Source organism: Lissotriton vulgaris, chromosome 8 (genome assembly GCF_964263255.1).
Source record: "Lissotriton vulgaris chromosome 8, aLisVul1.2, whole genome shotgun sequence".
In the NCBI taxonomy this organism is placed as follows: Eukaryota; Metazoa; Chordata; class Amphibia; order Caudata; family Salamandridae; genus Lissotriton; species Lissotriton vulgaris.
Genome location: NC_141696.1, coordinates 263553281 through 263625369, shown reverse-complemented (window position 1 = coordinate 263625369; position 72089 = coordinate 263553281). Strand labels below are relative to the sequence as shown.

At 41.9% G+C, this 72089-nt stretch overlaps 1 long non-coding RNA gene across 1 annotated transcript; it reads left to right on the top strand.

Moving 5' to 3' along the window:
* Positions 1 to 38496: 38496 nt before the first annotated feature.
* On the top strand, positions 38497 to 63575 carry LOC147696954 (uncharacterized). The gene is made up of 3 exons (XR_015299126.1): positions 38497 to 39843; positions 51244 to 51835; positions 63234 to 63575. It is a non-coding gene; the product is annotated as an uncharacterized LOC147696954 (long non-coding RNA).
* Positions 63576 to 72089: the final 8514 nt, after the last annotated feature.

Genomic DNA, 72089 nt, shown 5'->3' with positions numbered 1-72089 from the left:
AACACAATGTATGTTTCTCTGACCACATCCTTTAACACAAATCTGTTAAAATTCCACTAGTTACCCCTTTCTTTTCTAATCTTTTAGGTGACTATTAAGAACCTACATGGGTAAGATCCCATTTACGTCACAAATAGTGATAGTAGCCTTTTATTGTATGTTGTTTTGTTATATGTCCTGACGAATGCTCTTAGACCCACGGGCCAAGAGAGCAGAAACATGTTGACGTTTTTTCTGTCCTAATTGACCTATGCTAAGGATTCCTAAATATCCCCAGAGCATACCCTTAACAGTTTTTAACTAAGGGTCCAGCGATCTGAATAAAGCTTGTAATCGCAAGGAAACTATTTTAACCTTTTTCTCAGCTGCAGTGGGGTAACTCCACATTTTCTCTGGATACTGCCACGATAAAACCAGAGATTGCCTCGGGTGAGGCTGGCAAGATACTGATTGTTAAAACCCAATGACTGTTGCCATAACGTTTGTGTGGGGTGGAGAACAAAATATACCGCTTCTCGTTATACACAACGTTTATGAGGGTTTTTCAATATATCTCTTGGAATAAGTGGTTACAAGTGTCCTATCCATTTTGATAAATTATACTGAGTTCTGGGGAACAGATAGGGCAGCTATTCCTCTTCCCTCATTCTGATTAAATACCCGTCCCAAATAAAGCCTAGCATCTCTCCATCCTAAGCACTGCGCCATCCAATCATCTTTTAATTGATGCATACATTCCTACTTATATACATACATACATCTGTTGCTGCACTTATCTTAAGCATCTATAAGCCTATTTGCCTATGGTAAGCACTGTGCCATACATGCAGCCATATGCCTATATATCCATAGATAGATCTGTCCCAGAACCAATCCTAAGCATCTATCAGTCCACCCATCTATCCTAAGTGTCTATGCATTCGTTTATCCTTCCATCCATACATTGATACATCCATCAATCTACCTATCCATTCATCCATCTGGCCATACATCCACTTGCCCTTCATTCAACTATCCGTTCTTATTACCGTGCACCCTCCGCCCGATCATAAATACGGCGCATTATACTAATCCACCCAGCCTTTAATGGGGTTGAAAAGGCTGGCGATAAGCATTGCCAGGCAGATGTTTCTTATAAAGAACAACAAAGCTTTGAGTTGCTCCTTGTGGAGCATAGTTCACCACCCTTCACTGGTGGTGTTTTAGACAAAGGTTTGTCTAGAGAAAGAAATGTAAAGGAGCTTTTCAGTGTAGGACTTTAATTTAGAAACATAATGTTTTGTCCAGTTGTATAGAGGAACAGAGTCTCATTACCAAAAAAAATGGTCATTTGAGGACCTGTGAAGTATTCGGGTGTGGCTCTGTGTGTGTGCCATGGAAGCTGTCTCAGAGAGTCCGGGGTAATGGGTGCGCCTAGTGGTCTGTCTGGCAATCACCCTACTATGATGTTGCTCCTGCATTGCAAAAAGAGAAGGGAAATCCTGAGAGAAAATGGCTCTCTTTAAAGGATTTCCCTTCTCCTCTAATGCGACTCACCTGGCGTGATGTCTGCACTTCTCAGTAGTGAGCAATGTGCATGGTTTCACAGTCTCACTGCAGTGCAATAAAAAAATATAAAACCGACTACCTTTGCGAGGCCCGAAAGTAGAGCCCCATAAAGACCCGTTTTGAGGCCCCTAAAAATGAAGTGCTGGTGCTCAGAACCCACAGACACCCCACCCAATTAAAGCCCTGAGCGCAGTGTTATATTTGCAAAGTTGTAGATAAAATTGTTAGGCTAATAATGGTAATTTTTGTGTGCCGTTTAGTTGATAATATCATCCTAAGTACATAGATTACAATTTTTAAAAATACTGTCTATAAAGTTGTCTGTAGTGGGTTGCAGAGAGAGTGCTGTGGGGTGCGGCGGAGAGGTGAAAAGTATAAGGTAATGTAGTTACATATAAATTGTATAGGTGCATGTAAATAATTAAATAAATACTTGCTGCATGTTCTATGGCACTGCTTGTCATCCTATTCCTCCCCTGTCGTGCTCCATCACGTTGCAACAGTGGGTCTGGAAGTCGTTAGTAGAAGTTTTGTTATTATTTTAACATAGTGAACAAATGTAAAAAAAATGTAATCTATTTTTTGTTTTTCAGAAAATTATTTAGTTTGGATTAAAATTTACAAATGCCTAGAAGAAGTGAAAAGAAAGAAAAGAGAAGAAAAATATTAATGTGACCAAAAGGAAAGATCTTCAATTAGAGAAAAATTTGAGTAGTACAGAAACAGTTTGTTCTAGTAAAAGCACTAGACAATTTGTGAAAAAAATATTACGAACATTTAATGAAAAAAACATCACACAAAGCAAAAAGAAGAATTGTCCAAAGTAAGGAGAAGCAGACTTCAATTTCAAATACCAGGGAAAGGAAACATGATAAAGAAACAGTATCTGTTACTCAGAGACAAAAGCAATTTCAAGAAATTTATCAGAGATTTTTTCGATCTAGAGTGATTCAGAATTTAATGAAAACATGCTGAAAATATAAAAGGAAAGTGTTTGCAATTCAAAGAGAAGCAGCATATTGAAAGTATAGTGGATACTGCTTTCAATTTAAAACAGAAGTTATTCATTATGATTTTGAAGAGAATGAAACGGCTGGATAAAATACAAAAAGTGTTGAAAGACAAAAGTGGAAAAAAGAGACTTGTGAACAGAAAAAACTTTTGCAAAATCTTTAGTGAACATTGAAAACACACTTCTACTAGTGAGCCTTTTTTAATGATGAAAGTTACTTCCAGGAATATAATTTACCATTTGCAGTTGATACTGGATGTCTTTGCTACAATGTTCAGGGTGGTTGTCCTCTATCAAAGGAGGAAATGGTTGGTAATAGTGCAGAAGGGTTAATAGCTGAAGAAATTCAAGGGAAACGTCCACAAGCTCCTGTGTATAAGTGGGGCTGTAGTAGTATGTGTAGTATTTAATAGGAATCTATTGATATAATGCAAAATTCCCTACGAGAATATACACAGAAAAATATTGAACAGAAGGTTAAATTGTTACAAGGACTAGATCTATGTAATGTAAGAAAATATAGTAAGAAGTATGGGCATTCTCTGACTTGTCTTTCAAGAAAAGTCTGTAAAAGTGTTTTTCATCACTTGAGGATGTTAGCAGTACACCATTCAGAAATGCAGAAGTTTGTAAGGAAACTGTACTATGTAAAAAGTCCCGCATTATGTTTAAGTGAACTGAATAAATGTCTTTTATATGGTTCTTTATCAGATATTAAAAAAAGTGTGATGGTATTAAAATGCAATATTTTGGTTCTGAAGAGCAGTCCATAGAAAGTGAAAGTTTGACAATTATAGATGTTAGAGGGGATGGGCAAGTGATTAGGACTGATCAGTTTGAAGAAGAAATTGGAACGTTCAATGTAATGTGCTTTGAAATACTAAACATGTTTGTGTTTGTTGTCGACGAACTCATGATAAAGTCAAAGTAGGAATGTTGATTTGTATTTGAAAAGTGAAAAGGAGAACAATTGTAAGTAGGAAGAATTTGCAACTTGTTTGTGGAAGGTCAATTTGAGTTAGATAGTGATCAATGTATATGTAAATATTGTTACAACAAATTAGAAGATAACAAAATGCCTTCTAGAGCAGTACATAATAACTTAGAATTAGTAGCTATTCTGGAGGAACTGGCCAAATTGAATACATATGAGTCGGTTCAAATTCAATCTGTTCATCCTTTTCAAACTATAATTCAGATGGAGCCTAAAACAGGTAAACTGCCACCAACATACTTGCCAAGAGGGCTGAAAGGAAGAGTGGCGTACTTACCTTTGGATTTTAGGAAAAATATTGAAACTATTGCTGGAGAGAAAGAGGAAAATGAGGTAGTAGTTATTTTAGTAAATGGCGTACCAACAAGGAGTTAGAAAATATGGCAAGAATTTGTGGTTACCGAGGCACAAGATGGCTGCCAACACTTCCTGGTATGGAGTATTGACAGCCAATTAGCAGAAAGCTTGTGGTCAGGAGGGTGCGTGGATCCTCTGTGCCTCTATATATTGAAACTTTTATTTTCTGATTTTCTCAGCAACTACTGAATGGATTTACACCATTTAAGAGGAAGAATTCTTTCTGAAAGAAAGGCTACCTTTTTGCCAAATTTGGGGTCATTCCGTTCAGCAGTTCGGGCTGTAGCCGTGTCTAAAGTTTCCTATGGGAATTAACATTAAGAAAACAATTTTTATTCTCGGCCCCCGCTTGCCAAATCACCCGAAACTTCAAAGATAGGAGCTGACCAGAGCGCCCACGAGTTTTGAAAAATTTGGGAAGATTTGTCAACCAGCGCCAACGTTACTGGGAAAAGAAAAAATGCTTTTGAATAGAAACACGGTCCTGCTATAACTACTAACTGGCGACTGCCAGTAGGTAAAATAGGAAAGCTTTGGTTCAAAGGGTTTAGTGTGGGCGTTTTCAGGGTTTAGGTGGGGTATGGGTTGCATTTTAAATGTTACTTTTAGGTGCATGTATATAGGCAGTATATAGTTATAGTTAGGATATAGTTTCCAAAGGAAGAACATTTTTTATATTTGGCAATAACTTTGGTGTCAATTGACGAACCTTTGCGAATTCTTTTTGGTTTTACGTTCACTTCAGCTGTTGTCTTGAAACATTTTGGGGTGATCCGTCAACCTGGGGCCGAAAAAAAGCTGAGCTAAATTACACCAAATTTGTCAGAAAGATAAGTCTTGGTCCAGAAAGAACTCTTTTTTTTTAACGACGTGTAAATCCGTTCAGTAGTTGCTGAGAAATGTAAAGATTTTTCAGATATACAACTGAGGCCGCGGTGGATCCCTGACCCCCCTTGTGATCTCATGCATGAAACCTGATTGGCTGCCAACACTTCAAACCAGGAAGTGTTGACAGCCATCCTGTGACTCAGTTGACCCAAGTCAAAAGAAAAAAACTTTATAAAGAAAGAAAAGAGTAGGTTAAAAACACCATGAAACCATAGGCCTCTAGGTGAGGGTTCCACGGAGAACTCCTAGGATCCATGACTCCCGCCAAAATAAACAAAGAAAAACAAAGCATGGTTTCCTGCGCTTTGTTAAATATAGTGTCTTATCCTACGCTCCAGGTCCCAGGGACATTATGAAAATATAGGAATGGGGCGCATCGGGACCCTGTCCTTGGGCTGTTCAAAACCCCAGGGCAGTCACATAAATATATGTGGGGGAGCCTCACAGCTCCTCCTGCTGCCCTGAGCACAGCCACCTCCTGGGGCAGAGAGGAAATTATGAAATAAAGTGGGAGAGGCATTAGGTTCTCCCCCGCTGTCCCAGTGATCGCTGCCTCCATGGAGCTTCAATCAGAAATGATGCTGGGGTGCATGGCTCCCTGCAGCCCTGGGGACCGCCTCCTACTTGGGGCTTCAATCACAAAAATGTGGGGAGCCAGGCAGGCCCCCTGCAGCCTGTCACCTCCCTAGGGCACAAAAGCAGAACAATGAAGGGGGTCAGTTACGGAGCCCCAAGGACCACCACCTTCCTGAGGCTTATTTAACATTGGAGGGGGGCCATGCAGTCCCCTCATGGAGCCATATATGGACTTGGGGATCTCCACTACCCAAGGCCAGCTACAGCAATGTTTTGGGGTACCCACCCCAGGGACTTTGCAGTTTGCTATGGCTTGGCGGGAGCACCACTCCCACCAATCCCTAACAAACTCTCTGCTTTCAGCAAGTGAGAGGAAAAATGCTCTCAGCTGCTGAAAGCAGAGCAAGTGTCTGTTTCCCTGCCCTATGTCAAGTGAGCAGGCAAAAAAACATTCCTTTGGGATCCAGAGAACTGCATCCCTGGATCCCAAAGCAATGCCGGCTCCTGCAGGAGGTGGGGAGTTGGTAGGGACTGCGGGGGCCTTCAGGATCCCCGCTGTTTCCATTGGAGAGGCCAGGCCCCTGGGGAGAGGGTCCCCGAGCCTGAATTTGGCCTGTGGTGGGCTGCTGTGCGGCCCTATACTCGTTTAAAAAATAATCTAAATGGCTTGACTCGGAGGATGGCCCCTCCCATTGAAAAATGTATAAATCAATGGGAATGCCCTGTATAACTAATAGTAAAAATAGAGAGGCCAAGCCCTGGGGGATGGGGTCCCCAGGACCGATATGTGCCTGGAAGGGGGGCTGTGTAGCCCTCCTCCCCCTTGTTTTTCTTTTTTTTTTAAAAGGGACACGCTCTAGGGATGGCTCCCTAAGCCCAAAAATGGCAAATGGAAAGGGAGCTTCGCGGTAATCCTTCCTTTATATACAAAAAGGAACAAATGAAAGGTTGGACCCTAGGGGATGGGATCCCGGGGCTGAAATTGGCCCGGGAACGAGGCTATGAGTCCCCACTTTCTAAAAAATATTACATCAGCGGAGGGCCTCCTCCGTTTCTCCACCACTCTACAAATGTACCTACTGCAGTGCTGTTTTTTGGGGGAAGAAGTCCCCTTCACTGGTGAGCGTCCTTAGGGGCCAAAAAGGCCTCCTGTTACCTCCAAGATGCCATACACAATGGTATTGCAGAGGGTAGTCAGAGGCCACACCTCCTTTCTCCACCACTATGCAAACCCGACTCTCATTGCACTGCTGGTAGGTGGATTAGGTCCCCTTGCCTGCTGAGGGCCTCAGGACAACAGTAGACTTCTTCTCCCAATAAGGAGTATGCTATTAGGCACATTTGAAGAGTTGTGGAGAAAGGAAACATGGCCTCTGATGACCTCTCAGCAATCCAGCTGTGTGGGTCTCACTGCATGTAGAGGATGGCTAGTTGGCCCCCACGGACCATAAAGAGCCAAGGGGACTTCAACTACTAGAGAGTAGAGCACCAGGAGGTGGTTTTGCAGAGCGGTGGAGAAAGGGGGAGTGGCTACTAAAAGCCTCTCAGCAAACCCACTGTGTAGGACTTGCTGGAGATAACAGGAGGGGTAGTTGATCCCAAGGACCCTCATTAGCCAAGTGGACTTCATCCCTCTACTCGTAGTGTTTCAGCAGGTGCATTTGAAGAGTGGTAGAGAAATGGGGCTTGTCCTCTTATCAGGTCTTAGCAATCCTGCTACATTGAACTTAATGGCAGAATCACGAGAAATAGTTGGCTCCAAAGGATGTCCTTCGCGGCCAACTACCCCTCCTGTTATCTCCAGTATGTCTCACACAGCGGTATTGCTAAAAGGTCTTTAAAGGCCATGCCCCCTCTCTGCAAACGGGGCTCATGGTGCACTACTGGTTGGGGCATGAAGTCCACTTTACTCCTGAGGGATCGTGGGTGCCAAGTAGACCTGCTAGTACCTTGTGTAAGTCCTACACTTTGGGATTCCTGAGAGCTGGTCAGAGGCCCACCCCCTTTCTGCACCACTCTGCAAATTCGACTACTAGTTAGACATTCACTGAGGAAAAACAAAGGTTACAGGTACGTTATAGTTAGGAATTAGCATTTAAATTCACTCAAAAAAATAAGGTTACAGGGACGTTATAGTTAGGGTGAGATTTGACTTGTACAAAACCAGAAAAAATCCAGCCGTTATAGTTACCTGAGCTAATAATAACTTTTGCTCCCTCAATGCACTGCTTGAGACCTCAAATTACATCAGTCTTGGCATGGTCAGTGACGTCACTGATGCTATTACTGGTGACATCTCAAATGATTGAGGGAAAGGTTTTTGTTTTAAAGTGTTTGGGGTGGGCCTTTTTAGGGTTCAGGGTGGGTATGAGTTTTGGGCTGGAACGGGTATTTTTGGGTGTAGGGTGGGTATGGGTTTTTGGGTGGCAACAGTAATTTTGAGGGTGTAGGGTAGGTGTGGGTTGATAAGGTATATTGAAGAATGAGTGGGTGTATTAGTGCCTTTATGGATGACTTTGTGGGTATTTGACTGACTGTATAAGTGAATGATTAAACATGTCTTACTGAATGCATGGGTTAGTGTCTAAACTGTTTGAATATCTGTATAAGACTGTTAGTTTGTGTGTAAGCGGCTGCATGGGCTGGTGAGCAGCTACATGAGTGTCTATATGTGTTATGTATTGGTTGTCTAAGTATTTGCATGAGTGCCTGATTGTCTGTGTGGGTGGGGAGTGTATGACTGTGCATAGATGTGTGAATGGATGGTTCACTGGGTGTATGGGTTCAAGACTGCATGCGTGAAGGGTTGTGTGGGTGAGTGAGTGTGGGTATGGGTGTGTTGTTGAGTGAACAGATGTCTCAGTGGTACATGTGTGAGTAACTATATATGTGAAAGGCAGTATATGTGAGTTTTCGGGTATATACATCACTATATTTGAGAGTGAGTGATTGTGAGAGTGACTGTATGGATGAGTGTGTGCTTGTATCAGTGATTTTATAAGAGAGTAAGTATCTGTATGAATAAGTGAGGTGGTGGGTGTATAACTGTATAGGTGAGTAAATGGGACTGTGATTGATTCTTTGCTTGACTGACTAGGGTTATGAATAACTCTAAAGATGAGTGGTGGTGTTAGAGTGTCTGTATAGGTATATGAGTGCATATGATAGTGCTATTTTGATGAGTGACTGCATGTATGAGTAACTGTATGGATGAATAAGCGGATGTGTGTGTAGACCAAGAATCAGTGAGTGAGTATGTAGTAACTAGTATTGGTGTGTCTATGGTTTCGAAAATGGTAGCCTGTATTTTAGAGTTGGTGTATCAAAGGTTATATTAGGGTGTGAGGAGGTGCATCAGATTATCATGTGGGGATGTCATCAGTGATGTCATCAGTGATATCACTGACCATGTCATGAATGATGTAATATGTGAAGTCGTTAGCAGTGAATTTCGGGGACGCAAGTTATAGTTAGCTCAACTAACTATAACAGCCACATTTCTCTGGTTTTGTTGGAGTGAAATGTCCAATTAACTATAATGTCCCTGAAAACTGTGTTTTTTTCCGTTATTTTCAAGGTTTTTTAAATGCTAATATTTGAATATAACGTCCTTGAAACCTATGGTTTTTTCAGTGCATTTCAAAGGTTTTTAAAATGCTAATTTCGAACTAATCCTACAGCTGTAGGACATGTGCAGAAAGAGGTAGAAAGGTACAGAAAAAAGCAAGAGAAATACAGAAAGAGACAACAGAAGTCCAGAAAGACTAAGAAATGTGCAGAAAGAAGCAAGAGATATGCAGAAAGAACCAACAGAGGTGCAGAAATAGGCCATGTTGCAAAGTCATCCTGTGCCCCCAACTTTTTGCCGACTGGTACTGGTGGTAACTGACTCTGACTAACCAGGCCCAGAACCATTGCTATGCTGAAAGACACTTAGAATACAGTGAAAACACCTGCATACACTAGGGTATACAATGGGTTTGGGTACCCTTGTGATTGAGAAGACTTCCCCTGTAAAGCCCTAGTACATAAAGGGCAGGGGGGTACAACTACCTCTAGGTCAGAGGTGCAGAAAGAGGAAATAGGAGTACAGAAAGAAGCAACAGAGGTGCCAAAAGAGGCAAAAGAGGTGCAGAAAGAAGCAAGTAAATTGCAGAAAGAGGCAACAGAGGCGCAGAAAGAAGCAAGAGAGGTACATAAAGAGGCAAGAGGGTGTATGAAGATGGAAGAGAAGTGCAAATGAGGCAAGAGAATTGCTAAAAAAAGCAACGGAGGTGTATTAGGAAGCAAGAGAAGTGTAGAAAGAGGCAAGTAAGGTGCAGAAAGAAGCAAGAGTAGCGCAGAAAGAACCAACAGAGGTGCAACAAGAGGCAGTAGAGGTGCAGAAAGAGGGAAGACGGGTCCAGAAAGAGGCAATTGGGTTGCAGAAACAGGCAAGAGAAGTACAAAAAGAGCCAAGAAAATAGATGAAAGAAGTTACAGATGTGCAGCATGAAGCAACAGAGGTACAGAAAGAGGCAAGAGTGGTGCAGAAAGAGAGAAGAGAGGTGTAGAAAGAGGCAAGATAGTTGCACAAAGAGGGAGGGAGCGCAGAAAGAAGCAGCAGGGTACAGAAAGAAGCAACAGAGATGCCAAAAGAGGCATGAGAGGTGCAGAAAGAAGCAAGTGAAATACAGAAAGAAGCAACAGAGGTTTAGAAAGAAGAAAGAAAAGTGCAGAAAGAAGCAACAGAGTGCATAAAGAGGCAAGAGATGTGTAGAAAGAGAAAAGAGGGATGCAGAAAGAGGCAAGAGATCTGCAAAAAATAGTAACAAAGGTGCTGAAAGAGTCAAGTGAGGTGCAGAGAGAAGCAAGAGGGATGGACAAAGAAGGAAAATAAGTACAGAAACAGGTAACTGAGATACTGAATGAGGGACAAAGGGTGAGGAAAGAGCAAGGGAATTGCAGAAAGAGGCAAGAGAGGTACAGAAAGAGGGAAGACGGGTACAGAAAGAGGCAAGAGGGGGCCAGAAACATGCAACAGAAGTTCAGAAAGAGGCAATATAATTCCTAAAAGAAGCAACAGAGGTGCAGAAAGAAGTAACAGAGGTGCATAAGGAGGAACAAGGAGTGCATAAAGAGGCAAGAGAACTGGAGAATGAAGCAACAGAGGTACAAAAAGAGGCAAAAGTGGTGCAGAAAGGAGGAGATGTGTAGAAAGAGGCAAGAGAGTTGCACACAGAGGAAAGGGTTCAGAAAGAAGCAGGAGGGCACAGGAAGAAGCAACAGAGGTACCAAAAGAGGCATAAGAGGTGCAGAAAGAAGTAAGTGAATGCAGAAAGAGGGAACAGAGTTGCAGATAATTTCTCAAAGAAGCAACAGGAGTTTAGAAAGAACCAAGAGAAGTGCAAAAAGAGGCAAGTGAGGTACAGAAAGAAGCAAGAGCAGTGCAGAAAGAACCAACAGATGTGCAAAAAGAGGCAAAAGGGGTGCAGAAAGAGGTAGAAGATATGTACAAAGAGGCAGGAGAGGTACAGAAAGAAGAAGGAGGGGTGCAGAAAGTGGAAAGCGAAGTGCAGAGTATAGCATTAAGCAAGAGAAATACAGATAGAGGGAAGAGAGGTGTATAAAGGGGCAAGAGAATTGCAGAAAGAGGGAAGAGGGGTACAGAAAGAGGCAACAGAGGAGCCAAAAGAGGCAAGAGAGCAGCAGAAAGAAGCAAGTGGAGTGTAGAAAGAGGCAACAGAGGTGCAAAAAGATGCAAGAGAGGTACAGAAAGAAGCAAGTGAAGTGCAGAAAGAGGCAACAGAGGTGCAGAAAGATGCAGGAGAGGTGCAGAAACAAGCAAGAGAAGTGCAAAAAGAAGCAAGAGAAGTGCAGAAATAGGCAAGTAATGTGAAATAAGAAGCAGGAACAGTACAGAAAGAACCAACAGAGGTGGACAAAGAGGCAATAGGGGTGCAGAAAAAGGTTTCCTGCTCTCGCTTCCAAAAACCGAAGCAGTGTTTGCTATGACAGTGCAAACAGCAATGTTTCAGGGGTAGGCACCCTGGGACATTGCAGGAGCCAGCCCTGGGGGTGGCGGTCTCCAGGGACATCAAGGGCTCCAGGAGGGGGGCTGAGCACCCTCCCTCCAAACACTTCTAAAGCCCCGGGGAGGTGGTGGTCCCCTGGGCCTGGGGTCCATAACGGACCCACGTATTTAAATACTGAGTGCCCTGGGGAAGTGGTGGTCCCCAGGGCAGTGTGGGGGGCTCGAGCTCCACCACACTAATTACTTGTTACAGCCTTGGGGAGGTGGCCAAATGTTTCTGGTTTTGTACAAGTGAAATGTCCAACTAAATATAACGTCCCCGAAACCTGTGTTTTTTTCCGTGAATTCCTAAGGTTTCGAAATGCTAATTTCTAACTATAACGTCCCTGAAACCTATGTTTTTTTCAGTGAATTCCAATAGTGTTTTAAATGTTAGTTTCTAACTATAATGTCCCTGAAACCTATGTTTTTTTCTGTGAATTTCTAAGATTTTCTGTAAATGCTAATCTTTAACCCCTTAAGCGCTGCCGTCGGCCAACGGTCGTCGCGAGCACTACCTTGCCAGTGCTGCGCACCACCATTGGCCGTCGGGCCAGCGCTCGTTATTCGAAAGTTCAGCACTGGGTGCTGAACGTTCGACGCAGCTATGAGGTTAACTATAACGTCCCTGAAACCTATGTTTTTTTTCAGTGAATGTCAAAGCTTTTTTAAGTGCTATTTGGAACTCCAATTTCCCCAAAGTATTTTGCTTAGGTTTTTGTTTTGTTATAACAATATTAACATGTTTTCTCTTTCCTAAAATATAAATATACTTTTTATTTACAAAAAAGTGGATTTACGTACCGATCAAGTACCTATCTCGGTGGGTGCGTGGATACAAGGCGCCATGTTACTAAAGTCGTGTAGGATGCACACCTGGTATGCAACGTGTGTGCGGTGCCCGGCCCCGCGTAACGTCATGTATGTATTTCTGGGGGTCGCGCCGGGTGCGCAACTTCCGTAAAAATCTTTTTTTTTTAAGTATAAGTATAAAACTTTAATATGTATATTAGAGCAAAAGATTATGTAAACTAATTATAAAAATCATATATTTGTAATTGCAATAAGTTATAATATTATTCAATATATTTTTCAGAATGCGCGTAATGATGCTAAGGCACAAGCCCAAACGGATGGACAGCTCAGTGTGAAGAGAGCCAGCTGCAGAGACCACATGTTCTAGCACTCAACCTTTCATCTTTTAGGAGCAGGCAACCATGCTACTAGATCAGTTTGGCAATTTTAGAATTTAAACTACTGCTTAATGTGCGCCGGGGTCTACCAGTGTCTGTCACATGTATTGCATTTGTTTTATAGCATTTCTCATACCAGTATAGGGCAGAGACAATGAATCATACATGTATAAATCAGTGTATAGAAAATGTTACATAAGGTAAAGGGGACTTCAAGGTGTAGGATTCACATGTTATCTATAACGGTAGGCATTTCTTAAGAGTGTTTGGTCTGGAGAAGCACGAACTCAGGATACAGAACATAACACTGTGGTTAGCATTGACTTTAATAAGAAGAATTTATTTCTACCCAAATAAACCTTTATTAGCAGCATCAGGATAATGAGAGACTGAGAGAAATCCTAAGTTACTAACTTGTACCAAGCAATTTAAATGAAGCTCTATGCTAGTTTGCCATTGTAACTTCTGAACTGCACAGTAACTACAGAAGCTCTGTGACAAAAGCAGTAACACACTGAGTTATGCACATAACATATTGTTTTTTTAATGTATATTACACGTTCTTTGCAGCTGGTATGTTAAACCTATGTGCTTCCTTAGACAAGTCAAAGTTCTCATCTCTCGCCAGCAGGTACATTAATCACCTGAGACACGTTTATTGTTGCTTTGAAAACTGCTGATTATACAAGGAACTTTGCAGTGCTTTTAAAACTGCTGCTTGCGGACCCCCTGGCAATGTGTCACCATTCCCTAGGGGTCCATGGACCACAGTTCGGGAACCACTGCATTAGGGAATATGTTGTTTCTGTTTTATAACACACAACACACAAACTGGTGATGATACTAAGGCACAAGCCCAAATGGATGGACAGTTCAGTGTGAAGAGTGCCAGCTGCAGAGACCAAGTGTTCTAGCGCCCAGCCTTTCATCTTTTAGGAGCAGGCAACAATGGTGCTACATCAGTTTGGCAATTTTAGACTTAACACTACTGCTGAATTTGTGCCTGGATCTACCAGTGTGCACATAATCATTAGCACTTGCTCTTTAGGAGTGCTGTGCAAAAGACTCGCTAGGAAATATGCTGTTTCTGTTTTATAACAGAAAATACACAAACCCGCGAGTGTAATGATGCTAAGGCACAAGCCCACATGGACGGACAGCTCAGTATGAAGAAAGCATGCTGCAGAGATCACGTGTGTGAGCCCTCAGCCTATCATCGTTTTTAAGCAGGTAACCATGTTTGACAATTTTAGACTTTAAACTGCTGCTTAATTTGTGCCCCTTTTGAATGTATGGAAACGGAATTTTAAAAAGTGCTGTCAGGGTAAGGACGGGTCCTGCTATTTTATGGGACATCTGTGGGGGAGACGGGGGGAGTTGTGTGCTCTGTTAGGCCAGGTAAAGCATATGTTGAAAGAAAGGAGGAGCCCCTATACATGCCTGGGCAAGGGCTAGGTGAGGGCGAGGCACGAAGACGAGTCCTGACACCCTTGAAAAAACAGTTGGTGAAAGGAGCCCCCACACACACACACGCAATGGCAAAGCACAAGTGGATGGTTCCTGTATTCATAAGGAAATGTGCACAGGGTAAAGGGCAGTTCGAATGATGGGTACTGTCCTCAACCGGTTAAGGGGCAGGCATAGACTTCCTTTACTCACCCCCATAGGAGACAAATATATGAGCGGCTCCTGAGGAGCATCTGAGGATGGGTCTGTGGGGATGTAGGACTTGTCCTCACGCAGGTGAGGGACGGGAGGTGATGGATGGTTGGGTCATGAACGCACCAGGTATGGGGCAGGCAGGTGGTAGATGGATCCTGCACACACATGATTAAGGGGAGGGTCATTTACTCAAACAGGCAAAGGGCCGGTCCAGTGATGGGCCCTCCACTCACCTGTGCAAAAGGCCGGTAGAATGATGGTCCCTGCACTCACCCGTGTAAAGGTGCAGGCAGGGAGAAGCATGTGGCCTCTGCTCTCTCGGGTGAGGGACAGATCTGCACACACTCATGGAGTGGAGCCTGTTATCACCCGGGTAAGGGCCTCTACTCACCTGCACATGCATGCATGTTCTACATTAACCCAGGTATTGGTCATGTAGGTAGGATGAGGGAGTATGTGCTCACCAAGGTCAGGGTCAGGCAGTTAGGGATAATGTTGTCTTATATTTCATATCAGTACCCTGATATAGGTCTAGGGAACATCGTACACCTTCCTTATATTATCTCCCCATCATTTCATATGAATGAGCCTTATAAGGACATAACTCCAAATAAGGACAGACTGTCTTGTATGGACACAATGCCTTATAAGGAATGTAGCCTTTTATGGACTAAACCTTTAGACAGCTTTTTGGCGGGTTGTTTATTGCCCGCTGTATCCCATAAAGGTGTGAGACCCAACTACTGCCCTTGTCTAATACCCTAGCTGTTAAAGATTGCTTTAAGTCCAGTTTATTTGTCTCTACAACCGAATTTCCCTCGGGGTGGTACGGAGATGAGAACCGCAATGCGATGCCCATTCCTTCCATGGCCTCTTTGTAAGCCCAAGAGCTACATGCAGGGCAGCGGTCAGAGTGTAACATTCTAACTGCGTATGTACAGATAAAGACTCGCAAATCTTTTATAACAGTTCAATCATCAGCAGAACGCTGAGGCCATACCAATAGGAATCTTGAGCATGAATCCACTGCTACCATGTATTACCTGTAAGCCCCGTCCGTTGGTAAGGGGCAGCAGTGGTCCAAGTGCACACATGCAAGAGGTTTGTCTGACTTTAGTAATGGTGTCTGTGCTGGGCGTGCAACGGTGGAGCCTTTCATCTGCTGGCAGATGTCGCATTTCAAGAAATAGTATTTAGTTTGCTTACTTATCCATGGCCACTAATAGCGCTGTTTCAGTAAAGAAATAGTCGCTGTTACGCCTGTGTGCGCAGGCCCAAACCCTCATGTGCAGCTAATATTAAACCTTTGCCTACGATCCATATTCGGTATTACTCTATCCCCCACTCCAGGAATCTGAGCATATGGAATGTTTTGTGCATCTAACTTGTAGAAGTATTTGAGTGGACATTTTTTAGGTACTACTGTACTGCCTTTGCGTGATGCGATGACAGCTATCATTACATCTTCGTCTATTCTTGTTTTTGAATGAGTCAGCACAGCTACGGAAGCCGTGCTAACAGTCCCCTTTGTGGATTCATCAGCCAATGAATTCCCTTCAACGTGAACGCCCTTACGTTGATGACGTCAGTCCTCAGTACATTGCCAATTATGTGGGCGAATTGGGATATTTGGTAGAATTCCTGCTTGGTCTGAGTGACGGCTGATACATCCCGCTATTAGAACCTTCAAGATTCTTACAGATCGTACATTCTTGACGATTTTGAAACACATTGCGATCCCTTTGACGAGTGTGTGAGGCGCGACTAACCAGGAGGAGAGCTTTAATTGCCTACCTTTTCGCTATTCCTAAGATCAACTTCTGTTCACCACCCCTGCTTTATATATCATCTCCTTTTTCATCATATGGAGTGAGGGTTATCGATTTAAGATCCGGTATGAAACAATACTACTAATGCCAATAGAGCCCAAGGCACACGATACCTCAGTGATCTTCTCTTTGGGGAGTTACAATATTAATTTTCTTCTGTCCTGATGATGGTCTTAAAGAGTTGCCCATAAAGACCGAAACGTCGACTTTCAGCTTTATCCGAAGGAGAATTTTTGCATCTGTATTTTGGATAGGCGGCTTACAGGCTTTACAGAGATTTTGATTTGTTTTCTGATATTCATCCTGTATTCCTGTTTTGTACATATTTTTCTGTATTGTATTTTTCCCTTTATGATTCAACTTTGATAAAATCTACTATTTTGCCTATACACATGTCCATTGGTTATTGTTTCAATGTTAAGTATTGTCATGTTTAGTCAGTCTTAAGTATATGTGTGTTTATCTGATTCATTGAAATTAACTTCACCCAGGACGATTAAGTTACCTGAATTTAATTTATTTACACAACTAACTAAATTTAATTATCAAAACGAACTCCTTTGGAGGCAAATTTACCCATCTCATTACGTTTTACCCAAGCCCCCAAAGGTTTATTGGGTTGCTCAATTTATTTACTATATGGTCTGATCTAGGGCCTGTTGTGTGCTGGGAAATCAGATGTAGTGATGCAGCCTCTGAACCATAATGCTTTATATTTCCCTTACGGACCATTAAACTTTCTCGTTAGACATTGTTAATATACATTTCAATAAACATCAAGAATACCACAGTGACAACTCCAATCATCTCATTATTATTTTATTTTATCAAGCATTTCTTTTCTTTTTTATCTCATTATTTTATTTCATCAAAACTATTCTTTTTACAAATTATTATTTTCCTCATATTTTTCTGTGAAAACACATTTATATATAATTTTTAACTTGTAACATCACAAATACATTTCTTCTTGGGCAGTGAATATTCAGAATCCAACATTATATAGAACCAATTTTAGGAAAAATACATACAAACAAACACCCCTGGGTTGAATTTGATACATACGATCATACTTCAGTCACACCAACTAATCCAATCTCACACCAACTACATTCATACAATATCTGTAAACAGTTGAGTGATCTGTGATAAGAGAGAGAGCCCCTGCCAACACCGAAATCTCAATGCAATGCACGAGACTCAGCACAAGGTTGACGCGCTTTTCGGTGGAGTAAAGATGTAAGGACCACCTTCCTCAGGACCTTTCAAGATAACTAACTTTCAATTCCCAGGGGACATAGAGCCAGAAAAGCAGTATTTGTTCAGCCTAATACTGTAGAACAGAGCAACAGGGATCCAAAATCTGGAGCCTCACCAGATCTCCAGCAAAAGTCTATCTGAATACCAAAAAATTCTTCTATATGATCGTTGTCTACACTATCTGAAAAAACTGCCTTTCGAGTAGCAGATGACGAACGGGTATACCAAAAGATAATCTTGTGCAGTCATATATATTGCAGATACAACCTTTTTCTATTTTAGGAGTACTTTACATCATCCTTGAATCCAGAGCGTTTTGCGTATATATACCTTTTTGTTCTTCCACTCGCACTTCAGTGTCAGCCGCCCAATGACACCACGATGGTGGTCCTTACAAATTAAATAGGTAGCACCCGGTTATCACCTGCTCAGAGTTAGTGGTAATTAAGAAGTGCAAAATTGCGAATTTCGTAAAAACACAAATTGCTACTTTTACCTACATCTCAATTAGCGATTGCGCAAACAAAATCGCAGAATGGTTGCTACGCAAAAATGAGTATTGCTAAATTACCAATTCCCCATTTTTATGCTGCGGAATCCTTTCTTACATAGGAATGGTCTGTTTTGCGATCCCATACACCCTGGTTTTTGCAATTCGCAGTGTTTGCGATTGCAAAACAGCTTCCTACATATGGCCCCAAATGCCTTTGTGCATGAATTTAAATGTCTGTAATCTAAAACTAGGCAATATTTATTATCGGGTTTAGTGACAGCATTGCTCATTAGAGAGGTACATTTTTCAATTACCCCCTGGTATTGAAGTTGATCTGACCTGTTTTTTAGCTTCTTGCTTAATTGGATATTGCCTCTGAGCATTAGATGAAACTTTTAACAGGATCACGTGGTAGGTTGAGTTCTCATCCCACCCTGCGTGATTTTTGTACAATGCCAGAGCTTGTGCTACTGCCCACTCCTGCGCATATTTATGTTTTAGGTGAATGGGAACGTGGTTGTAAAATGCAGGAAAAATTATACTTTCTCCCCCGGGACACCCCATTACGAATGCAGGTGGCCAATATTGTTCTGCTCACAGAATATCATAACCAGATGATAAGTTCTTCCAAAAAAGAGCTTTTACTTAACTGGGCTTCTCCCCCTCCAACCGGAGTGTTATGTCATATAACTTGTTTGGGATGCTCACCCTGATGTCTGGTGTTTCCATTGTGATGTAATCATTCAACTCCGCTGTCATCAGAAATTCCTTCAGGTTTAAGCGAGCTATTGTTACTTCTGCCGCACTTTCTAGCATCGTCAGAGACCATTTCTAATTCAGAAGTTGTGTCCTCAGAATTCTGGGTACGTCTGATTTTCTGACCAGCAACTTTCTTTTTCTTAAATTGAGATTTTGGATTTTGCTTATCTTCTTTTTTGTAAATAAAGTCTTAAGTGCGCTGTTTGTCTCTGGACTGTGGTGCTCCTCTCTATGTTCTGACCGTTCTTCCCTTTTGGAGCTTTTCTTCGAGCCCTGAAAGGAACGAGAGGAAGGTGTATCAGTATCCTGGTACCTGTCAGGTTTCCTAATGTTTTCCTTATTCCTAAGGTGTCACTACATATGAAGTCCTCTTTGGTACACAAATGTGGGTACCTGATCTTGATTTTGAAGGTGCAGTGGCGGATGAAAAACCATTTGATATCTATAATCGTTTGGCTGTTTTACAGGAACTAAATTAATCCAGGACAAAACAAAACAATGTCCATCTACAGCAGACCGCCACTGAAGAAGTAAAAGGTAGACACGGCAAGACCTGTCTGTATCAGACAGAGAGAATAAAGCGGACAAAAAGGAATTTGGACCCTCTTACTGAAAACCTATACCAGTCCTTGCAGCAGATGGAACAAGAACTTTGCTGCTCCACCTCTTGCCGGCAAAAAGGAGAAAAGATCTGTCTCAAATCGACGTAATCAAACAACGCTATGTGGCCGATACTAAACAGTAGGCCTAGTAGACCCTGCTGTAGCAGACGTCTTCCTCTAGCTACAATCCAAAAAGTTCAAACAGAAAGACTCATCATGTTTGAGGAGCCACCTGTAAGGAATGAAGGACTAAGCAATAATGCTATAGAAAGTTTTCCATTTAAACCAGACATTCAAAATCAAAATGAAAATTAGAATAATTCACAAGTTGCAATTAGTCCGAATACAGATGTCTATATCTACATGCCTCTTTGAGAGGAAAATAACATTTCAACTAATCCCGATGCAATTCCTACAATTGATCGAACAGCTTCGGGCTATTTTATTAACTTTGATACGTTTTCCCTAGATCCAAGTGATCCGGAAACGACGCCAGCAAAAACACTATACAAGCAAGAACTAAACACTTTTTTCTCTTTCTTCAAAGGAAATACCTGGTATCACCTAGGATTGAACTCTGGGTAATTTCTGAGATATTGATTTTTCTTTTCTGGCCAGGTTTAATATTGACTTTTAGTATGTTTATCATTGGACACTTTCTTAAACAAGGTTCCACAGCCCAAAATGTCAACATCCTACTGAAGCCACATCCATCATCACATCGTGAACAAAGAGACTTGTCATCAGTGAACATTACAGCTGTTCCTATACCTGATGGTATAGTATGGGAAAAGGTTGATTTCGGACCCACCTAACTTTTAAAAATTGATCATGCATTTAAAATCTCATTAAGTGATTTCATTACCTCTAGTACATTTTCTGATGATTGGGAAACTGAAACAGTAAAAACCATGTTGTCTGATTTAGAAAAAACTACTGCATTTTCTAATAATGAAATGTTAGAGGGTTCTTCAGACTATGACAAATTGTACTGTTATCAACATTTTGGTCATCATGTCCTGCACAAATCCATTTCACCTAGGAATGTACTTGAGTACAGTTAGTGGGAACATTGCCCAACACCCCCAAAAAGTAGTTCCTTGACATTTTCTTATCAAAATGCGCTACAAACATCAAAATGGACCTCAAAACACATTTGTTTGTAAGGGAAAAGTCTTTAATCTGTTTAGAGCCACATAATTTTGACCACTCAGCAGTCTCCTAAGTCTCCTGAAAACAATGGAAACTCACTTGTGTGGGAGGGCTTATTGTTCGCAAAAGGATATGGTCAAAACAGCAACATTGGCATATCAATTTTTTCCACTCAAAACAGATTTCTTTTTCACAAGTTGGCTATATTTTGGTCCCAGCCTCAGCTGGCATTCAAGAAAAACTATCAAACATGCATTTTCTGAAAACTTGACAGCCAAGGAAGTCCAGGGTGGCATAGCGTGTTTGGATTTCACTAGAAACCCTTTGTAATCCTCAAACATTTGCTAAAACACACATTTTACACAAATCTTTCAGATGGAAAGTTACAGAATTTTCGGGTATCCACATATTTCCTACCACCCAGCATTCCCACACTTCCCCTGAAAACAACAGTGCCCCACTTGCATGGCTCACACAATTTTTTCTTACCCACAATGCCCAACAAGCCTCAAACCTTTCCTAAAATCATGCATTTCCCTTACATTTATGTGACAAAAACATCCGGAATCAGTACTGGGAAGCAGAAATATTGCGGATTTCTACAGATTCTAGAAATTTTAATCATAGAAATAGATAGCTAATGTATGATTTCAGGTAATGTTTCAGTTTTGCAGGTCTTTGTGGGTAGGAAAACATCATGAGATCCCCTCAAGGCACTTCACCCTAGAATACATTGGGTGTCGTGTTCTAAAACGTATCTGTGGTTGGTAGGTTTCCATAGGTTGCAGCTGAGTCCTGCCCTACATACTGTAGCTACCCCTTATTGCTGATCTCTCCACTTAGATCTTTGGGTCTTTTTTGTCATGGTCTCTTGGCCCATCCACACAAGCTCAGTACTTGTGTTATTGGAGACATGTGTGAATTCTGGTTGGTAGGAAATTTGTGGATCCCCACATATTCTGGAGCTTTCTTTCACAGAAATGTGATGAAAATATCTGTGTTTAGCCAAAGTTTGAGGTTTTCAATGGTTTCTGGGTGAGAACACCTTGTAGGAACCACAGAAGTCATGCAACATTGGATCTGCCCTCGATTGTCTAGTTCTGAAAAATGTCTTGGTATCCCTAGTAGTGGCCAATCACAGGTTTATATTCCAACACATATTGCAAAAAAAAACATTGGTTTTGAGTAGTTAAAATAATTGTCCATATTGCATTTTGTGCCTTTTCCTATCATGGACCAGCCACACAAATTTAGTTTCAATTTTATAAAGAGAGATATTGGAATGCTGGGTGGCTGAAAATGCGTGGATCACCATAGATTTCAGAACTTATCCTCACAAAATGTAAAGAAAATATGTGATATTAGCCTCTTAGGCAAACTTTGAAGTTTTAAGGGCGATGTGGGACTGTGAGTGGGATCAATGCAAGTTACACAAACTTGGACACTTTAGTCTGTTTAGTCCTCAAAAGTTAAAGGGGAGTTATTTTTGCTTCCATCCACTCCTGAAGTGCAAATGTACACCATTTGGTTTTGCATAATCAGAAGAGTTAGCTTTAAAGAGAAAATACTAATAACAGTGTCAAAATAATGAACTCGTGACTGCTGGTTGTGAGCTGCAAAGCCAAATCAGGAACTAACCCCTTTATGGTCCCATCACATGCCTATCATGCACCACACACAATGCTATGTTATGTTATGTTATTAACACTTATATCGCGGACAGATACTCAAGAGTCTCCCGGCGTGGGAGCCACCTGTCAATGCAACAGAGTTGAGAGAAACTGTGGATTAAAAAACAGGGTTTTTAGCTGCTCCTTAAACAGCCTGGGGTCTTGTGTATTCCGCTGTAATTACTTTCTTACCACGCACTCCAACACGGCTGAAAACTCCTATTAACATTTCCCCACCATTTAAGGGCCCATCACATTCATGTGTCACAGGATAGAATCAACAATCAGTCCCCTTCTGCTATCTTCCACTCTTGACGTTCTAAGTGATGACGAATATGAGCAAACTGAACTGTCACTAAAAGGTTCCAGGGCAACCCTTATGAGGCTTAGGAACACTTGTCTTTGTTTTGCCTCTAGGGAAGTTACTGTACCTAATCTAACACCTTCCAGATTGCGGATGTGAGTTGGGGATTGTCCGAGGGGCATCAGGGCTTAGATTTCTCAAACTGAGTGAGCATATCTACCTTCAAATTGTCATCTAGATCAAATAGGGGGATAGTTACAATATGTACGTGGAATTCAGCTAAATAAGACAAGGGGAAATTGTGAACGTATCTCCATAGAGTTAAAGAATCCAACACCAAGCTAAAAATATTTGTAAAAGTGAAAGTCAGGAATGAACCAATTTCTTTAAAAAAAAGAATTTTTTAAAAGAACAACATTGTAAATGTAATATACTTGTAAAGTGCACAGCTGCCCCAGCAACGGGGCATCCCGGCGCTGTATAACCCTGTGGAACCCTTCGTGGCTCTCCCTGTGAGATGCCCCTCCTGGGCACCCCCAAGGTGAAGCCAGGCATCCCGGTGTTGTTGGGTCTGTTGTGGAGATTAATCAAGCTATTGCCCAGAGTTGCAGCATGTGACCCGTGATTAGAGTAGGCGTGGAGGCAAGAATTATCGAGTCCATGGACATTGAGCCCAAGACCCTGCCCCATCAGTACTTGAACCCTGGTCCCGGGCCTGATCTCTGCATCAGAGTCTGCCGTTCTAACCAGTGAGCCACACTTCTCCACTTACCTGTAAAGTGCCAATTCGGTTACAGGAGTGAAAATCTAAAAACGCCACCTACTATAACGTATGTATCTCTTTAAATTGAGGAGGCCATTGGGCCATGGACCCTTTAATTCATTAAATTAGCTCATGCTAGAATTAGCAAAAATAAAAAATAATATATCTTGCATCCTTCCAAGAGGAAATAACAAAATTACAAAACAAAGGGGCTATTTCTAAGTTTACTTGCCAATAGACTTCCAAATTCAACCAATGAAAACACAAACATACCTAAACATTAAAAAGAATTCTTAGGTACAATTCACATAGGACCAGCCATGTATCTATAAATGAGACCATATGCAGCACTAACCAGGAAACACGACTCATTGTCGGAGTTGAAACAGCATATGCTCATGCGCATATCTCGCTTGCCAGGATAAAAGTAAATAGTCGTACTAGCTCTTCAAGGTACACTGAAGAAAATTGATCAAAACAAGGATCAATGGAGGAAGAAGCAGATTTAATAAATAAGGGAAAGCTTTAAACAGGTGCACCGCTGTTTTTTAAATAATAGTCTGTCTACCACGCATGCACAAACCAAGGACATAAGTTAAACAGGCATGACAGCGGTTAGAATAATAGTCGATCTAAAGGGCATGTGCAACCCACCACCAGCAAGTGCCCGATAAATTGGACAGGGACTCAAATAAAGCGCTAAAGAAGAATGGACCGCATTCCCTCATGGCCAGCTACAAATGAATTAGGATCCAAGGCCTAACAAGAGTTACTATTACATATCCTACTTGTAAACTCAAAATGACAAGAGAAGAAAATTAAACAACGCAGCCTCAACAGACAGTGACACACTAGATAACAAGAAATGAGTGTACTATCCAGGGTCACAACTGAAGAACTTGGCCAATGTTGTAAAAATAAGAAATAAATAACTGAAGAAACCCAATCATCAGCAAAAAGATGATCATGACCAGTGTTACAACCAGTATTCAAGGCATTCACAGTGTGCTTGTTATCACAACAGAGGGGATTTGTAGAGTGAAGCATGTACACTGTCATCTTGTATGAACATGCTGAACATTACATCCTTGTATGGAAATACTCCTAACTCGAAGAAAAGTCTCAAGGCATACGTTATTGAAGACATTCACAGTGTGGTGGTACACAAGAGATTTTTTAATTGAGACATCTAAATATTCATCTCATATAAGCATGCTAAACATTCCAGAGTACTTTGCATTAAAAAAACGCATCATGCAAGGAAATAAAGTTAATACATCTCAAATCCTTAGGAATGTTAATCATAAATGAAAACAATAAAAAGGGCACAATAGTTTATTCAGTTGGTAAATAAATTCCTAGATGGGTAAACAGGGACAACTGGCAGACATCAAAGTGTCACACAGATTATTGGGAGACCCTATAAGCTGGGATCAATGCAGCATCGTGGAATTACATTCTTCCATTGTTTTGAACCCTGAGTTAATGCTGTCACATCAGAGGAGTATAACCTCCATAGAGTGGCTTTTTTATATTTTCAATAATCTACCACCTAATGTCATCAGGGGAATGATTAAGTTCCATAAAATGGGATACTAATGGTGCAGAAAGAATCTTACATGGAATGCGACTCTGATGCTGGCACAGCCGTCATTTTATCTTTTGTGTTGTCTGACTAATATAAATCGGATTACACAGACACCAGATAGCATAAACAACACTCTGTGAATAGCAATTGATAGGCTTCGGTAAGTTGTGAGTTATATTTCCATGAACAAACTGTTTTGTGTTAGAAATTGACTCACACTTCATGCAATTGCCACACTTAAAGTGGCCAACGATCCTATCAAGGGTCCACATAGAAACCAGGTTATAGGAAGTTGTCCTGGGCATATCAGCAGTTTTCTGTGCAATTCTTATAGCAATTGCAGTAACATCATAAAAGGATAAAAGGATCAATGATCACACATAATGACATCTCACATACCATTAAAAATGTGGTAAATTGTTGCACAAAACATTGTATCTACCTGATACTATGTCCCTGTAAGAAAGGATGTATTGGAGAAACTTCCAGAGTAGTCAGAATTTGCAATTAGAATGAAAAAGCAGACAGCTCCGCTTGTTGAACATTGACTCGATGCTCAACACAAAGTAGAAGAACTGAGATGGTGTGTCATTGAAATAACTCAACCCAATATTCGTGGGGGAAATCTCACTATAAAAAGGAAACTCTTAATGCCCTTAGTTTTGTTCTGTGGCCACCCAATGCCTGATTTAAACATCCATAAGTTAAGCCAATCAATCCTTCTGGGGTGTGCACCCAGAAAAATTATATTTTTTTGAATTCATTAAAATACCAATGCACAAGCGTTTTTTCTTAACAATAATAATTAACAATTTACAACCTAAAAGAAGGTCTTCCTATATCTATCAGATTAAAGTTCTTATCCTGAATCAGTATGGTAATAACTATAGAGGGTCTCCACTCTAAAATGGAGGCCAAAACCGTAACAGGTTTATGTGATGTTGTTTTCATTCTCGATTCGAGTTCCATGAATATAACGAGATAACGAGATTAAATGAGTCATTACTAATTTTGGGCGATCTTGACATATTTGTTAACACACTTTGAGTAAAAGCTAAGTTTAGATCGATTAAATGTTTTTTCAGTCGTTTGAGTGTTCTGTAGCGACCTTTGATGTCGGGAGATCACATGTATAACTTCAGCAGACGGGAAGCAGTGAAGACATAACCCGAAAACTGTAACCAGAGAAGCGTATCGAGCTGGAGCAGGGAGGCCACTCATAACGTTACTGGTAAGCACGCAAGGAATTTCTATCCTTTGCTACTTTGGGGCCGATTCCGATCTGGGTCGGAAAGAATTTTTGAACAAGCCGGATCCGGGGTGTTTTCTGACCGATCCGGACTCCTGCAGTCCGATCGAACGAGTATGATGCAGCCATATGCTGTTGGACTCGGTTCGGTCGGACTCCCATTGAAGTCAATGGGAGCTGGTTGTACGGCGTGTACATAGGCTTCCATTGACTGAATGCGTACGTCACGGACAAGTGCGCCCCCTAGAGTGGGTATGTGTCGGTGCCATCTGGACCGTACATGCCAGTGTTGAAAGGCTGCGGGTAACAGGGGGTTCGATGCGGACTCCTGAAGTCCAACTCCGGGAGCTATTGTGAGCCGGATGCTCCGACTCAATACATCTGTCCGAATCGAGCATCGTACTAGCTCGGTTGTGAAATGTCTCCATTGCACGCCACGGTTTGCTTGTTACCGAGTCGTACGGAGCAGTTCAGACCCAGAAACGATTCGGACTGACATTTTGCGCTTGTTCGCATCGTACTTCGACGTCCGGACCCGTGCACCACTCGGATGGAAATTCAGCCTCCGAATCGGATCCTCTAATGCCGAACCCAATCCAGTGCCCTACCGACCGACATTGGAATCGGCCCCTTAGAGCTTTTTGTTATTTTAGACTGTATATAACATCTAGCATGCTCTATACACTGAGATAAACAGGCAGTTATTTGTCTAGCTCATGGCGAATTGGGTATAAGATTCAGCGCAAGTACATTGGTTTTAGTTCCTAATTACACCTAGAATTGCATATAGATAAATCTCCTTGTTTAAAATAGCCTCTCCTGTTTTATTTAAATTGAAACTACTCTATAAAAATGTAAAAAATACAAGACAGGGCCTTGTATCTAGATTAAAAGATAAGCCCGGACCACATTAAGTACTAGCACACAAAGGTATTGTTGGTGCATTTACGAATAAGTCTGACAAATGTTAATAATAATTTAAGACTTTTTGGAATCAATTGCATTATCCCAAACATCCGTAGGTGAATTTAAAAACTTTTCAGTAGTAAACTTTCCAGGATAATATTAGTACAGTATTTATAATTGCACATGTAAAAAAACTAAAATAGATAAATCAAAGATATAGGATGAAAAGTAAGAATGGAATAATTTTTCATTACAGATTTTATCTGTGAGTATCGCTAATGCAAAAAAACGCGAACACACTGCAAAGAAAAAACGTACTAGCCCGGTACTGAATGAAAAGCTTTCATATAAAAAATAAAATTTTAATTGGTTGAGTTTCATATTATGGTAGTAGAGCATTTATCTTATGAGTGCAATCTCAAATCAATAAACTAAAGAGTGGTTAGTTTCTGCCTTTTAGTTTTGAGGCTTTCTTGAGATCAAAGAAAGTGCCTTGACTATACACTTGATGGTGGCTCCAACCGAACATCCTAAAGCACAAAAGTTTGGTTATTCAGTTTATTGTTTGTACCAGCCACTGTATCAAAGGTTTTTTTTATCAAATTGGTTACATATAGCAGGTTCGTTTTGTACTATAGGTCCTATTTTGGATGAGGTCACCCCTTCCAACTGTAAGAAATAGAATCATTCCATAGATTCTTTTAAGAAAAATACATCAAATTTACAATCTCCCTCCGAAGACTATTAGGTGGGCTTCTGTTCATGTGTTTTGACTTTTTTGGATCATGTGTTATTCTCCCCTTTTTTCTCTTCTTTTAATGAAAACATCTTGTAAATTTGCTTGTGTTTTTGAAATATGTGGTCTTGAATATGAAATAAGGTAAAGGCTTCTTACAGCAAAATACTTGATGTGGTTTTAAATTTAGGAATGTTATTGTAAGATCTTGAATACTCTAGATAGGATTACAAACAATGAATTGTGTCTAAACAAACGTCTTCTGTTTTAGTCTAAGAAAACTTGTCATGAAGAAGGTGAAGAAAAACAGTTACCACCGAAACGCTGCGGCAACTTTTAAGTTTTCCCGCTCTTTGTTTCCTTACCATATAGGAGAAACAATGTGTGTTTTATTTGTAGAATTTTTATTCAGATTTTAAGTATATTTCTCCATGAGAAGACATTTTAATTTGTGCTTATGTACAATTTTATATATGATGTAATAACTTGTTCACTTATATATATATATATATATATATATATAGTGATTACTTTTTTACCTTGTTGCAATCCTTCACTTTATATGTTTTTCAATGCAATTAACAATGTTTTGATTAAGGACAGTTCAATAGCACATGATCCATCAGGGGATATTTTCCTGGTCATACTATATTTTGGTTATACAATTTTACCAAGAATTAGTTATCAATTAGTTATCTTGTATTGCTCTTTATATTTGCTACCTCGTCCCTATTCTCACAATTAGGGTAAACTTCCTTTTTGATTTTGATAGTTCAGTACAGCTTGTTAGCTGGGGAGGCTTTTTTCTCCATGTATAGTATGGATACATTGAAAACATGGGTTTTCAGAGGACCAATTTAACAAAATTATAAATGGTACCTCAATATATCATCAATTACCATAGATAGTAGTAAACATGAACAATAGAAGAATATGTGGAATTACAATAAAAAAATATTTAGAACTGAGCTACACACAGATTTCCTCATCGAATATTGTAAAAAGGGCATCATCCCTAAATGCCTACAGGTGACTAATGAACCTGGTCTGTTCATGAAGATCAATACATTTATAGAGAACTGGACCTTTACTTCCAATAGATGAAGCCATGACTGGATGCTACTAATAATAGAGACAGCACATGAGGTATTAGTTATTGAAAAAAGAGAAATTGAAGATATGGAGATTAAGGTAAATGTAAATACCTCTCTGGAGGATGCCAAGAAAATCCTAGAGGAAATTCAGGGAGACCTGTCTGGATACAGAGAATATTTATTGAATACAACAATCTAATAAATGATAATATCTATAAAATCTAATAAGTATAATATAGAATATGTTTATCCCTATCTTCAAAAAGATTATTATGATAGACCTAAAGAAGAATATAACTATAAAAACAATTGGCAAAAACCAAAAATTCATTTTTACTATAAAAAAAGAGTTACCTTTTTTGATACATCTTACACGAACTCCGATTCAGACAATGAGACTAATTTTGACATGCCTTATACTAATGAGAGAGACTCCAATCCAAGCACAAGCAGAGGTAACCTCTCTTTTTTAGACCAGCGCCAAACAATCTTTGGCCAAAACCAGGGCAGGGGGAGGAGGCGTGGAGGGCCATATCCCCAGAACCCGCCCCAGAAACGTCCATATATGAAAACCAGGAATTGGAAGGTATGGGAATAACCATGAAAGCCCCCATTATTAATCTGTCTAACAGGGAACTATCTCAAGATGAAAATGCAACCCTGGAGAAAGGCCTAGTTTATGCAATTTCAGGACCCATAGATATATCTATTCTGGAACGTTTTCTTCAAAGTTTATTTAGAAAAATGAGATTAATGAGTTACGTTGAGGGGAAAGAGAGGATTCCAATAGAGAATAAATCAGGATTGAAGCCCAAGTCAACTTGGACACCTTCAATACAAATGGTAAACAAAGATATTGAAGTGTTAGAGAGAGCAGTAGAAATAGGTATAGCTGACTTATAAGATAAGAAAGGTTGGAAACCTAACAATCTGACACCTAACCAACATAAGGCCCTATCAACTCTAGAACATTGTGACATATTGACAATCAAACCAGGGGAATAAGGAGGCATTATAGTGGTAATGAATACGAGTGAATATAACAAAAGAATTCAAACCCTCCTGAATAATGAATCATATTACCAAAAGTCAAATAGAAATGGGTGGAACGCCTTAATTTTGAAAGTGGGTAGTCTACTGACTTATGCAAAAGAATACAACCTAGTATGTCAGGATGAATGTAATTTCTTAAAGAATCTAAATCCTACAATTCCGGCATTATAGAGTCTCCAAAAAGCTCACAAAGATATACATAACTCCCCTATGAGACCAATCGTCTCAAGTATTAATTCTGTTACCCAACCACTTAGTAAATGTGTGGATGTTGTTTTACAACCGCTGGTGCTACAACAAAAATCTTATGTAAAAGATACCACCTCCATGATCAATAAAGTTGAGACTCTCCTTTATGATCCAGAAAGCGAATGGTTAGTTACCCTAGGGATAGAAGCCCTTTACAGGAACATACCACAAGATGCAACAATCAGGATGGTAAAGGGCCTCTTTTTAAATAGTGCAGGTGACATGTCCGGACATGCTACTTTCATTATTAACTGTATTAAAATCATTCTTAAAAACAATATTTTCCTTTTTAATTCAGAGCTGTTATGGCAAGTAAAATGGACTAGCATGGACGGGACCTGTGCTCCTCGTCTAGCCTGTCTTTAGGTTGCCTCATTTGAGGAAAAATAAATTTTTAACACGTTGCCACCATTTTATGAAAATGTGTCTAATTGGTCCCGCTATATAGATGATATTTTCTTTCTATGAGAGGAAGTGAAGAAATGCTCACTAAATTCATCCAATGGTTAAACTTGGGTGATGAGAACTTGAAATGTACTTCTACAATTAACAAGAATAGCTGTGATTTCTTAGATATCCAAATAAAACATGACTGGCAAGCTAAAGGTCGATTGTGTACTCCAGGCCCACAGACCATAACACCATGTTACATTTTAACATCAACCACTCATCTTGCCAAAAGGACAACATTCCGTTTGGGCAATTTTTGAGAATGCGTCAAAATTGCATAAATATTAGAGATTTTGACGTACATGCAGGAAAACGGAGGATCAGATTTCAAGAAAGAGGATATCTGAAAAAATTGGTCATTCATGCGTATAAAAGGGCGAGATGCTACAAAAGAGATGCTTTATTTGAATCACAGGTAAAACCCACATAGAATGAACCTAGGCCACTCACATTTGTAATGAATATCAGAAGTATCAGTAATCAAGTCAAAAAAATCATAAATAGAAATTGGAAGTTACTTATCGATAAACAAACATATTAAATTACCTAACCTCATTTTCTCTTTCAGACAGAACCGCATGATCAAAAAATATTTTGAGCACACATATAAAAATAAATCAGAGAATAGAAAAATGAGCATTACCAACGCCCCTCTTCCAAACTGCAATTTTCCATGCAATTCTTGTAGCAATTGCAGTAACATCATAAAAGGATCAATGATCACACATAATGACATCACACATACCAATAAAAACTTAGTAAATTGTCACACAAAAATGTGATCTACCTGATACTATGTCCCTGTAACAAAGGCTATATTGGCAAAACTTCCAGAGAAGTCAGGATTCGACTAATGGAACACAAATCTGCAATTAGAACGAAAAAGCTGACAGCTCTGCTTGTTGAACATTGGCTCGATGCTCAGCACAAAGTAGAAGAACTGAGATGGTGTGTAATTGAAATAATTCAACCCAATATTCGTGGGGGAGATCTCACTATAAAAAGCAAAATGTGTGAACAATACTATGTGTGTAAGTTTAACACCTACTGCAAAGGTTTAAATAGTAAAGAGGACTGGGAAAAATTGATTTGACATTGTGAAAAGCTTTTGGCCCTTCCAAATCTGTTCATCTGGTACAATAAATTCCCCAAACTTATCAGGTGATCTTCAGGCATTTTTAGAAACTATAATAAATGCCAACTGCACACAATATATTACCTTTGTCTATCCAACAATGGCTCCCAAACTAAGGAGTACTCCGTATAAACTAATGGTTAGCTCTCAATTTCAATCAAAACGAGGAGCAAATGCTAACAATATTCTTATAAAATGTGTAGCATACAGACTTATTGGATTGACAGAGAGGTTGCCTAACACAACCGAAATCACGACACCTAATGCTCTTAATGCCCTTAGTTTTTTTCTGTGGCCACCCCTCCTGATTATTGCATCCATAATTTAAGCCTATCGATCCTTCTGGGGTGTGCACCCAGAAGAAAAATATTTTTTGACAGCAATAAAATACCAATGCGAAGGCGTTTTTTCTTAAACATAATTAACAATTTGCAATCTAAAAGAAGGACTTCTTAGATCCATCAGATAAGAGTTCGTATCCTGCATCAATATGGTAATAACCATAGAGCGGCCAAAACCGTAACAGGTTTATGCGATGCTGTTTTCATTCTTGATTCGAGTTGATGAATATAATGAGATAACGAGATTAAAAGAAACATTACTAATTTTGGGCAATCTTGACATATTTGTTAGCACACTTTGAGTAAAATCTAAGTTTCGATTGATTGAATGTTTTTTCGATTGATTGACTGTTTTACCGATCATTTGAATGTTCTGTAATGACCTTTGACATCGTGAGATCCGAAGTATAAATAGAGCTAACGGGAAGCAGGGAAGACATAACCCGGAAACTGTAACCAGAGAAGCGTATCGTGCTGGAGCAGGGAAGCCACTCATAACGTTTACAGTAAGCACGCAGGGAATATCGATCCGTTGCTACTTAGACTTTAGAGCTTTTCGTTATTTTAGACTGTATATAACCTCTAGCGTGCTCTATATGCAGGGGTAAATAGGCAGTTATTTGTCTAGTTCTTGGAGAAGTATTTTGGTTTTAGTTCCTAATTGCACCTAGAATTGCATATAGATAAATCTCCTTGTTTAAAATAGTCTTTCCCGTTTTATTTAAATCAATTCTACTATATCAAAATTTTAAAAAACACGAGGCAGGGCTTTGTATCTAGATTAAAATCTAAGCCCGGACCACGTTGAGTACTAGCACACAAAGGTATTGTTTGTGGATTTAGTAATTAGACTGACAAATTTTAATATTAATAAAAGACTTTTTGGAATCAAGCCCATTATCCCAAACATTCTTAAGTGAATTTAAAAACTTTTCAGTAGTAAATTTTCCAGGATAAGATTAGTACAGTATTTTATAATTGTACATATACAATAAACGAAAATAGATAAATCGAAGATATAGGGTGAAAAGTAAGAATGGAACACTTTTTTATTATAGATTTTATCTATGAGTATCGCTAATGCAGAAATACGCAAACACACTGCAAATGAAAAGCTTACTACCCCGGTACTGAATGAGAAGCTTTCATATAAAAAATAAAATTTTAATTGGGTAAGTCCATATTATGGTAGTAGAGCATTTATCTTATGAAAGCAAAATCAAATCAATAAACTAAAGAATGGTTTGTTTCTGTCTTTTAGCTTTGAGGCTTTCTCAAGATCAAAAAAAGTGCCTTGACTATACACTTGATGGTGGCTCCAGCCAAATATCATCAAAGACAAAAGTTTGATTATTCACTTTATGGTATGGACCAGCCACTGTATCAAAGGTTTTTTTTTAATGAAGGGGCTAATATTGGTTACATATAGCAGGTTCCTTTTTGTTCCATAGGTCCTCTTTTGGATGAGATCACCCCTTCCAACTGTAAGAAATACATCACATTTACAAAATCCCTCTATAAACAATAAGGTGGGTTTCTGAGTATGTGTTTTGACTTTTGCAGATCATGTGTTACTCTCCCCCTTATTTTCTCTTCTTTTAGGAAAAACCTCTTGTAAAATTGCTTGTATTTTTAAAATATGTGGTCTTGAATATGAGAGATGGTAAAGGCCTTTTACAGCAAAATACTTGATGTGGTTTTAAATTTAAGAATGTTATCGTAAGATCTCGAATACTCTAGATAGGACTGCAAACAATGAATTGTATCTTAACAAACGTCTTCTGTTTTAGTCTAAGAAAATATCTCCTTAAGAAGGTGAAGAAAAACAGTTACCACCGAAACGCTGCAGCAACTTTTATTTAAGTTTTCTTTCTCGTTGTTTTTCCTTATCATATAGGAGAAACAATGTGTATTTTATTTGTATAATTTTTATTCTGATTTTAAGTATATTTCTCTATGAGAAGACATTTTAAGTTGTGCTTATTGTACAATTTTTTATATAATGTTATAAATTGTTCACTTATATAGTGATTACTTTTTTACCTTGTTGCAATCCGGGAAACAACCTTTACAACGCAACTTTTACAACGCACTACCATTACAATGAAACTTTTACAATACAGCATCCATTAAAACGCATGCCATTGCAACGCATGAAACTACAATGCATACCACTACAACGCATGTCATTGCAACGCAGTCATTACAACACATACCATTACAACGCACACCATTACAATGCATAGTACCCTTACACTATCCAACACTTACCCTACTGTTGCACCACCTGGAGTCAGAATAGTAATTTTTACCCCTACACTATCCAACACTTACCCTACTGTTGCACCCCCCTGAAGTTAGAATAGTAATTTTTACCCCTACACTATCCAATACTTACCATACATGCAATGTAATGGTATGCGTTGTAATGGTATCCGTTGTAAAGGTAGTATGCGTTGTAATGGAATGCGTTGTAAAGGTAGTTTTTAAAAATTCATTGTAATGGCATGCATTGTCATGGAATGCGTTGTAATGGATGTTGTGTTGTAAAAAATGCGTTGTAATGGTATGCATTGTAAAAATATGCGTTGTAACATCATACATCCATGCAATCCTTCACTTTATGTTTTTCAATGCAATTCACAATGTTTTGAGTAAGAGCAGTTCAATAGCAGCTGATCCATCAATCAGGTGATATTTTCCTGGTCATACTATATTTTGGTTATACAATTTTATTAAGAATCAGTTATCAGGGACTTTTGTTGTTCTTTATATTTAGCTTACTCTGTGTGTTATGATGTCCATATCCAAGAAGTCAATAAACCCATTACTAAAGTGGGATGTGAAATATAAATCCACACAATACGTATTTAGACACTCCAGGAAGAGACTATGCCAAATGAGAAAAATGGCATGAATGTAATGCCTCCAATGGGGTAAGTTGTCAATAAATGGGTTGCTTACAGGGTCATAATTGTATTGCTTTTCAAAACTATCCACAAACAGAATTGCAAAATTGGGGGCAAAAGAAGGCCTCATTGAAGTTCTTTTGGTTTGCAAATTTTATTGACCATCAAAATCAGAATAGTTCAGTGTAAAGGATATGGTTAGGAGGTCAATGATTAATTTGGTGGAAGCAATGACTGGACTAATTTTACAGTCCAGAACATCCCATATTACACTAATGCCCTCAGCCTGAGGGATATTGATATACAAAGGCTCAATTTTCTGAGCACATCAATAATTTCTAGGAAGAATTGGAATCAATGTTTTCAATCTTCAAGATCATATCACTACCATCATGCACATAGCTTTTGGTGTCCATTGCAAAATATCTAATAAAGACATTGATGTGTTTACACAAAGGCTCTAAAACAGAACTGCACCCAAATACAATATGTTCTTCCATGGGCATGATTGGCCTTAGTGTATTTTTGGTAGGGTGTTAAGGACTGGGCTCCTTGCAGTTTTTTAATAAAGATATTCAAATTCTGTTATAAGGTTTAAAGACCCCTGGTTCTGTGATAAAAGGGCTGCCCCTTTAGTGGCTAACTACTTTTAGAATTTTGGTATTTTCTTATACTAACTATTTAGTGCCTGCAGCTTGTTTCATCGGTCACATGAATAGGTGTAGCTGGCAATCAGCCTTTGTATATAACTCCCAGACAGCCACACAATAAAGAGCCTGGATGTTGGCTGAAAGGGCCTCTGAAGGCAGGATGGGGGACTGAGCTTTGCACAACCCCACTTGCACTTCGAAAGACTCTGCTCAGATCACACACAAAGGACATCAAAGGTAGCCTACCGTGCTTGCAGTGAAATTGGGATCAGGGCAGGAAGGCAGGAAATTCCACTTCAAAGGGAACACCAGGTATAAATAAAAGACCCAGAGACCCACTCTTCAAAACACTCCTGGACTTCTAGATACTACAGGAGGAGAACAGCCCTGCTGCCAGAAGACTCCTCTGCTGCCTGAGACAGAAAACTAGACTTGCACGCTTCATCGGAAGCTACCTGAGTGTCTCCAAGGTATATTTTGCTGGCCTCCCGTTCTGAGTTAGAGATATACAATAAGCTCCAGAGGTCTCTTCACAACTGCCCAGCTGACCTGCTGTACTGGACCTGACTGGACTTGCCGCTGTACCTACCTGAGCCCCCTGCTGACCTTTGCTGTTTGTAGCTCCTGAACCCTAAGTGTTACCTTCCTGGCCCTGGGCCCTTGATTTGGCATCAGTTCAGCTACTCCTAGAAGAAAGGAGAAATGCAGAAGTTTTCTGCTCTTTGTGACCACAAACAAGCCAGTGCATGCCAAAATCTTGCCACCCACTGTGAATGTGAAGCTCGAGGAGACTCAACACTTCTTGCTACTGCAGCAGCCAGTAACGACCGGAAACACAAGATCTGCACTTTGGCCTGGCTGACAGGGGCATTGGGGAGACTAATACTAACTCTCCTGCCTCTTTCTGTGCTTAGAGCAGACTCTATAATCACGAACATGATTGAGTGTTGCAATATCCTCCACAACACATAAAGTAGAGGTTACTGATTCTGCTGCAGAATGACTTTCATTGATGGTCAGCTGAAAATCAAGAAAATACACTGGTCTTCCGGTGGTGGTCTGACAGTAAACAACATACGCATTGTATGTTGCCATCTGAATCATGGGGCAAACAACATCTTCTACCATGTCTGTGTTTTACAACTCATGTTGTATGGCTGAAATTTCTGGTCATTCTTATTTACTTTACCCATGTACTTTCTTTTATCAAATATAATGCTGGGCTAGTGAATTTCAGCCAGCTGACCCCGTAGTGCTAAATTATGAATGGACCAGTGCTCTCATCACGGATTGTGGCGAACACATACACATCCCGCCTGTCAAAGAATTTCAACTGTAAGCAACTCATTGGAATGCAATGCAGTGCACTGGGAATTTTGGACCTTCTTACAAAAAGCTCCAGCCGAAATCGTTTGTGGCAACATCAAACTTTACTGCATGCCACAGTGCCAGCTATGCACAGCTTGCCTAACAGCTGTTCTCCCTTGTAGAAGTTGTCCACATCAAGGTGATAACCTTTAGGAAGGAGTGATAGAACAAACTCTCATACCATCTTTGCCGTGGTTTCTAGCATGGAAGGGCAACCTATATGATTTAAAGAGAAGTCTCTTCCCAGTGTTTGACAAATATCAGCTCATGAAGGTCACCCAAGGAGCGTGCAGGAACTTTCAAAATGACTAGGGCATGGATACTCAAACTAGAGCCTGGGGGGGCGCATGCGGCCCCGCTGACATTTACATGTGACCTCCTGGCCAACAGGAACAATGGGCTGTGGTTTACTCAACTCAGTACTAATTATAAAAAGATGTAAATAGACAGGCAATCATTTATTTCAAAGTTATTTGGTGTTAAAAAAGGATGTAACTAGAGAGTCCTGTGCTTAACTTTACAAACGCCTTCATTTTTAAAGACCTCTTGCAGCAAAAAGGTAAAATGATGACATTCTCTGCGCTTGATTGGTTAGGTAGGAAAGTGCAATGATATTGTCTACGGTCGAGGACCCTGGTCTAAAGCCGGTTTGACAGAATGGCAGGAGATTTTCTTCGCTTGCCCAGTCTGTAAGGTCCTTCAGGATGGCACTGGCGCAGGCTTTGCCCTCGATGTCCAAGAGGGCGATCATGCGGTAGTTGGTTGGATCCGATTTAGTCCCTTTCTTATGGATTGGGTGCAAGAGCGAGCCTCGCCATGAGTCCGGCACATCCCCCGTTAGCCAGCAGTCAGTGTATAGATGGGTCAGATTTTCGGACCAGAATTCAATGTTTAATTTGAACAAGTGGCCTGGGAGGCCATTGGGGCCCGGTGCGCTGTTTGGTCTGATTTTTTTGAGTATTTTGGACACTAGAGATTTTCCGGGAGGGGGCAATGTTTCGATGATTAAAGCCGGGTTCTCTCTTAGTGGGGGCGTGTCGAGTGGCTGATTGGTTGGTCGTTCTTCGTTGTAGAGCACTTTTACATGGGAGACCCAGGCTGATGCCTCAAGGGAGTTTTCTTTGTGATTTGTGCCTCGACCAAGGTGGCTTATGTAACTCCAGAACTCCTGTGATTTCCCGGGGCTCAACAAATCGAAGATTTTCAGCCACTGAGCCTCGCAATGGTTACGCTTTGTGGCCCATACTTTTTTGGAGTGGCTCTTTGCCGCCTCCTACAGTTGTATTTTGTTTGTGATTGAGCGGTTTTTACTGAGGGCTTTTCGTTTTTTATTTAAATCCTTTGCACTTGTTTTGATTTCTGCGTTAAATCCAAAGGCCGTCGGGGGATGCCAGTAGATTGTCGTTTGTTTGTCCCCGCGTCCCCGAAGTATTTCCGCTAAGGTGGCGGTGATTCCATCCCATATTGCTATTGCGTCATGGCTGTGTATGCGCGGTTGCCAACCTGCCCATGAGTTTGCCCAGTTGTTAAAAGATGCGGTGGCTACTAGTCCTGATTTAATTCTGCTGGGCAGCTTTATTAATTCTTGGCCGTCCGATGCATACGGGTCTATGTCGTGGATACACAGAACGGGTAGAACTAGTTGATGAGGGCGTGACTGAGTCCACGAGGTGGCGCCAGAGCGTTTCACGAGGGAGAACGGAGAGCACAGAGAGAGTTTCACGGAGGAGTAGAGGAGCGGCGTGGAGCGAGCGGAGCGAGCGGAGTGAGCGGAGCTGCGGCGGCGGCGGCGGCGGCGTCTTCACCGGGAGCTGAAGCTGAGCCGAAAGCCGTTCCCAAGCTGTCATCGAGCCGCCTAACCAGCCTGCCAGCCTGCCAAGCCGCCAAGCCACCTCCAAGCTGCCTGCAGACCTAAAGGTGAGCCGCAGTGCGAGGCAGCCGCCAGCAGTACATCGCGGAACCAGGAGCAAAGCCAAGCAAAGCCAAGCAAGGGGGGGGGGGCCTTTACAAACAAAGCAGACAATTTGATAATAGACAACTAAAGAAATCCGAGATTCGCCGGCTTAGGAGTTCTGTGAGTTCTGTGAGCCGGCCCTGCAGAGCTTGGGCTGTAAGGGGGAATAGGGCGTGGGAGATGAAGCAAGAATAACGTGCACGCTTCCACATTAAGGACTTTGGACACCGGGGGCCCGCCACACCCTCTTCACGTCCTTTTGACCTCAGAGACTATGAGGGGCTGAGGGGGTTTGAAGGAGACGGAGCTGGGGACATGATTCAGGGGAATAAAAAGCAAATAACGAGCTAAACAGTAGTACAGCTCAAGGCTTCTTGAAAAGAAAACGAACGTTCAGCGAAAGCAGTACAGACTCCAATAAAAGACAATACAAAGTGCTCCCCAAGAGACTTAGGGCGCATAGGACACAGGAAAAGCACCAAGCTGGGCACCGTGAGGAGACCTCAGTCCCAGGAAAGAAGGTGGATCAGCAGCAAAAATCTAGGGCTGCGGGCTGGGCCTTGTGTGCACTAAGGAACACTAAGGAGCAAGGAGTATTTTAGAGCCAAGGAGCAAGGGAGTAAGGAAGCCAAGGGGCTGAAGGAACTGGAGGGGACACGAGGGGTCTTTAAGACTCTAGAGTATCTACCAGGAGAATTTCGGAGAAACCCTGAGACACCCCGAGATACTCGGAGAGCTGAGGACAGCCAGAGTCAGCTCAATAGGCAGAGGTAAAGTCTCAGAAGGTGTGAGACGAATACTGGGTATAGCCTATCTAACAGACAAGTGTACTCCTTTGACGGCAGCTGTCACTGCGGCGGCAGACGGGCTTAGGGAGTCTTGGTCAAAGAAAAACAGTATACGAGCCGGAAGGAAAAAACATCCCTGAAAATTGTAGCTGGAAGATGAGGTCAGGAAAAATTTGACAGCCTCAAACACAGAAAGCAAAAAGAAGGTTGGCCACAAAGGGGAAAAAAGAACAAGGGAACAAAAGCAATTCAGAAGAGTGTGGTAAAATTAAATTACCTATACTTAATTTATGCGGTAAAGTTCAATAAGAATAACTCATAAAAATAAGAGGCAAAATCCGTGATATTTGAGGTTTTCAAAAAGGGGTTTTATTCCTTAAAAAGGAATTAGGTATTTGGCTCGAGCCAAGGTGGCATACCATTCCGTCACCACGTAGGTTCGGGAAGGGACTGACAGACAACATTTTATTAACAATCATTCATATATATAGTCAATGCATTACAGTAATGTCATATTGCAGAAGGCGTAACAGCTGAGAGGAGAGATAAGAATGCATATACGTAATAAAAAGGCGTTACAATAGGCGTGCATGAAGGCGTGAACTAGAAACATCATTAACATGATGTCACAAGTAGGTGGATCCATAAGTGAATCCTGCAGTGTCAGCAGAAATACATGGCAGAGATGCGCGCGCAGCAGCATGACGTGTGATTTACGTGTAACTGGAGGGTGAAGGGGGACTTGACATTTAGCCCTACATGTGGAGACAGAAGTCTGGGATGTCAGATCAACCTAATCCCAAATCGTATCTAATATCTCATGTTTAAGAAACGGCATTATCTGGAAGGAAAAGGTCTCTCGGACAGAGGCTATCCTATACTGACTGTGAGTGCGTGTATGAGCGCCTACGTGTCTGCATGAGATGTGAGGGGGCATGGGCCTACCATGGAAACAGGAGCTATGAATTACTTGCACAGAGACAGTGAAGCCGGGCCCTTTGCTCTGCAGCTGGAAGGATGTTTACTTGAACTACGAGACAGGAATGTATTTTCGAGGAGCGGAGCAGATAATTCGAAGGTTGAATACAGTCTTGGCAGGCAACAGGCTGAACCAAGCGCCGTTAGCCGCACAGGGAGTAAGGCAGAGGTCACGGGTACAGAGGCAGACCCAGGCTGAGGCATTCAGAGTCAGAAGGCAGGAAAAAGCTCGATGGCAGAATTCAGGGCCTACTTCGCCAGGGCTGAAAAACGTGTAAAGTACACCACATAAAGACGTTGGCAAGGCATACTTAGGAACGGAATATTCAACCCATTCATGATGGAACTGAAAGAGGACATGTTAACGTTAGACGCAAATGTATTTGCGTCTTCATAGCTGGAAGTGGAGGGAACATACATGTACTTGTAGCGCGTACACGGAGTCGTTGGGGTCTAAGATAGGGGACACAATTGATCATAAAATTTATATTTCCTCATCCCCTCCTTGTCCCCTAAGGACCCTTCATGATATATCGATCCTCATAAATCGATCAATCTGTTCGCGTAACATCATTTGCTCTTCTTTCTTCTTTTCTCGTTTTGAATGGGAATTTGAATGCGGAATACATGATGTGGCGCACAAGCCGCAAATCGCTGGTCCACATTGTAAACACAGGCAACAACTGAATACTATGAGAAGACCAATGCCTAGGAAGGATAGGATCCAAGCGGTCAATGTTGTCCAGAACCAACCGGACCAAGTCCAGGTGCCTGGATTCTGATGTATCAAACTTGCAATCTTATGAAGACGTGTTATAGCTTTATATACCGTTGGCGCGTTTTCTGGAATGAAAACACAGCAACTCGACCCGATGACCTTACAGGCTCCGCCCCTATCTGCTAGGATGACGTCAATGACGAGACGATTTTGAAGAACAACAACCCTCATGGCAGACTGTTCCTCTGTTAAGTTGCCTAGAACAGAAGTAGTTTCATTCACTACCGCTTCGAGGGTTCTAGTTAATTTGCGTATCAGTTTACTATTAAAGACAGCACCTAAGTAGGGGAAGAAACCTTTATTGAAGTCTGTGTATTGCTCCCATGCCGTTTCAGTGTAGTCGACAATCGGGAGATCTCTTCGAAGTCTATTGTTTACTAGATTGGTATTTCTGTGATAATCAGGAGGAGCTAGGAAAACAGGTGGCAAAAGGAATGCAATATAACAGGTACCATCCCAATCTGGAGGTAAGCGTATGTATGCGGTATAGCCACAAACAAAGTAGGAATGACGAGTAGCTCTGAATGTAGACTTGCCTTGATCACTGAATTCGACCACAGTAGTACATTTACTATGACCTAAGTGTACTGAACCATTCTTTCTAATACATAATTCACCTGTGACTGGTAATACTGACATAGCAGGTAATACTGGTGCAGCTTCGGATTCAACAGTTAGGATCATGAGGTTAATTGTATAATTACCTAATCCATATACTTCATTTTCTAGCTCAGTTCCTGTTCTAGTGGGGAGTCCCGTCTTGTCAGGGTAACAGGCTTTAAGCAGAACTAAGTTCAGGTTTCCCCAAACCCAATTCCCATCAAGGACAGCAATGTCAGAATCTAAGGAATTAATCAATCTAAACCACGCACCACATGAGCCGTTGTGAGTGAACGGGGACGGAAAGAGGGGCAGAACTCCCTTGTATTTCTGGTATGGAGGGAGTCGGCCACATATCCAACAATTTGTAGCGTTATTGGTCAGATGGGAGTGATGTAACATACTAATGAATGTGTTGTTGCGCAGCGCAAGTCTGTAAGACAGTTCATGTGGAGGTAATTCGCTAAAAGAATGTTCGGCAGTGACATTGTAAGCAGATTGTGCATGCTTGAAGATAGGGTAGTAGATATGCAGTAATATACTGGCAGCAATAATCAGAAGGCTTAGAAAAAACATAATCAATAATGTCACTATACAGTGACTACGGAGTGATTTACAATATGCACGTTTCTTGAGTTGTCTCTGTCTATCTCTCTCTCTATCTCGGTCTAGGGGATACATGTCAGAAACTAATTTAACCGATTCACCTAGGGGAGGACTTAAACAATTAAACTGTCTGACTTGGTAGACCGTAACTTTAGTCTATATTCTTCGGAGGCGGTTTTCTCAACCAGGGGGAGTTTTGAATCAGTCTGTGGAGGAGGGCAGGGCTTAGAGTCCAAGTCCGAAGGGAGTCCGTGAAACTTTTTAATGTGACTCGAATGCAGCCACCCTTTACTGCCCTCCACTTTAACGGCGGTCCTCGTCGTCAGAAGAACCAACTTCGGGATTTGCCAGCGGGGCTCCAATGGACTTCTCCGGTCGAAATTACGAACGAAGACAAAGTCGCCAGGGACCACTTCATGGGGCTTCACCTCGGTGTTGTCGGGAAAGGCGGCAGCTACCTGTGAACGACAAGATCGTAGTGCAGACATCAAGGAGGCAAGGTAATCTGTCAGCATAATACAGTCAACATCTGTGATTTTACGAGGTATAGGCGTCCCCCACATATTTGGTGGCCTACCAAAGACCACTTCATACGGGGATAGCCCGGTTCGAGAATGCGCCACCATCCTCATATAAAAAAGGGCAACTGGCAAGGCTACTATCCAGTCAACGCCTTTCTCTCTACATATTTTTTAAAGTCGGATTTTCAGAGTCTGGTTATGACGTTCCACGAGACCTGCTGCCTCGGGATGCCGGACACAGTGGAACTTCCACTGATAGCTTAACAGGAGTGTAATGTGTTTCACAAGCTCGGATGAGAATGGCTGACCATTATCTGAGTACACGATACGGGGCAAACCATACCGCGGGAAGAATTCACGAACCAGCTGCTTGGCAGTGGTCGGAGCAGTGTAGTCTGGGACTGGATATGCTTCTGTCCATCGGGAAAGTGCACATACAACTACGAGGACATACTTGAATCCTCGACAACGTTCCATCTGGATATAATCCATCTGGAGGACTTCAAAAGGGTGATCGGGAGGCTGAAATCCACCTTGCTCTACGGGGATGCTTTTACCTGGATTGAACTGACAACAAATCATGCAAGTACGCACTTTTTGTTTGGCTGCTGCTCGTAAGTTTTTATTGTACCATATGTGTTGAATACTGTCTAGCATGGCCTTTTCTCCTAGGTGTGCGGGACTATGTACTGTGTTAATGATAACTTGAACCATGGAGTCGGGGAGAAACCATGTCGATTTTCCCTTTGTCATCCATCCTTGATCTGTTTGGATCCCTCCTAGTTCAGTCCACTTCTTGATTTCGTCTGGTGTGGCATGTGTCTGTATGTCAATTACATCATGTGCGGGATCCCTGACTGTCAGGCAGTGTGTCAGTGTCGGAACTATTGTCCTTGTCACGTCAGTTATATGATGTTGATTTTGAGCAGTTTGCTTAGCTGTTCTGTCTGCCAGGTCGTTACCCTGGGAGATAATATCGGTGACCTTTGTATGTGCCTTACACTTCATAATAGATATCGCGGTAGGTAGATGTATTGCATCTAACAGAGCTTGAATGAGGGGACCGTGTTGGATGTTGGCACCGTGAGAAGTTAAGTAACCTCTCTCTCGCCAGAGGACTCCAAAGTCGTGAACGACTCCGAATGCATAACGTGAATCAGTGTATATGTTAACTTTCTTATTCTTGGCTTGAATACAGGCTTGTGTCAGAGCGATGAGCTCTGCTGCTTGAGCTGACAGGGTGTCGATACAATTGGTTTCTATAACTTCGGTGTCTGTCGTGACTGCATAGGCTGCCACTAATTCACCTGTACCGGTTCTCATGCATGAACCATCCACATAAAGTGTCAGGTCTGGATCTGGTAATGGAACATCCGTTAAGTCTTGTCTGGGTTTCGTCGTGATAGTAATGACTTCAATACAATCATGTTTCAATGGATCTACACCATTTAGTGGCAAAAGTGTGGCAGGATTTAATGTGCTACAGCGTCTGGTTTCTATGTGTGGTTGAAACAATGTCAATTCATACCCTGTCAGTCTTGCTATGGTCAAGTGTTGGGTCTGTGTACGGTTTAAAAGAACTTCCACGGAATGTGGAACTTGTACTGTCAATTGATGTCCTAACACTATGGAATCACTTTGTCTGATTGCTAAAGCTGTCGCAGCAACTGATTTCAAGCACGCAGGCAGAGCCTGGGCTACTGGATCTAATGTGCTAGAAAAGTAAGCACACGGTTTGTGTGAACCTGCTTGTTCCTGAGTGAGGACTGACAAGGCAGTACCTTCACGTTCTGTGACAAAAAGTGTAAAAGGCTTACTATAACATGGTGTTGCTAAAACAGGTGCTTGACATAAGGCTTTGTTTAAGTCCTCAAAAGCTTGTGTATGTTCCTGAGTCCAAGGGAGGACAGTCGATGTCGGTGCCTCCTGTGTTGTCAACTGAATGAGTGGTTTTGCTAGAAATGCATATTGGGGAATCCATTGTCTGCAGTACGAAGTGAGGCCTATAAAAGCCCGCACCTCCTTTTGTGTCTTCGGTGGTGACATGTTTACAATTAACTGGATGCGGTCAGGAGTGAGCTGTCTCCCCACTTTGGACAGCAAGTGACCCAGGTACACAACTTGCTGAACACAGAATTGCAGCTTCGAAGGGGATACCTTGTGCCCCTTGTCAGCCAGAAAATTTAAAACCGTCAGTGATGCCTTTTCACATTCGGGTTCGCTTCGGGCGGTGATCAGCAGATCATCGACATACTGGAGCAGAGCGGTGTTAACAGGCATGTGAATACTGTCGAGTTGTCTTTTCAGTGCTTGGCTATAGATGCTGGGGCTTTCTGTGAATCCTTGAGGTGCGCGTGCAAATTTGAAACTTCGTCCATTTAAACTGAATCCGAACAAGTATTGGCTTTCCGGATCGATTGGGATGCTAAAGAAGGCGTTCTTGAGGTCAATTACAGTAAAGAACGTCGCTTCTGAATCAATGGCTGTCAATAATGAAGAGATATCTGGAACCACAGGATACTGTGGTACAATGCATTTATTCAATTCGCGCAGATCAATAACTAATCGATAAACAGGTGGTGCATTTGGATCAGTACGTTTAAGAACTGGAATGATAGGAGAATTACATACATTGGAGTCGGTTTCCACAACCACTCCTTGTGCAATGAGCTCGTCAATGATTTTCAGTAAAGCCACTACAGCATCTGGGGGTAACTTGTATTGCCGAATTCGTGGTAATACCACTCCTGCTTTGAGTGTGACTCGATATGGTGTAATGTGCATACAACCTACATCAGTGGGGCCTTGCGCCCACAAGTGTGCAGGGACATTCTGTAACCGGTGATCCATGTCTCTCAATACATAGTGTCCTTTAAAATCTCGCAAGAATAATCGCACTCCTTCCGGAGAACAGCATATTATAGCTCCTAAAGCCTTCAGAGTCTTTATACCTAGCAAGTTTTCTGGGCATGATTTTGTAAGCAATAAATCTGTGGTCCGTGTCAAAGGGCCAACTGCAAGAGGAAGGGGTTGTGATACTTCATTAATAATAGGCTTTCCTGAAAATCCAAGGGAAACATTCTGTGAGCCTGAGAGGGGTGCCCCTGGAACCTCATTGTGGCTTATCGTGGTCCTGCTTGCCCCTGTATCAATAAGAAACTTTCTGTCTTTCCCTAATACTTGACTGTGTACATAAGGACCTTCTTGATCTACAGGGACCTCAATAAGAGGCAAGCCAAACTCCCTCTCTAGGCTGTTTCATGTGTATCGCTGATAATCGGGGTAGTCATTTTGTGCATACTGGTACATCTGTTGTGTCGTGTTCTGTGTTGCAGTAATGGGCTGTTGCTGTGGTACTGCTACAGTCTGTGATGAAGCTGGCATAGGCGGAATATGTTGTATATTCTGGGGTACTTGATGCTGGGCCTGATCTTGTCTAGGGGGACGCGGTCTCTCCTTGGTCTTACCCGTGGAGATATTGTGTTTCAGAACTGCACAATCGTTTATATAATGACCTGGCTGTTTACAATAGTTACAGACTCCTTTAACAGGAGCCGTCGAATTACTGTGCTGGGTCGCACCCTTTTTGTGACCGTCAGCAGGAACTGACTGGGCAACTAACATTTTCGTGTCCTTCATACGTCTTTGTTCATGTTCTTGTTCTTCTCTAATTCTATTCTGGTGATACTGTAACATTTGTAACATTTGTGAAGGGGTATTAGCTTGCCAAGTACTCTCGACTTTCAGTACTCTGTTCTTTACCTGGGGCAGGGAATTCTCGACTAATTTCGTTACAAAATGGTGTGGATATGATTCGCTACTTGGTTTCAGGCCGCTGTTAATACCAAAACATTTTTCAAAACGGGAATAAAAATCACTAGTGTCTTCATCGGGTTTCTGTTTGCAGGCTGAGATTGCACCCCAATCTTCCTTTTTCGTACTTAATAAGCGTGGCAACACTTGTACTAACAGTCCTGGTAATGCTTTAACTTTGTCCCCAAGCCCTAGGCCTGGAAACCGAGTATTTTCTTCGTTTTCTAATGCAGCCCACTCAATCTTTGCATTTCCTACTTCCCATTCTTTTTCTTTGAGTTTCTCGTAAATGCCGGCAGGCAGTAGTACTTTCAGTATTTTCATAAGGTCAGGATAAGTGTAATCACCCATGAGTAACATATCTTTTATTTCACGGTGAAAACCTGCGGGATCTTTGTCATGGCTAGGTACTAGTTTTTTCATTTCCAGTAATTCTATTTTTGTTATGGGTGTGTACACAAACACACGTCTAAGCGTATTATCAGGATTCTGAACTGGGTGCACTTCTCGTAACGGATTCTGTCTGTCTATGTAATACATTTTTCTTTCCATGGAATGTGCTGAATCAGACTGTGGACACAGGAAGGCACTATATCTGTGCCGATGTTCTAAAATCACTTTAATTAGATCGGTACCTAGACCTCTCCATTTATTCATGAGCAGTTCTGCTAATATATCCGGCAGGGGACCTGGATCAGAGTGTTGGCTTCTATACAATAAGAGCAGGTGTTGTATCATGTACGTACCAGCTAAACGCTGTTCACTTGGTGTCATGTTCAAAAATGTGTGTGCTAATGCATCATCACTATATTTCTCAGGGTTGTCAGCCCATTGTACTGCTGACCTAGCTAATTCTTGTTCATCCATAGAATCGAGTACATGGTACCCCATTCGTTCTCGAAGTCTGTTATCAGTGGCTTGGAATAAGTGTTCAGGAGTTCTCGGATTACACATGGCTTCTTGAAAAATTCTTTTACTTTCTGGACGTACTGGGCGCATTGAATTATTAAAGGGTCTTCCTTTACCTACATACGCTATCGTTTCTCTAACTGGTAATTGTGCTTGTCCTGTCGCCGTTTCTGGTTGCTCCTCCTCCCCTGAAGACTCAAACTTGTCTGATTCTATTTCTGGTTCTGACTGTCTTGTTTCATGTATTTTTATTACTACGCCTCTGATTCTTTGATACATGTTTTTTATACAATTCTGTTTATCGTGGTTCCCGTCTGCTATATTCTGACCCCATCTATGAAGTGCTTTCATTTCCTCCGGGTCTACACCCGGCCTATCTTGTTCTCTTATTAGGCAGTTTATAAAAAACCGTAATATCTTGGCTTGAGTGTCAACTTTCTGGTGAGCCATGGCCTGGCCAATACTTTCAGGGCCTTCCCCTGTTTGAACAAAATGATATATTCTGTCTAGATGATCAATCATTCCGGGTAGTGTCAATAAAAAGTTGGTGACCCGTCTTAGTCGTACTGATGCGAGTATTAATCTTTCATCATTTCTACCGGGTACTGGATCATATCTACAATCCCCGAGACGCTCTTTTATTATATCAAAATCGGCTGCCCGAGGTGTACGTTGTTGTGCTAGGTCCCTATAAGTCCATCTATGTGTTTGTGGTGGTGTCTGGAAACCTGTCGCGCCTCCGGATGCGCCTCCTGAGGCGTCGGCTCCGAAGGGATTGTTTGGGTGTAGAGTAAGAAGATTAGTTGCAGGTAGAGGTGGAAGAACTGCTGGAAGACCAGGAGGGACATTCGGGACGGGAGGAACGGGAGGAGGAGTAGCTTGTCGCGGAGGTGGGGGCTGATTATCTCGGGGTGGAGCGCCGCCAGGAGGAGGTGTGCGTGGCGGTGCAGTATTAGCATATTCGGGGGCTACATCATCTAGATAGGAAGAAAGGAAAATGTCCTTTGCGGTTTTCTGATGCATTTTAGTCGGGAGCATTGGAGGTGGTAGATCTTTTGGTAACTCCGGGGTGGCCTTAGGTAAACCTTCGGTTAAAAGAGGGTACATACCATTCATAAGTGTGTTTCGGTGTCTATCTACTTGTTCTATTTTCACTCGGATACCTTCCTCAACTAATACGTTTTCTTGGGCCTTGTCTGAATCCTCTTTCCTTTTCTCTTCTTTTCTGTGTGCTTTTTCTGTGCGCCTATGCGATTCTTTGCGCCATAATTCAATGGCATCTTTCTGTGACTGTCTGGCTTTCTTTTTCCATAATGCTTCTTCTACTCTCATGATGCAATCTGCATCCCATGTCCCAGCAGCGGGCCATCTCTGATTCTCTGCTAGATCCTTGGTGTAGTCCACCCATAACTCGAGATATAAAACGGCATCTAGGCCATGTTTGTGGTACATAAAGTACCCTGGAGTGTCCCTAGGTGGAATGGGAACAGCTTCCTCGAGTATCCCTTTTCTAGTGTTTATTTGTCTTAATTTAGAGAATAACGGCATCTTAAAATCAGGCTACTTGATCCTCACTCAGATATGAACACACTGAACACAATAATCACAATAATGGAGATCGAACAATCACTCATACCACGACATTTTGAAACACATTAAAACATTTTAAGACGAACAACAATGATTAGAATAAAACTAGCTAACTGCATGATACTAGATGTACTGCTAAACAGTACAGATACACTGCTAAACAGTGCAGACAGGATATACCGCTGAACAGTACAGATACACTGCTAAACAGTGCAGACCAGGTCTGTGTACCCAAACCCGTCTTGACCGGCACAAACTAATGCGCACGTCTAGATGCGTCCCCAGCAACGGTACTCACCGGGAAGCACAGAAACGGAAGGCCTCGGAAACCCTGGACTGGACTGGACCGGACTGGATTCGGACTTGACTCGTGACGCAGATACTTCGGAACTTCGGAACCTGGTGGGCCTCCGTATACCTCGGATCTTGCTCTCTCAGCTAGGCTCTGGTCGGGATCCTCCGCACTCCTCACCGCCTCGTCTGGGTGTTGATCGCAGCCTCAGTCACCTCCATTGGCCTGAGGGAGATACAGGAAATCCTGCGGGTACGCGTAGTTGTCCGTCCGGCTGTGGCAGGGGGCTAGGCCTGCAACGCACCTCCGGCGCGTGAGATGGGGGAGGGGTTCCTATTCGGGCGCCAACTATGTGGTAAAATTAAATTACCTATACTTAATTTATGCGGTAAAGTTCAATAAGAATAACTCATAAAAATAAGAGGCAAAATCCGTGATATTTGAGGTTTTCAAAAAGGGGTTTTATTCCTTAAAAAGGAATTGGGTATTTGGCTCGAGCCAAGGTGGCATACCATTCCGTCACCACGTAGGTTCGGGAAGGGACTGACAGACAACATTTTATTAACAATCATTCATATATATAGTCAATGCATTACAGTAATGTCATATTGCAGAAGGCGTAACAGCTGAGAGGAGAGATAAGAATGCATATACGTAATAAAAAGGCGTTACAATAGGCGTGCATGAAGGCGTGAACTAGAAACGTCATTAACATGATGTCACAAGTAGGTGGATCCATAAGTGAATCCTGCAGTGTCAGCAGAAATACATGGCAGAGATGCGCGCGCAGCAGCATGACGTGTGATTTACGTGTAACTGGAGGGTGAAGGGGGACTTGACATTTAGCCCTACATGTGGAGACAGAAGTCTGGGATGTCAGATCATCCTAATCCCAAATCGTATCTAATATCTCATGTTTAAGAAACGGCATTATCTGGAAGGAAAAGGTCTCTCGGACAGAGGCTATCCTATACTGACTGTGAGTGCGTGTATGAGCGTCTACGTGTCTGCATGAGATGCGAGGGGGCATGGGCCTACCATGGAAACAGGAGCTATGAATTACTTGCACGGAGACAGTGAAGCCGGGCCCTTTGCTCTGCAGCTGGAAGGATGTTTATTTTAACTACGAGACAGGAATGTATTTTCGAGGAGCGGAGCAGATAATTCGAAGGTTGAATACAGTCTTGGCAGGCAACAGGCTGAACCAAGCGCCGTTAGCCGCACAGGGAGTAAGGCAGAGGTCACGGGTACAGAGGCAGACCCAGGCTGAGGCATTCAGAGTCAGAAGGCAGGAAAAAGCTTGATGGCAGAATTCAGGGCCTACTTCGCCAGGGCTGAAAAACGTGTAAAGTACACCACATAAAGACGTTGGCAAGGCATACTTAGGAACGGAATATTCAACCCATTCATGGTGGAACTGAAAGAGGACATGTTAACGTTAGACGCAAATGTATTTGCGTCTTCATAGCTGGAAGTGGAGGGAACATACATGTACTTGTAGCGCGTACACGGAGTCGTTGGGGTCTAAGATAGGGGACACAATTGATCATAAAATTTATATTTCCTCAAGAGACAACCGGGAGCGACCAACCTGATCAGGCACATATCCCCATGACAGAGCTTTTCAAGTTCGGGGGGGACAAAATGAAGTATAATTTTCAGTTCACAAAAGAACAAGGGGCGGTAATATCAAGCAGTGGTGAGGGTGCAAAACCTCAAAATAACCCGAAAAAATTAACCCATTCGACGCCATCAAGTAAAAAACGCAAGATGAGAAATGTCTCGGAAAAAAGTATGAGTCCCAATCTCAAAGAAAAATCAACAATAAAGAATTGGCTGGTCAAAACCACGGCACAAGTCCATGCAACCTGCAATCAAACAAAGCTAACTTCAAATTTAACCCCTAATGATATTAACAAAAATAGTCCAGCAAACTTTAATCAGAGCACCTCAGGATCCCGAATAAATCTATAGAAAAGCGCACAAAAGATAGAGTGGTCCAAATCATTCTCTATCTTCGAAGAATCAGAACTGCAGAGAATGCTTGAAGAAAATACACACAAGGAGGCCGACCCAATGCAACTGAGTCTCGAAAATTTGAGTAAACTGGAAAAACTCGAAAACACCGATAAAAGGAAGGATAATGGAGAAAAAAGGAAGCCAAGTGATGTAAATAATTAATTTACTCTCTTAATTTCTATGCAGGTAAGTACTTAATCAATAATAACTCAATCGAAATGAAGGAAAACAGAGTCCGTGGTGTAAGAGTTTCAAAGGGTTTTATTCCTCATAAAGGAATCAGGATATCATGTTCTGACCACCACACAGGGTGTCAGAAGGGATAGATGAGCGCGCCAACGTTTTTTGACAATACATAGCTTATATACTTGATTTACATCATAACGTTCAATGTAAGAGGCGTAACAGCTGAGAGAAGACAAGATAACAGTATACACGTGGTGCTAGTACATCATCAAGAGGCGTAAACTAGGCGTAACTAGGGTGTGTGCTAGAAACGTCACTGATAGGTGACGCAAGTGGGTGGCACCAAGGGGTGGTGCTAACAGAATGTTGCAATGTCAGCAGAAATCGGAAGCTTGGATGCGCGCGCAGCTGCATGACGTGTGATAGACGGGGTGCAGGGGACTTGACATTTACACTGACGGAAAGAGACAGAAGTCTGGCATGTCAGATCAACTTGTACTTCTATCATATCTGATATCTGGTGTTTAGGAACTAAGCTATCTGGGCAGAAAGGTCTCTAGAGCCAAAGCTATTCTATACTTGCTAGGAGTGCGTGTATAAGCGCCTGAGTGTCTGTATGAGAAGCGTGGGGGCATGGGGCCTTCCATGGAAGCATGGCAACAGAAGCTATGAATTACTTGCATAAAGACAGGTCGGCCCTTTAGCCCTGTAGCTGAGGAAGGATGTTTACTGAAGCTAGCAGGCTGGAATGTATCTTCGGGGAGGAAAACAGATAACTCGAAGGTTATAGTCAATCTTGGCAGGCAGCAGGCTGAGCTGAGCACGGAGGGCCGCGCTAGAAGTAAGTCGGAGTTCACGGGTACGGGGGCTGCTTGGGCAGAGGCCCTCGCAGTCAGAAGCCAGAGAAGAGGCTCGGTGGCAGAGATTCAGGGCCTACTTTCAGCCAGGCTGAGAAACGTAGGAGTATACTTAAAAAAGACGTTGGCATAGCATACTTAGGAACGGACCATCAAACCCATTCATGGTGGGTCTGAAAGAGGACAAGTTAACGTTGGACGCAAATGTATTTGCGTCTTCATAGCTGGTACAGGAGGGAAGTTACATGCACTTTTAACTCGTACATGGAGTCGGTGGGGTACTCGCTAGGGAACACAACATGACCATAAAATTTATATTACCTCATTCCCTCCTTGTTCCCTACGGACCCTTCATGATATATCGATCCTCATAAATCGATCGGTTTGTTCTTGTAACATTATATGTTCATCTTTCTTTCTTTGACTGTTTGAAAGGCAACTGGAATGCTCAATGCAGGATGTGGCACACAGTCCACATATCGCTGGCCCACACTGCAGGCATAGGCAACAACTGAATACTATAACAAGACCAATGCCTAGGAAGGATAAGATCTTCCATCCCCAAGCCGTTAACGTAGCCCAGAACCAACCGGACCAAGTCCAGGTGCCTGGATTCTGATGTATCTGATTTGCAATTTTATGTAAACGGGTGATAGCTTGATAGACAGATGGTGCATTTTGTGGAATGAAAACACAGCAACTTGACCCGATGACCTTACAGGCTCCACCTCTATCTGCCAAGATGACGTCAATCACAAGACGATTTTGAAGGACAACAGTCCGTATAGCAGACTGCTCCTCTGTTAAGTTACCTAGAGCGGAGGCAGTTTCGTTCACTACTGCTTCAAGTGTTCTCGTTAATCTGCGTATTAATTTACTGTTTTGGACAGGTCCTAGGAAGAAAAAGAATCCTTTATTGAAATCAGTGTACTGTTCCCATGCCGTTTCTGTGTAGTCGACAAGGGGAATATCTCTTTTGGGTCTATTCGGTGCAAGATTTGTATTTCTATGGTAATCAGGGGGAGCTAGGAAAACAGGTGGCAGAAGGAATGCAATGTAACAGGTACCATCCCAGTCTGGAGGCAAACGTATGTATGCGGTATGACCACAAACGAAGTAGGAATGACTGGTAGCTTTAAAGGACGACTTACCATGGTCACTGAACTCGACCACAGTAGTGCATTTACTATGGCCTACGTGTACTGAACCTTTCTTGCTAACACATAATTCACCTGTGACTGGTAATACTAACATATGGGGCAAAACTGGAGCAGTTTCAGATTCAACAGTGAGGATCATAAGGCTAATTGTGTAATTACCTAATCCATATACTTCATTTTCTAGATCAGTTCCTATTCGAGTGGGAAGTCCCTCTTTATCAGGATAACAGACGTTGAGCAGGACTAAGTTCAAGTTTCCCCAAACCCAGCCCCCTTCGGAAACAGCGATATCAGGATCTAAGGAATTAATTATTTTAAACCATGCTCCACAGGAGCCATTGTGAGTGAATGGGTACGGAAAGAGGGGCAGAGCTCCCTTATAATTCTGGTAGGGAGGGAGTCGACCACATATCCAGCAGTCTGTAGCATTACTTGTCTGATGGGAATGGTGTAACATACTAATGAATGTATTGTTGCGCAGCGCAAGTCTGTAAGAGAGTTCATGTGCAGGAAGTTCACTAAAAGTGTGTTCAGCAGAGACATTGTAAGCAGATTGTTCACGCCTGAAAATAGGCCAGTATATAGGTAACAGAATGCTGGCAATAATGAGTAGTATACTGAGAATAAACATGATTATTAGTGTCACTATGCAGTGACTACGAAGCGATTTGCAATATGTTCTTTTCTTTTCCTCTCTCTCTCTAACTCGATCTAGGGGATACATGTCAGAAACTATTTAACCGATTCACCTAGGGGAGGACTTAAACAATTAAACTGTCTGACTTGCTAGATCGAAGCTTCATACGGTAAAGTTCTTGAGGAGTCTTTTCTCTTTTAGGCACAGTAACGTCTTGTGCTTCAACACAGTCTTTGGTGGGGGTGGACGAGTCAGAGTCCTGTTTCAGTCCGTTTTTTAGTTCATTGCATAGTTTGATGTGACTCGTGTGGACCCACCCCTTTCTCCCCTCGATTTTCACGGCGGTCCTGGTGGTAAGCAGAACGGTCTTTGGAGACTTCCAGCGGGGCTCCAGCGGACTTTTCCGGTCGAAATTCCGGACGAGTACCAGGTCCCCTGGACGGACCTCATGCGCCTTCACATCGGTGTTGTCAGGGAAGGCTGCGGCAACCTGTGAACGACATGATTGGAGTGCAGACATCAAGGAGGCAAGGTAATCTGTCAACATGTTACAATCAACATCAGTGATCTTTTTCGGAACGGGCGTCCCCCACATATTCGGTGGTCTGCCAAAGACCACTTCGTACGGGGATAGCCCTGATCTTGAGTGGGCGACCATTCTCATGTAGAATAGTGCCACGGGCAGGGCGACTATCCAGTCGACCCCTTTTTCCTGACAGATCTTGGCAAGACGGATTTTTAGTGTCTGATTATGCCTTTCTACAAGGCCAGCTGCTTCGGGATGTCGGACACAGTGGAACCTCCACTGATATCCTAGCAAGAGGGAAACTTGTTTCATCAACTCGGACGAGAACGGCTGTCCGTTATCTGAGTACACGACACGGGGCAAACCGTACCGTGGGAAGAATTCACGAACCAACTGTCTGGCAGTGGTCGGAGCAGTGTAGTCTGGGACTGGGTATGCTTCGGTCCAGCGGGACAGAGCACAAACAATTACAAGGACATACTTAAATCCTCTACAGCTATTCATCTGGATATAATCCATCTGGAGGACTTCAAAAGGGTGATCGGGAGGATGGAATCCACCTTGCTCAACAGGGACGCTTTTACCTGGATTGAACTGACAACAGATCATGCAAGTACGCACTTTCTGTTTTGCTGCTGCTCGTAAGTGTTTGTTGTACCAGAGATTCTGTAAGCTGTCTAACATGGCTTTCTCTCCAAGATGGGCAGGACTATGTGCTGTATTTATCATGACTTGAACCATTGAGTCGGGGAGAAACCATATAGATTTTCCCTTCGTCACCCAACCTTGATCTGTCTGAATCCCTCCTAGTTCAGTCCATTTCTTTATCTCCTCTGGAGTAGCATGTGTCTGGATGTCAATTACGTCTAGGGCGGGATCTCTAACTGTCATACACTGTGTCTGTACTATTGTCTTTGTCACATTAGTAGTCTGGGTGTGAGTCAGTGCTGTATGTTTTGCTGTCTGGTCTGCCAGGTCGTTACCCTGGGAAACGGAATCTGTGACTTTAGTATGTGCCTTACATTTCATGACTGATATGCCCGAGGGCAAATGTATTGCTTCTAACAGTGCTTGAATGAGGGGGCCATGTTGTATCTTGGCCCCATGGGAAGTCAGAAAACCTCGTTCTTGCCAGAGGACTCCGAAGTCGTGTACAACTCCGAAGGCATAGCGGGAATCTGTGTATATGTTAACATTTCTGTTCTTGGCTAGAATACAGGCTCGGGTCAGAGCGATGAGCTCTGCTGCTTGAGCAGACAGTGTGTCAATACGATGTGTTTCTTTAATTTCAGTTTCAGTGGTCACGGCGTACGCGGCCACTAATTCTCCTGTACTTGTTCTCATGCATGAACCATCCACATAAAGTGTCAGGTCTGGATTTGTCAATGGGACATCTGTTAAGTCTCGTCTAGGCTTAGTTACTGCATTAATTATTTCTATACAATCATGCGGAGCTGGATCTGTCATAACTGTAGGTAACAGTGTTGCTGGGTTCAGGATGCTGCAACGTCTGATTTCTATGTGTGGCTGGAATAGTGTTAATTCATAACCTGTCAGTCGTGCTATAGTTAAGTGTTGAGTCTGGGTTCTGTTTAACAAAACCTCTACAGAATGTGGTACTTGAACTGTTAACTGATGACCTAAAACAATTGAATCACTTTGTCTTATTGCTAACGCTGTTGCTGCTACTGACTTTAAACACGCAGGGAGTGCTTGAGCTACTGAATCCAATGTACTAGAAAAATAAGCACAAGGCTTATGTGAACCTGCTTGGTCTTGAGTGAGGACAGACAACGCTGTGCCATCACGTTCTGTAACAAAAAGTGTAAACGGTTTGCTGTAACATGGTGTCGCTAAAACTGGTGCTTGGCATAAAACTTTCTTTAATTCTTCAAAAGCTTGTGTGTGTTCCTGAGTCCAAGGGAGGACAGTCGAAGTTGCTGCCTCCTGTGTCGTTAACTGGATGAGTGGTTTAGCTAAAAATGCATACTGGGGAATCCATTGTCTGCAGTACGAGGTGAGGCCTATGAAGGCCCGCACTTCCTTTTGTGTCTTGGGTTGCGGCATGTTCACAATTAACTGAATGCGATCGGGAGTGAGCTGTCTCCCCACTTTGGACAGTAAGTGACCCAAGTACACAACTTGCTGAACACAGAATTGTAGCTTCGAAGGAGACACCTTGTGTCCCTTGTCAGCCAGGAAATGTAAAACTGTCAGTGATGCTTTTTCACATTCGGGCTCACTTCGTGCGGTGATCAGCAGATCATCGACGTATTGTAGTAAAGCGGTGTTAACTGGCATTTGAATACAATCTAGTTGTCTTTTCAGTGCTTGACTATAGATGCTGGGGCTTTCTGTGAATCCTTGAGGTGCGCGTGAAAATTTGAAACTGCGTCCATTTAAACAGAATCCGAAGAGATATTGGCTCTCTGGATCAATAGGCACGCTGAAGAAGGCGTTCTTGAGATCAATTACAGTAAAGAACGTTGCTTCTGAATCAATAGCAGTCAAGAGAGATGATATATCGGGGACCACAGGATACTGTGGGATAATGCATTTATTCAATTCTCGAAGATCAATCACCAACCGATATACTGGCGGTGCATTGGGATCAGTACGTTTAAGAATCGGAATGATGGGTGAATTACAGATATTGGAGTCGGTTTCGACGACCACTCCTTGGGCAATGAGCTCTTCAATGATTTTCAGTAAAGCCGCTACAGCATCGGGTGGTAACTTGTATTGTCTGATTCTGGGTAATACAACACCTGCCTTGAGGGTAACGCGGTATGGTGTAATGTGCATACATCCTACATCAGTTGGGCCTTTTGCCCACAAGTAATCAGGTACATTTTTCAATCTGACGTCAAACTCACGAAGAACGTAATGACCCTTGAAATCCCGCAGAAAGAGTCTAACTCCCTCCGGGGAGCAGCATATTATAGCTCCTAGAGCCTTCAATGTTTTAATTCCTAATAGATTTTCCGGACATGATTTTGTTAGTAACAGGTCTGTAACGCGTGATAATGGACCCACAGCCAGGGGAACTGGTTCTGATACTTCATTTACAATAGGCTGTCCTGAAAACCCAAGGGAAACATTTTGTGAGCCTGAGAGGGGTGCCCCTGGAACTTCGTCATGACTTATTGTAGTGCGACTTGCCCCTGTGTCAATTAAAAACTTTCTATCTTTCCCCAATACTTGACTGTGTACATAAGGACCTTCTTGATCTACAGGAATCTCGATAAGAGGCAAGCCACCTTCCCTCTCTAGGCTGTTTCATGTATATCGGGAATATTCGGGGTAAGCAGACTGGGCATACTGGTACATCTGTTGTGAGACTTGCTGAGTTGCAGCAATGGGCTGTGGCTGTGGTACTGCTACGGTCTGTGCTGTCTGTGCAGATGCATGCATGGGCTGTGTATTCTGTGTAGACTGATGCTGGTTATGGTCTTGTCTAGGCGGATGCGGTCTCTCTTTAGTTTTACCTGTCGCTATGTTATGTTTCAGAACTGCACATTCGTGTACGTAGTGACCTGGCTGCTTGCAATAATTGCATGTCCCTTTAACAGGAGCTGCAGCGTGACTTGTCTGGGTCGTACCTTTCCTGTGACTGTCGGATGGGACCGTCTGGGCTACTAACATTTTCATTTTCGTGTCTTTCATACGTTTCTGTTCCTGATCTTGTTCTTCCCTAATTCTATTCTGGTGATATTGTAACATTTGTAACATCTGGGAAGGCGTATTTGCTTGCCATGTACTCTCGACCTTATACACTCTATTTTTAACTAACGGTAGGGAATTCTCGACTAACTTTGATACAAAAAGATGTGGGTACGACTCGCTACTTGGCTGGAGGCCACTATTGATAATAAAACATTTCTCGAATCTTGAATAAAAGTCGCTAGTATCTTCATCATGTTTCTGTTTACAGGACGAGATTGCATCCCAATCCTCCTTTCTAGTTGTCAATAATCTGGGCAGGACCTGTACTATTAAACCTGGTAATGCTTTCGTTTTGTCCCCAAGGCCTAACCCTGGAATCCGTTTTTTCTCTTCGTCTTCTATTTCTGCCCAGGCAATCTTTGTGTCTCCCACCTCCCATTCCTTTTCCTTTAATTTCTCGAATATCCCCGTAGGCAATAATACTTTCAACATTTTCATGATATCATCATATGTGTAGTCCCCCATCAGTAACATATCTTTGAGCTCTCTGTGAAAACCTGCGGGGTCTTTATCATGGCACGGGACTAATTTCTTCATTTCTAACAGTTCTAACTTAGTCAGAGGCGTGTGTACATACACGCGTTTCAAAACCTTGTCCTCACCCATAACAGGGTGTACTTCTCGTAAGGGGTTCTGACTTTCAATACCACCCCTGCACTGCATATGGTACATTTTCCTTTCTGGGGGTGGGGCGGGGACATATTCGGGGCTTACAAAGGTATCATATCTGCGTCGTTGTTCTAGAATTATTTGAACTAATTTTGTACTTAAGCCTCTCCATCTATCCATCAGTAGTGCTTCCAGTGTCTCGTGTAAGGGACCTGGATCGGAATAATGTTTGCTGTATTTGATGAGAAGGTGCTGAATCATGTATACACCTGCTAATTTCTGTTCGTCGGGGGAGAGGTTCAGAAATGTCTGTGCTACGGTGTCATCATTATATATGTCTGCATTTTCGGCCCATGATACCGCTGATCGGGCTAATTCTTGTTCATCCATAGAATTGAGTACATGGTACCCAACTCGATCTCGAAGCCGTTTGTCAGTTTCCTGGAACTGATGCTCAGCAGAATTCGGATTCGTTAAGGCAGAGAAGAAAACTCTCTTGCTTTCTGGACGGATACCCTTCCTAAGATAAGTTCCCTTACCTACATATGCTATAGTGCTTGTAGTCGGTTCTGGTTCTTCAGATTCTTCTTCCTCCTCGGAGGGAGCCTTTTCTATCTCTTTCTCGTGTACTGCTATCACTGCTTTCTTAATCTTTTTATACATGGCCTCTATGCAATTTTGTCTGTCATGTTTTCCGTCGGCTATATTTTGACCCCACTTATTCAATGCATCTAATTCACTCTGATCTGTTCCGGGCCTGTCTCGTTCTCTTATTAGACAATTTATGAAAAATCGTAGTATCAGTGCTTGCATGTTAACTTTCTGTTTCTCCAGGGCATCCTTAATACTGTCGGGGTCCTTTCCCGTTTGAACGAACTCATATATTCTATCTAGGCGCTCCTTCATTCCTGCATAACATAACAAACTATCAGTAGCAGATCTTAACCGTAATGACGCTAATATCATTAAGTCGTCCTGTCCGGGTTCTGGATCATATCTACAAACTGACATATTTTCCTTTAATGCGTCAAGGCGGGATGAATTAGAAGAACGGGGGGATCTGTGCGTAAGAGGACTCTGCATACCTCTGAGATTTAATCTGTGAGTCGGTGGCGGGGTCTGGAGACCCGCGGTCGCACCTCCTGAAGCGGAAGCTTGGGCATTATCTCTGTGTGCAGTCAGTATCTGAATTTGTCTTTTAGTAGGATCTGATTGAAGTGGTTTCGGCAAATCAGTTTTAGGTGAGGGAAGTGGCGGGGCTGGCGGAACGGAACTAGCCTTTTTCGGTGTCGGCTGAGCGTGATCTTGGGGAGCAGTACCACCCCCGGCCCCGTCAGTAGGCAGGGCACGAACAGGCAGATTGGTGTAAGCTGGCGCTACATCTTCGAGGTATGAATTTAGGAATATGTCTTTAGTAGTCTTATGCATTACTTTAGTTGGAACTAATGGTGACGGCAAATTTTTCGGTATTTCTGAAATGGCGTCAGGGGTACCATCGGCCAAGAGATACATGTTGTTCACTTTGCCATTTTGGATACGATCTATTTGTTCTACTTTTACTCGAATTCCCTCAGTAACTAATTCGTTTTCTTGGGCCTTTTCTGATTCTTTAAGCCTGTCTTCTCTACGGAGTGCTCTATCAGCACGCTTACGTGATTCCTTACGCCAAAATTCTATGGCGTCTTTCTGAGATTGTCTAGCTTTCTTTTTCCGTAATATTTCTTCTACCTTTATGATGCACTCGGCATCCCATGTTCCGTTAACTGGCCATCGGTATCTTTCCTCTAGGTGCTTGGTATAATCTGTCCATAACTCTAGATACAAGATGGCGTCTATGCCATGCTTATTATACATGAAATTACCTGGAGTGTCCCTAGGGGGGATTGGAATCTCTTCCTCTAACATCCCTTTCCTAGTTCCTATCTGCTTTAACTTGTTGAAAAACGGCATTGTGCCTACTTGATACTGAAATGCTTGATCCTTAATACTTAATTTCGCCTGTAACTATTTAAACAAGAAAACACAATAATGCACAAAACAATCACATTCATACCACGACATTAATCACATGAAATATTTACAGACATAGCTAACTTCCCCCTACTCTGAATGTACCGCTCAACGATACAGATACACTGCTGTAACAGTGCAGAAATTCGGAATACTTTATATACTGCTAAACAGTACAGATACACTGCCTAAAAACAGTGCAGACCGGACTTGCGTACCCAAACCCGTCTAGATACGACCCAGCAATGGTACTCACCGGGAAGCACGGAAAACAGAAGGCCTCGGAAAACTCGACTGGACTCGACTTGGAACTTCGGAAAACTTCGGAGAACTTCGGAAAACTTCGGAAAACTTCGGAAACCTGGTGGGCCTCTTCACACCTCGGACCTTGCTTCCTTCGGCTGGGCTCTGGTCGGGATCCTCCGCACTCCTCACCGCCTCGTCTGGGCACTGATTGCAGTCTTCGTCACCTCCGTGTGTCAGAGGGGGATGCAGGAAATCCTGCCAGTACACGTGTAGTCCGTCTAACTGATGGCAGGGGACACGGATTGCAACGCACCTTCCGGCGCGTGAGGTGGGGGAGGGGTCCCTATTCGGGCGCCAAAATGATGTAAATAATTAATTTACTCTCTTAATTTCTATGCAGGTAAGTACTTAATCAATAATAACTCAATCGAAATGAAGGAAAACAGAGTCCGTGGTGTAAGAGTTTCAAAGGGTTTTATTCCTCATAAAGGAATCAGGATATCATGTTCTGACCACCACACAGGGTGTCAGAAGGGATAGATGAGCGCGCCAACGTTTTTTGACAATACATAGCTTATATACTTGATTTACATCATAACGTTCAATGTAAGAGGCGTAACAGCTGAGAGAAGACAAGATAACAGTATACACGTGGTGCTAGTACATCATCAAGAGGCGTAAACTAGGCGTAACTAGGGTGTGTGCTAGAAACGTCACTGATAGGTGACGCAAGTGGGTGGCACCAAGGGGTGGTGCTAACAGAATGTTGCAATGTCAGCAGAAATCGGAAGCTTGGATGCGCGCGCAGCTGCATGACGTGTGATAGACGGGGTGCAGGGGACTTGACATTTACACTGACGGAAAGAGACAGAAGTCTGGCATGTCAGATCAACTTGTACTTCTATCATATCTGATATCTGGTGTTTAGGAACTAAGCTATCTGGGCAGAAAGGTCTCTAGAGCCAAAGCTATTCTATACTTGCTAGGAGTGCGTGTATAAGCGCCTGAGTGTCTGTATGAGAAGCGTGGGGGCATGGGGCCTTCCATGGAAGCATGGCAACAGAAGCTATGAATTACTTGCATAAAGACAGGTCGGCCCTTTAGCCCTGTAGCTGAGGAAGGATGTTTACTGAAGCTAGCAGGCTGGAATGTATCTTCGGGGAGGAAAACAGATAACTCGAAGGTTATAGTCAATCTTGGCAGGCAGCAGGCTGAGCTGAGCACGGAGGGCCGCGCTAGAAGTAAGTCGGAGTTCACGGGTACGGGGGCTGCTTGGGCAGAGGCCCTCGCAGTCAGAAGCCAGAGAAGAGGCTCGGTGGCAGAGATTCAGGGCCTACTTTCAGCCAGGCTGAGAAACGTAGGAGTATACTTAAAAAAGACGTTGGCATAGCATACTTAGGAACGGACCATCAAACCCATTCATGGTGGGTCTGAAAGAGGACAAGTTAACGTTGGACGCAAATGTATTTGCGTCTTCATAGCTGGTACAGGAGGGAAGTTACATGCACTTTTAACTCGTACATGGAGTCGGTGGGGTACTCGCTAGGGAACACAACATGACCATAAAATTTATATTACCTCACAAGTAAGCCAACATCCCCACCAATAATCCTAACATCAAGCCCAATTAGACAACCGGCCGATAAGAGCCAGGTCTCCGACATAGGAAAGAATATAACAAAAGAAGATCAGCATATACCAATTTCTTCCTCAGAAAGCCCAACCAGATCAACAGGGGCACAGCCGCTACAAACAAAAGAAAAATCTATACTCTGGGGGGATGTGCTCCTAAAAAGCCTACAACAATCAATCACCGCGCTGAATTTCCAATCGAACAAACTCGATGTGCAGGTAGATCTGATGAATCTAATGGCATCACATATATCGGGAATAAATCTAAAATTGGAAAAAATTTCGTTATACCTTATAAAAGAAAAGGAAGAAGAAAAACAAAGGAAAGGGAAACTAATAGAACAAAACTGCGTCTGCAAGGAAATAATAGATAAATTGGTTTCACTACCAGACATTTTGAAAGAAATATTAGCAGCAACTCGCGGGAAAACCAACAAAAGTGACAACCCCAACACAGAGGCCAGTAAAATTGAAATAAATAGAACAATTCACAACATAGAAGTAGTAAAAACTTCAAATGACTCAGATGACAACAAACCATTAAAGCGATGCACGGAAGAAAACAAAACATTGGGTTCATCGGGCATGTCAGAACCCCTGACCAAAAGACAGCGGAAACGGGCAAGGAAGGCAAGAAAAAATGCTATAAAAAATAAACAGGCAAAACAATTCTTTGCCATTTTTGAACAAAAGACAAAAGAGGCCCCAATTAATCAAATTACAGATACCAGTATCAAAGAAGACGGAAACAAAGGAAGTATTAAAGGAATTACTCCAGACGAAGTAGGAGACCAAACACAATCCCCAGGCCAGATCAAAATAATGCCAAGTGAACAGGGAAAACCAGAACATGAGGAAAAATCAAACACAAACAAATTTAACGACAAAAGCGAAATACTAAAATCAAATCAAAGAGAGGCCATAGAACAACAAAAAACACATGAAAATAAGTCACAAAGGGAATGTGAAACGTTGACCCGTAAAGGTTTAAATTGGCAGGCGGGAGGAAACCTTCCATCTATCAAGGAAAGAATGGTAAAAGATCAAAGCCATAAAGCGGAGGCAGACCTAGTGAGGGAACCAAATATTGGTCTGATAATTACAGCAGGAAATAAAGGAAGAATTTGCAGAGACCTTCATGAACTTGAGCCAAATGAAAAAACAATACAAAATGTAAGCAATACACAAATAAATCAAGGCGAAAAGCCCTCCATAAAAGAAGCATCTATGGCAGACCACATTCGAGTAGACCAGATAACCACGGTCCACCAATTTGACAACATACCTCACATTCATCTTGACCCAGCAGAGGGAAAAAGGAGAGTTTACCAAACACGATATCTCGAAACAGCAAGCATGGTAACAGAATGTAAACTACTGTTTAAACCGGAATTTCAAACAAAAGGGAATTCAGATACGCTGAACAGGGGAAACATCCTGCGACTAATCGAAGAGATACCAAAACTAAGGGGAATTACAACAAGCGACCTAAAGGCTGTAGAATTTATTCAAGGACACAAAAATATGAATTCAGAAATAAGCAGTACCACCTGGGCATCTAAAGAAATAGCAGAACTTATTTACTCAACCAGGTCACACTTTTCAGAATGGGGAATAACTGTAGAGCGTCACACCGCAACAAAATATCCGTTCCCCCTATTAAAAAGCAAGATTTCTCAACCGAACAATATAAAAGAAACATCACAAACAATCTTGAGGGGAGCAAGAAGTAAATCAATCTCCGAACAAGATCTGAGTAGTACTAAAACAAATCAGCAATATCAGGGCTCGAAGGAAAATACAGACTGGCCTTGGTTGGCACAGGCACTAAACACCCATCGATCCTGATGTAGCCAAAGTGGCGGAAAGAACTCAAAAACAAAACACCAATCAATTTGCAAAATCAGAAACAAAAATAAAGATTTGCTCATGGAACGTACACGGTTTTAAAGAAATGTCCCAAGACCAAGAGACAATAGAATACCTAAGCAAATTCGAAATAATACTACTCCAAGAAACATGGAACATAACCCCGAGGCAAATATTGGGATATGAGGAACATCACACAATGGCAGAAAAAGTTGCAAAATACGGACATCCAAGGGGTGGCCTGTCCATTTTCATCACAAACAACTTAGACTGGAAAACTGAACTGATAGAATCAGGGGAGAACTGTATACAAGTGATCAAAGTAGAGTCTAAAGTAAGCAAAAAAAGCCCCGGATGGAAGTTATTAATTATAAATCTATATATCCACCCAGACAAGGCCACAAAAGGGAAAAAAGCCCAAACTGTAGTAAATTTGATAAAAACTCTAAATAGAACTTATCAAGGCCATGAGATATTTGTCTCGGGCGACTTCAATTGTAACCTAATAAAAACCAACCGGACCAAGGACAACGTTCAGAAAATTTGGAGTGATCTGGAACCTCTAGGCTTATCAATTCTAAATGGCAATACGGAAGGAGACATACCCGCCAAGACCACTTTCACTAGTGGCAAAAGGAACTCCAAAATTGACTTCACCTTAATAAGTAAGGAATTAAGAAAGAACATAGACCACTTTGGTATTCACAGCCGACCAGAGAGTGATCACTCCCCACAAGAGACAATAATGAGGAAAAAGATTGAGGAGAAAACACAACTAGAATACCTGACTGTAATGCCGGAAATATATAAACTGAATAAAATTAAAAGTAAGGGCCCAGTAAAAAAGGAGATAATGAACGCAGTGTTGGAACACGAAAAATTGACGAAGGCCATCGAAAACCAATCACCCATAACTAAATGGGAAAATTTACATAAATTTGTGCTGGGAAAATTTGCGATAAATACATCAGCAACTCATGGCCTCAACGCAAACACTGAGCCATGGTATAACACTAAACTAAGAGATATGAAAAGGGAAATTGCGAAAAAACAAAGAAAAAAGGCAGCAGAAAACAGGTCAGGAAAAAAGTAGACAACAACGACATACAAAAAATTAGGAAAGAATACAAAGAGGAGTTCAGAAAAGCTAAAAAATCCCACATAGAGGAAATCTGGGAAGAGCTGTTAAGGACCAGTAAATTACCACATAGTGGAGAATTCTGGAATACAATAAATAAACTTTCGAAAGGAGCTGGTGGTCAACCGAATATAGGAATAAGTGAAACAACATGGGCCGCGTATATTGATAACCTGTATAACATCCAGAGTTTCCCAACAAAAAGAGAAGTAATCAAAAATTCAAAAACCGGCATAGAACAAAAAGAATTAGTCCTTGGACAAAGAAATAATGACGGACAGGACAACATTGACAAAGATGAACAAATGCCGCTGACAACAATCAAACAGCTAACTGACCTAATAAAGAAAATAAAAGTGGAAGGAGCAGCTGAGCCGAACGGAATGCCAAATGCCTTATTCAAATATGACACCGACTTCTGGGCAACATACCTAACACCTTTATTCAATTACATTCATAAAGAAAAAAAGATCCCACCGTCCTGGCAAGGAAACATCTTCCATCCAATATACAAATGTGGATGTAGAATGGACCCAGGGAACTACAGATTAATAGCTCTAATCGACGTGGAGGCAAAGCTCTTTTCATCTTGTATTCTGTCCCTTCTACGACAATGGACAAAGGACAACAAAATAATACCCATATTCCAAACCGGTTTCAGAGAAGGCATGGGCTGTTTAACCAATCTGTCTGCTCTGTCACTATTAATCGAAGGTGCAGTGAAAAGGAAAACCGGATTAATAGCCTGCTACATAGACTTGAAATCCGCTTTCGACCGAGTGCCCAGAAGTCGCCTATGGAAAAAACTGGAACAGTTGGGTCTTCCGAAAGTATTATTGGAAACAATAATGGCACTATACAGCGGAACATGGGCAAAAGTAAAACTGGGAGACGGAAGAAGAATATCGGCAGAACAAAAAATAACCAACGCCCTTAAACAGGGCTGCGTGCTCTCCCCAACCCTTTTTAACATATACTTGGCCGATTTGAAAGATCAACTTAAGAACGTGAATGGACACCCGCCTAAATTGGCAAACGAAAGTATTCAATTCCTCCAATATGCGGACGACATTGCAATCTTAAGTCAAACACCAATAGGCCTACAAAGAATAATAGTGGAATTAACAGATTATTTTGAGAGAGAAGGCTTGGAACTAAACATCAAAAAAACAAAAGTGGTGAGATTGGCGGGCACCAGTAAAAGATCTTTCAAGTGGTTCACTAATGGCAGACACATAGAGGAAGTAACAGCGTATAAATATCTAGGGGTCACAATAAGCAAAAACATGTCACTTTCAACTCAAAAAAGAATAATCGTGGCAAAAGCACAATCACTGAGCTTTGCGTCAAAGTTCTCCAAAAGAAACTGCAATGCCCTTCATACGACCACCTGCTAAAAGTAATGGCAGCCCAAGTTCTACCCACTCTCTCATACAGACTGGAAATATGGCACGGAAAAGAATCAGACATTTTAAATACCCTACAGACAAAAATATATAAATCTGTGTTTCTCCTACACAAAGGAACGGCCCGGCCCAAATCAGGCTGGAATTTGGTTTGCAAAATCAAATATACCAAAGGAAAGCAGCACTAGTGAAATGGTGCTGGAAACTGAGAATGGCAGAGACAGGATCCTTAAATAATTTATGTTGGCAAGAAATCAAAAAACAATACGACCAACAGGAACCTAACTCATGGGGCTATGACCTGCGAGCATCATTAGAAACCCTCAAAATGGTGGAGATCTGGAAGAACCCACCAGAAGAAGCCGCCTTTAAAAAGATCTGCAAGCTAAATACAAAAGCCCTCTCTTTGGTTGAACATAAAAAGACCCTGGCCAAACGACGACACGCATGGACTATCCTAAATTCGTACAAAAGTTTAAAACCACAACCGTACCTCATGGCGCACTTTAGGCTATCTTTAAAAAGAAAATACATGGCCCTCAGAATGGGTGACCATTCCGCCAAAGACTTGATTCCATCTTGGAAGAACACATATCAGGGACAAAGATGCAGACTATGTGATTATCACAGTGAGACTCTGTGCCATCTCCTGTGTACATGTGTTCCTTTAAAAGAAAAGAGAAAAATTTTATTGAAACCAATTTTTAACATGCTACAGATTCGCACCTGCAGGCAAGCTGTGATTAGCTGGTTGGGAGGAGGTTCAAACATTTTAGCATGCCGTGGGGTAAAATTTATGAATTTTGTAGAGTCTCATCTTAAAAGCAGAAACAGATCATAGATAAGGCCTGAGACAAGTGGTTAATTTAATGAACAATAAGATACTTTTTATTTAAATGAACTTTTAACTTGCTACTATTTTTTATGGAAGTCTTTTTTGTATATGTATGCTTTATGGTTATGATTAACCAAATAAAGTAAATGTTTGACTGACTGACTATGTCGTGGATTCACTGATATATTCCTGGTGATTGTTAGTGCTGCTTGGTCGCTGTCGTTGCGTTGGTGTACAATGAAGTTTGTCATTTGGGCTTGCAGTTTATCGCTTAGAATGATGTAGTCAATCGTCGTTTGTTTGTTGTACGTAGGACCGACCAAGGCTCCCGGGGTTTTCTTTAAGAGCACTGTGTGCGCCGTTGCCAGATTGTAGGATTTTAAAAGTTCATTGAGTGCTTTGGCGGCCCCGCGCTGTGGTTTTTGCTCAGAAGGGACCCCTATGTTGTGGATGTTGAAGTCACCGAGGATAATACAGTCTAATGATGAGTGGTGTAGCAGTAAGGATTCTAATTGTTTTGCAAGTGTGAGCGAATTATCTGTGTTCTCCTGCGTTTGTGGAATTTTGGTCACTCCTCATTACTCTCTAATACCACAAAATAGTTTTTTGAGTAAAATATTCAACACAAATTGATTGGTCATGAAGTTTTTTACAATGAAACACATGGTTTTTATTGAAAATAAATTTTGTAACAGTAAGGAAGTGCCACAGAGTCTCCAACTTCCTCTTCTGTCCAGAAGGCCCCTCCCAGTGCTTTGTCCATCCCTAGGTCACTTTCCATTTGGATTTTGAAGGGGAATCATCACTCTCTTCATTTTATGCAATCTCTGCTGCATATACCATTGGATTTTCAAGGATTATTTTATTGAGGAATCAAGTAGGGTAAAGCACTTTTGGATAAGGTTGTTGTTAGAAGGAGGGCATGAATCTGTTTTTCTTTCGGCCTTTTATGTTTGTTGTACTGTTTTTAAATTTGATTGTAGGTGTCCTATATTGCATTAACGTTTATAGATTTTTCCAAGGGGAAACTTTTACACAGGTTTAAAAGGCCTGGTTTTAAAACCTTTAAAGTACTTTTTCCTGTGTGTTGTTTAAGACTTTTACACAATTATGTTGCTCATTTGCTGTGATCCCTAGTCTGCCCATGCCACAGCCAGCCAGCTAGCTATTATTACTAGGCATTGGGTTTATTTACACATATCCCTTTGCCCATGGTGGCCTTGAGGCCGGTGGCCATTTTGTCATAATTGTGCTTTTGCTTAGCCATAGGCCTGCACGTGTTCTTTGTTGTCCATGTTTTTTCCTTGAAGGCCATGTCCCAGTGTGGCCATTTTGTGTAGGCAGTGTCTTCCTTTATTGCCACTTTTTAAATCCATTTGGGAGGGGCATTCATAATTTTTTTTGTTTTTTTGTTTCTTTTTTCTTTTTTCCATGAGATGAGTTTAATGTGCTTGAGGATGATTGTTGTATGTATGTATAGCATGTTTTCATTTCCCCCTGTGCCTATTTGCCTCCCATAGGATTTCCCATGGTCCTTAGGAGACACCAGCTATACTTTTCTTCAATTATTTAATGTTTACCTGCACCCCCTGCTAGCCATAGGCTCAAACAGCAATAGTTTTTTAAAGAATGATTCAAAGTACCCATGGCCTGCTGCCTGCCATATGCCATAGGTGCACACCAGCAATCGTATTTTTAAGGATAATTCAATTTTTTCCTAGCCTGCCCTGAAGACACTGCCTACCATAGCCCATGGGCGCTTAGCAACAATAATGTATTTAAGGATTATTCAATTTTCCCCTGGCCTGCACTGCACATGCCTCCTGCCATAGGTGCACAACAGTAGTCATTTTTTTAAGGATTATGGACCAGATGTATCAAAGGGGTTTGCCCATTCTGTGTATATGGGGAAATGTGTTGATACATATGGCCCTATCTATTTTCTCGTGGCCCTGCCGCCTGCTATAGGCATTATTTATTTTAAGGTTTAGTCCCTGTTCCTCTGGCCAGTAGTGCCTCTGCCGCCTGCCTTAGGCAAACAACAGAAATATTTTTTAAGGATTGTTCAATTTTCCCTTCATTTTTCACACCCACTGCTTGCCATAGGCAATAGGCGGAAACCAGCAATAATTATTTTAAGAATTATTCCAATTTCCCATGGCCTGTCTTGCACCTGCTGCATGCCATAGGCATAGACCAGCAATAATGTAATTTTAAGGATTATTCCACCTGCATCCCCTGCCTGCAAAGGGTGTCTTGATAGCCTTAGAGGCACATAAAATAATCTTTTCAATCTGTATGTTATTGAAAAATATTATGTTATGGTTTGTACTGGATACAATATTGTTAAATATTTGTGATGTGATTCACTAAAATATTGTATCTGTAGATTAAAACAACAAATGCCATGTTTCACTGAATTCTTTTCTTGTTTGGTTGCTTTTAGGTGCAAAGGAGACATCATCACACACAGTACAGCCAGACGTAAAACCAGATGTGACACTCACCATCTCAGGCCTCTCCCACTTGTGAAACTAAGTGGCAACTAACAGAGCTAAGAACTTGAAGGTGGATTCAAAGCAGGGTGTTTCTGCCAAGAAAGTGGCTTGTGAGGAGAAGATGAGGAATGATATGAAATAGTTTCTTTTATGTGATTCAGGAGATTTTAAACACTCTTCAAAGGTTACTGATTTGAAAGGAATTAGAGACATTAGAAATTAAGAAACTGCAGTAGCTTTGTTATTAATCACTGGGTATTGATATATGTTTTGAATTTGTGTATGAATTGTGACATATGACACAATTCAGACATATGACACAATTCAGATTGTTTTTAATGCGATGATTTACTAAAGAAATATTAATGATTTTGGGCCATATGCAGGTAGGTCTTTTGCGTTCACAAACCCCAAAATTCGCAGAATTCCAGGTGTTTGCGTTCGCAAAAGTGTGTGACATGATGTAGGTAAGTAATGTCCTATGCAAAATTGCTAATCGCAAAATTTGCGATTACCAATTTTGCGTGTAATGGATTCTTCAAATAAATATGCGAATTCGCAAGCTGTGTCTCAGTATTTGCAAAAATCGCAAATACCTTCACGCAATATGCAAATTCGCAATTTCCTATGTAGGTAAAAGTCGCAAAAAGCGAGTTCTCGAAAATCGCAAATTTGCACTTCTCAATTACCACCAACTCTGGCCAGGTGGTAATCAGGTGCAACCTATTTAAAGTGGTCCATAATTTATTGTATAGCCAGGAGGCTGCGTATCCGAGAGGCTGAATAGAGAAGGAGACGCCTGTAGAGGATCTACAGGACATGCATCACCCTCTTCGAACGCACTGAGGAGGACATCCATGTGCACTACAGGCTGCATCCGGAAAGTATCCTGGAGATGACACCCATGCTGGAGCATCCCACATACAGGGCCCACACCATTCCCACACACATACAGGTGTTGTGCTCACGGCACCTCCTAGTGTCAGGGAGTTTTCAGGGGGTAATAGCCACAGTAGGAGGGGTGTCCCAGAGCGCACTTTCGCGCTTTTTTCACACTTTCCTCA